General features: G+C 36.7%; 1 protein-coding gene across 1 annotated transcript; it reads left to right on the top strand.

Moving 5' to 3' along the window:
- The first annotated feature begins 11,101 nt into the window (after positions 1-11,101).
- FGF20 (fibroblast growth factor 20) lies at positions 11,102-18,661 on the top strand. The gene is made up of 3 exons (XM_055335521.1): positions 11,102-11,387; positions 16,937-17,040; positions 18,416-18,661. Exons 1-3 carry the CDS (start codon positions 11,102-11,104, stop codon positions 18,659-18,661), a joined length of 636 nt encoding a protein of 211 aa, XP_055191496.1.
- The last annotated feature ends 53,428 nt before the right edge of the window (positions 18,662-72,089 follow it).

A 72,089-nucleotide genomic window follows, 5' to 3' on the forward strand; every position in this document is an offset into this window, starting at 1 on the left:
CATTTCATCTCTTATTTTCATAGGCCCACACAGAGGCTATTTGCTGTTGGAATCACGTGTTTTGGTTGTAGATCCTGACACATGCATTTTTAAGTGTGTTAATATTCTCAAAGAACTGCTCTTTTTATTTGTTTAGTATTATGCAAACTGCTCTGAATCTAGTTCCTTGCCGATTCATTTACTCGACTCCACTCCCTGTCCTTGAGCTCATTTCTCAATTTTATTGCCAGCTAGAAACGTAGAGCCTTGTTCACAAGAATAGCTGGAGTCAAATATTTTCAGCGTCAACACTTTCACAGTATCCTGACAGCTGTACGGTATATGCTGAGCTGTATTTTATTCCTGCTGAGATTATTGACATCCTCACACTTTTCCTGTGATTTTTATCTTTGCCAATGACATGCTCATTATAACTGTGCCATTTCTGTTTTCATTTTTGGAAGGGAGACTTGGATGAGGAATTTAACAACAGCATGACTAGAAGCTGAAGTGAAACTTAGCACCATTTATTCCTGTCTATCAAGGTCCCTCTTGGCCTTATCAAGGGTCTGGCAACGTGTGTTCCCACACCGTCCTCTAGTGGCTGACCCCAAGGGAGACCTGCTATCACTCTGCCACTGTGACGAAGACTGTCCTTTCAGTGCATGGACTTGTGAGCAGAGTTTATTATTTTTTAGGATGAAGAATTTTCTCCTGGGGTGTTTGCGTTTTCTAACAGTCAAATTAAATTTTACAGCATTGAATATACATCCTATGACTTAGAAGCATTCTTAGGGGAAATCTAAAAATAAATTTAAAAATCCATGGTTCTGGAAAAAATCCTAAAATGTATATCCATCAACCAACAAAGATTTACCAAATATAAAAAATATGCCAGACACCTTTGTAGGTGCTTGATATACATAAGTGAACAAAACAAAGATTCCTGCCTACAGGGACCATACATTCTAGCATGAGGACAACAGTTAAGAACATGGTTCCTTTTGGATTGACATTCAAAACAGACTGCTTGTAAATGTGATGTGTTTCAAAAATTGTACTACCAGGAACTGTATTCTTAACATTCAGTAATGTAACTGATGTTTGCCTTATCTTCTCTAACCTGCCTTCAGAGCAGGTTGGAAGTGACTGGCACCATGTCACCGGTACAGGGTACCATAGGCATTACTAGCCTCCCATGTGCTAATGTTGCTCACTCCAGAGTGACCATTCTGGAAAGCTATTTCTTGTCTTCCTAAATTGTGTGCCAAATGCAAGAAGTGTCTTTAAGTCCTCTTTCCACTCCCCTTCTCCTAATTCTCTTCCCTACACCAGCACTAACTTCACTAAAGTCTTTCTGAGCAGTTTTTACCTGAGGCTATGCTCCAGTTCTGCAAAAACAGGACTGGTTACTGGGAGGCCTCTAATTAGGGGAGAAAAATGGGTAAATAAGGCATCAGTTACTCTTATCATATTGCTTTACTGGAAAGGTGAAATTTTAAGGTAGTTTAATTAATCACTTTTCCACTTTCTGTTTTTTTTAAAAGAATGTAGTTTCTCCATATTGATGTTACAATAAATTAAACTATTGTATCTCCATTCTTGTGATGGTGTGTTTTATTTTTAACTCATTCGAAGGAGAGACAATGAACAGACTCATTATTTAAATCTACTGACTTCCTGAATTTTATGAATAGATTCTTTTTTTTTGAGAGTAATTTTTTTTCAAATCAGAATTTCAATGGCAATTTTATGCCCTCAGAAAATGTGGTTTATTTGAATATTTACAGTTTAATTTTTATTTATTATAATAAAAATATTCTTTTAGTGTTTATGTGGAATTATGTTTCAGTAGGATGAAGTATATTTAATTTAAAATACTGTTTCTTGGGTGCTTGGGTGGATCAGTCAGTTAAGGATCTGCCTTTCACTTGGGTCATGAACCCTAGGATTGAATTCCATGTCTCATGGGCTTCCTGCTCAGCAGGCAGTCTGCTTCTCCCTCTCCTTCTGCCACTCCTCCTGTTTGTGCTTTCTCTCTCATTTGCTATCTATCAAATAAATAAAATATTAAAAAAAAAAGAAATACAATAATCACTTAGGGGCACCTAGGTGGCTCAGTCAGTTAAGTGTTGACTCTTGGTTTGGGCTCAGGTCATGATCTCCCAGTCAGGAGATGAGCCCAGTGTCAGACTCTGTGCTCTGCAGGGAGTCTGCTTCTTCCCTCCCTCAACCACCCCACACCCCGCTCATGAACACCACACTCTCTCTCTAAAATAAATAAATAAATCTTTAAAAAAAATCACTGAGATATTGTAGCACTAATGATTTTCATACACATTTGTCTATTTGTCTGTAGGCTTCCTACAATGCTTCTGCAGGTTGGACAGAACATGTAATTATCCCAATTTTATAGAGGAAAAGATTGAGCCTTGGGGCTCCAGTAATGTAATTTTCTCAAGGTTTTATAACTATTGAGTGGCAATATCTTGCTTGTAACTAAAAAGTAAGGAAAGAAAAAAAAAGGTAAAAATCAAACAATGTTTGTTATTACTCTTGTTGCTCTCTGTTAAGCGGGGATAGGGGGCTGAAATAAGTAGGCAATGACAAAGATGTTCAATTTGTGCCAGAATTTTATTCTGCTTAAGTTTGGTCCCCTGAATTATGTGATTTCATGGTCAATCAACTTTCCTTTGGGGCACCGGGGTGGCTCAGGGGTTAAGCATCTTGCCTTTGGCTTGCGGTGTGGTCCTGAGGTCCTGGAATCGAGTTCCACATCGGGCTCCTGGCAGGAAGCCTGCTTCTCCCTCTGTCTTTGTTTCTGCTTTTCTCTCGGTGTCTCTCATGAATAAATTAATAAAATCTAAAAAAAAACCTTTTCTTTTTCCATGTCTGATCAATACTATTCCTACAAAATATCCAACCTGTTCCAGTAGCAGTTTGGACTTTTGTGCAGATCAAAACCCATGCAAAGAGTTCAGGAATTTTGATTTAATGTCAATTATCATATTTAACATCCGTTGAATTTAGATTTTTCTCTCCTACAGTTAAAGTGCTTCTAATATCTGAGCTATGACTTTTCAAAATATACACTAAAACTTTTATTTTGATATATTACATGCTTACCAAAAAGCCACAGGAGTAGTACAAAGAACTCCACATACCCTTTATTCATATGCTTTGTTGACACTTCACTCCACCTGCTTTGTCATCTCTCTTTTTCCATTTCTAGTTGCATAAACAATTTTTTCTGAACCATTTATAGTTTTGCAGACATAATCCCTCTTTATCCACAAAGTTTTATTTTGGATTTCCTAAGACTTTTTCATACGTAACCACAATGCAACTGTTAAAATCAGGAAATTTAATGTAGATACAATGCTATTATTTAACTCACAATCCATATTACAAATTTGCCAGTTGTTTCAATAATGTCCATTATAGTTTTTTTTTTTTCTGGTTCATACTCCATACCAGGACCAAAGGACACATTTAGTATTCATGTCTCTTTAGTTTCCTTTAGTCTGGAGGAGTTCCTCAACCTTTCTTTTGTTGTGTTTTTTGATTTTGACATTTTGGAAGCATGTAGGCCACTTGCTTTATAGAATGTCCCTTGCTTGGGGTTTATCTGATGTTTCCTCATAATTAAAGTGTGCATTTTTGATAGGAATACCAAATAAGTGACATTATCCCCCCTTCTTGGAGTATTTAGAGGCATATGGCACTGGTTTGCCTCATTGTTATTTACTTTAATTATGTGGTTAAAATATCATTCACTAGATTAGTCCACTCTAATGTTACTGTGCTCTCTTTGTGATCAAGAAACAACTTGTGACTGAATACTTGAGACTAAGTAAATAGTCTCTTCTTCATCTAACATTTTACCCCCTAGTTTTAACAGGCGATGATTTCACTGGATTAACAATGAAGAATGCAAAATGGTCATTTTTTAATTCCATCATTCCTTCAGTATTTATTAATTGATACTCTCCCATAAGGAAAAGTTCTCCCTTATCCTGTATTTATGTATTTGTTTGATTGGTTGTTTATTTAAACAGTTGCACTCATAGATAGTTATTTCATTCTATAAGTATTTGGTTCCTATCATTATTTTGATGCTCAAATCGTCCTGGATTTGACCTATTTCCTATTGACATCTCTTCACTACTTTTTTAGTACTTTCTTGCCATCTGGCACCAAAAGATGCCTCGACCCTGGAGAGGAACTTTTTCAACTTGATAAAGAATATCCATTAAAAACCCTAAAGCTAACATGTAATTAATGGTGAGAAACTTGAAGCTTTCTCAACAAGATCAGGAACAAAGCAAGGATGTCTCCTGTCATTATACCTTTTCAATAACATACTGGAACTACTAGCTAATGCAGTAAGACAAATGGAAACAAAAGCTAAAGCTATACAAATTGGGAAGGAAGAAATAAAATTATCTTTATTTGCAGGTGACATGATCATCTATATAGAAAATCCAAAAGAATCAATGACAACAACAAAAAGTCCTAGAACTAATAAACAATTATAACAAAGTTGTAGGATAAAAGGTTGATTACAAAAGTCAATTGCTTTCCTATATATGCCAGCAATGAACAAGTTGAATTTGAAACAAAAAACACAATGCCATTTATATTAGTTCATAATGAAAAGGTATAAATCCAACAATATATGTAAAAGGTCTAAATGAGGAAAACTACAAAACTCATGAAAGAAGTCAAAAAAGAACAAAATAAATGGATCACCCATGTTCATGAACATGAAGACTTAATATTGTCAAGATGTCAGTTCTTCTAAACTTGATCTATAGATTCAGTGCAATCCCAATCAAAATCTCAGCAAGTTATTGTGTGGGTATTGACAAATTGATTCTAAAGTCTGCAGGCAGGAAAAAAAAAGAAAAGATCCAGAATAGCCAACATAATATTGAAAGGGAAAAATGAAGTTGAAGCACTGACAATATTTGAAGTCAAGACTTACTATAAGGTATAGTAATCAAGACAGTGTGATACTGATGAAAAAATAAACAAATAGATCAAGGGAGCAGAATAGAAAGCCCAGAAATAGACGCACGTAAATACAGTCAAGTGATCTTTGACAAAGGAGCAAGGGCAAAACAGTGGAACAAAGATAGTCTTTTCAATAAATGGTGCTGGAACAGCAGGATATCCATATGCAAAAAATCAATCAGCCTAGACATAGACCTTAAAATCTTCACAAAAATTAATTAAAAATAGGTAATAGATCTGTGAGATAAAAGCTATAAAACTAGAAGATAATGTAGGAGGAAACCTAGATGACCTTGGGTAGGATGAAGACTTTTAAAATACACCACCAAGGTGGCAATCCATGACAGTTCTACTTAATAAGCTGGAATTCATTAAAATTAAACCTTCTGCTCTGTGAAGGATAATGTCAAGAGAATGAGAAGACAAGCAACAAAGAGGGAGAAAATTTTGCAGAAGACACATCTGATGAAGGACTATTACCCACAATATGTAAAGAACTCTTAAAAATTCAACACAAAGAAAACAAATAACCAGATTAAAAAATGTTCTGAAGGCTTTCACAGATACCTCACAGACAGCAATAAATATATAAAAAGACGGCAGTAAGCACATAAAAAGATTCTCCACATCTTATGTCATTAGGGAATCGCAAATTAAACCAACCAGGTATTACTACACACCTTTTAGACTAGCCAAAATTCAAAACTCTGACAACACCTAGTCTTGGTGAGAATGTGGAGCAGCAATAGGAACACTTGTTTAGCACTGGTGAGAATGCAAAATTGTATAGTTACTTTGGAAGACAATTTGGCATTTTCTTGCAAAACTAAACATAATATAACATACAATCCAGAAGCCACACTTCTTGATATTTACCCAAAGGAGTTGAAAACTCATGTCCACACAAAAACATGCGCACAGATGTTTATTTTTTTCACACAGATGTTTATAGAAACTTTATTCATAGTTGCCAAAACTTGGATAACCAAGATATCCTTCAGTAGGTAAATGGATAAATAAACCATGGTATATCCAGACAATGAAATATAATTCAGTGTTAAAGGGTAATGAGCTATAAAGTCATAAAAATAACACGGAGGAACTTTAAATGTATATTACTAAGTAAAAGAAGGCAATCTGAAAAGGCCACATACTGTACGATCCAAATCACATGATATTCTGAAAAAGGCAAAACTATCCAGACAGTAAAAAGATTATGGTGCAGGAGTTGGGGGGCGGGTAAGGATGAGTAAGTGGACACACGATTTTTCTGGCCCTAAAACTACCTTGCGGGATAGTATAATGATGGATACATGTCATTTTATATTTGCCTAAGCCCACAAAATGTCCAACACACCAAAAGCGAACCCTGCGAACTATCAATTTCAAGTGACAATGATGTGTCAGTGTGTATTCATCAATTTTAATAAATGTCTCACTCTGGTGGAGGATGTGAAATTTCTGTGCCTTGCTCTTATTTGCTGTGAACCTAAAACTGCTCTAAAAAAATAGTCTTAAAAAAGAAAGCAAGATGCCCCAGCCCTGGAACCAGATATTTTCCATGGATCATTTTAGGAAGAGGTTGAATCAAGAAACCAAGATCTAGTATAGGTTTGCATCTAAGCCCCGTGGTCAGAGTGGAGGTACACACCTACACACATACACATGCTTGCACCATAACTGTAGTTCCAATTCAACACTATAGGATTCATTCTGGTCTCATCTATCTTCATATTTGTATCTCCACTCTCTAACAGTGAAACATCTAGCTCTCGTTATCATAAATATATTTACTCCTTTGTTCAATCTTACATCAATCTAACCTCCACTACTGAGACAAACAATCTTCGTAACTGAAATTTAATATTTGTTCATGTATTTTTCCTTTTGTCTCTAGACTGTGGCTATATAGTCTAAGAATTGTTTCTGAAAATTAGTATTTAAAAAATTATTATTACTCCCTTTTGTGTGGTTATGTTATTCACTTGAATTCAGTTAGGTCATTTGTTGCTGATTTTATTCCTTGCCCCTCCCCACCCCCCAATTTTTAAACATTTTCTTTTACCTAAAATATTAACAAGATTAATATTTCTCCGAAAGTCAAAACTCTATGAAAAGTTGTTCTTAAAAAATTATCACTCTTTCATCTCCTCTACTCCATTCACATCCTCCAGATAATTAATTAACAAGGTAACCAATTTCATTAGTTTCTGGTTCATCTATGTTTATGTTTATTTTTGAAAAAAAAAGGCATATGCACGTGGAAGTTTCTTTTTTCCCTGCTTTCTTACAGAATATGTAGCACACTATGTGCAAAGTATGCTAAAGCTTTGCTCTTTTCGTTAATAATATCTTCTGGAAACACTTCATATTAGTTCATAAAGATCTCTTATTCTTTTTTCCCTCAGCTGTGCAATGCTCCATGGTATGAGTGTACCATAATTTATTCATTTAGTTTCTTATGTGCAGAAATTTATGTTGTTGCCAATATTTTGTAATTACAAATAATAAATAATGTTAGGCAAATGTACTTATATTTTATTTAGAGTGTAAGTCGTGACTTTTAAATCAGCTCTTTTTCTTTTTCTCAAGTTAAACACATGTAGAAGTATCAAAAGGCATTGACTTCTTTTTCATGTGTTAAAAAGAAAGATTCATGACAATATGCTTGCCGAAAAGCTATATAAGAATTATATGGTCTGGAAAAGTGTAACTACATTTTGTGGAAGTAGAAATTGTAGCACATATTTGTATAACAGCAAGGCAAGTGTGGTCTCTAGGAAGTATAGGTGAAGTTGATTAGATTGCAGTGTATACTTAAAAGTTGAATAATGCACTCTTGTAAAACACTCTTCAAAATTATTTAACTTCCCATGATATCATCACAGCATGTGCAAAAAAAAAAATCTTTAGTGTTATCTTTTCCTGTCACATGACTAGTGCAAACAAAAGAAATCCTTATCTTTTTGTTTCTATTCTGGCCCTTTATAAAATGGCATTAAGCACCATTCAAAACTTACACATTAAAGATTTGGTTTGGGAAAAAAAAGATTCTTTTTCGTATTTCAAACAAATTACATTTGCTAAATTATGAAGCAAAACTTTTTCCAACAACTGAAAAGTCTAGCATCTTATATGCACAGAAAACTTTATAGTTTTAAAACCACTTTCCTGTATTTTCTCACATTTAAGTCCCATAGCAACCCCAGACATAATGAATGAGGCAGGAGTTATATTGTACTTTTGTTACAAAAGCTGAAACAGAGGCATTTAGAGAGTTTAAGGAAATTGCCCTGGGATATAGCACTCTGGAGTAAGCCCTGAACTAGAATCCAGAACAATTTTTTTTCTTTATAAAGTGGGATGTGCTTATCTCATAGGGTTATTGTGGTGATTGAATAAGGTAATGCACTTGAGAATGCTAAATTTGTAGAAAAATAAGGTAGTTTTATTATTAGAGTATTTGGGCTTTGGTGGCTATGTGTAAAATTTCCTGATATTTATATCTATAAGTAATACAAGAGACTTAAACAGTCTAAGAGCTATAGATCGCACAGCAGGACTTCAAGTGTTCATGTGGGGAAATATTTCATAGACTGATCTAGTACCTCAAGGAGCAGGTGACGATACTAGATATCCATCATGGAATAATTAACAGTATTATATGTTGTACAGAACTCAGACCTTGAAACAAACCTCATTAAAAGGTACCTGGTCTTAGTTTTAAAACCTTTAAGTATCTCTTCTGTAAAAGTAATCAATGTATGCGCTGGCTACTTTAGTTATCCTGCTATGAGATTCACATGACTTTGATCTAACTTTCTTTGATTTAACACTGCAATTAAGAAGATTTGGTTCAAAGTAAAAGCTCATTGGTTGATGTTTTACACTGATGTGATAATGTTTACACAGATGTGCTTTGAAATCTTGCTTATGGTGGATTTGGGGGTCCTGCCACAAGACAGATCGCTGTTATCTGAAAGGTGAAATAATGTGGCATTTACCTGGTACAACCTTTAAAAGAGACTCCGAATATACGTTTCTAAAGTGATTTATCTGTTTGTTGTTTTTACCTGGTGTTTTTGTTTTATTTCATATCTATCAACAGTAAATCACTTGCTTTAAGGACTCTTTTATAACTTGGTTGCACAAAGGTAAGTACTTAGGGCTGTAGTGATGAAAAGGTGTAACTTTACCTGCTTTAAAGCACCTGCCAATTAATTAGCAAAACAAAACAAAACAGAAAACCCTTCAGAGCAAATAAAATAAAGCAGTCACATCCATTTGTGCTCCCAGGTTCAGGCTTCTACTGGACAGACCATGAAATGACTAAAAATAAACTTTAGTGATTCCCTAAAACTTTTTGCTCAGGGGAAGCATAAATCTGCCAAATGATGCTCAACTCCTCTGCCACTGAAAAATGTTAATGGGAAGATCTTGAATTAACTGGTGGTAAAAAACCAAAGTTTCAAGGTTTATAATGGGCAATATCCACCCCCTTCACTTCAACGACTTTTTATTTTACAAATGTGCCCCGACACTCATACATTTTTTTTACCAGTAACTTTTCCTGTCTCAAAGACACATTCAAGAATCAGTGCCGTTTACTCATTTTTATAATTAAAATGTGAACAACAACAACAAACAAACCTTAAGGAAAATGCCTAACCTGAAAAGAATAGGGAAATGCTCTTAGATTGAATAAGGGCAGTAGAAGCCACTCACCATTTATGACACTATCACAGATATTCATTTTCTATTTGTGGCAAATATAAGAATGTAAACCATCTGTTTTCAGCCTATTTGGGTTTACCCTTAATCCCTAGATTCATGATTATATTATGTTATCATACGATGTTCATGAAAAGTCCATGACCCCAGCACACAATTTAAAACTTCCATGTAGATATAAGGCGATCTTGGTTATATCATGTGCTATCCGAGTAAAGATAAACATTAAAGAGAACCTGGGAAGGTGGTGGTGGTGGTGGGGGGTGTATGTATTCTTAACCTAACCTTGATTATGTAAAGAAAATCCCCCATCTAAATGATAAAAGAAAAGAGTAATGCTTGTACATTTTATTAGTGTTTTAAAATTAGTGAGTTAAACTGTCAAAGCTTTGATTTTCCTTTCATGTGTGTCTGGGCAGGTCTAAGCCTCAGGTAACGCCCTTTTTCCTTCTCTCTCTCTCTCTTACTTTTCTTTGCACCTGTCCACTGCAGGCTCCCAGCAGCTCCCAAGGAGTCCAATTCTCCTCCTCTTCTCTCCCTTTCCTCCTCCTACCCATCCCCTCCTCCACCCCTCCTCCCGCCTTCTCAGCTGCCCCACGCCCCCCCCCCCCCTTCTTCTCTATACCTGCCAAGCTGGGCTCCTTTTTAGCAACGATCCATCACTGCAAAGGAGCCCAACATCAAAGGCGGTTGCACAGCAGTAGCTGAAGAGCATCTCGGTCGTTCCAAAGACGACCCCAAAGAGGGGCCTTAGCTGCGCCTCCCCGAAGTAGCTGGCTAGCTCTGGCCGGAGTGTGGGAATGATTTTTGCGACAGCATGGATAGAGGACCGTCAAGGGCCCCTTTTGGTCACTTCCGAAGAGCAAAAACGTGTTGAGAGGAGGCTGGTTTAAGATTTCAAACAGAACCTCCCCAGTGCGCATGAAAGGACTTGATTAGCATATGTCAAGAGGACCCGCATATATACTCGGTGTGTATGTACACAGGACTCTGATCTGATCAGTTTGCGGAGTTGGAGCCTCAGCCCCCAGCCCCAGCCCCAGCCCCAGCCCCAGCCCCAGGCCCAGCCGGGTATTGGCAACGGCGGCGGCGGCGGCAGCGGCAGCGCATAGATGTTCCTGCAAAGCCAGCAGCCGGCTCCCACCTGCCCAAGGAGAGAAGATCGCTCCAAGAGAGTGAAAACTCCCCTGCTATCCCAGTGCAAAGTCCACTCAGCGACCTCACCGGACTAACCGGGTCTTTTTGCGCTTGTTTTTGCTATATATATATATATATATTTTTTTTTTTTTCTCCCTCCACTTCCCCATCCCCGCTACACTTTTTTCCTGGGGTCTTTTGTGTTCCCGGATCCTCCGCCTCTCCCTCGGGCCCCTCCATGGCTCCCTTAGCCGAGGTCGGGGGCTTCCTCGGCGGCCTGGAGGGCTTGGGCCAGCAGGTGGGCTCGCACTTCCTGCTGCCTCCTGCCGGGGAGCGGCCGCCGCTGCTGGGCGAGCGCCGGGGCGCGGGGGAGCGGGGCGCCCGCGGCGGGCCCGGGGCTGCGGAGCTGGCGCACCTGCACGGCATCCTGCGCCGCCGGCAGCTCTACTGCCGCACGGGCTTCCACCTGCAGATCCTGCCCGACGGCAGCGTGCAGGGCACCCGGCAGGACCACAGCCTCTTCGGTACGTACGCGCACCCGGAGCCCCGGCTCCTCTTCTCCCCCCGGTGCTGAGCACGCCCCCGGGACCCGTCCGGTGCACGGTGCGGGCTGGGAGCGAGGGCGGCGGGCGCGGGGACCGGGAGGACCCGGCCTGCCCTCCTGCCGCCGCGCCCTCCCGCAGGCCTGCGGTCCGGACGCCGGGGGCGGGAGGAGAAGGGCTGGTGCTCCGCACGCACCTGGCGGCCCTGCCCTTTTCTGCTGCCTGGGACCAGACCTGGACTCGGAATCACGTCTTGCTTGCACTTCTTACCTCGCAGGCAGTTTTTGTTTTGCTTTTTTTAGATCCCTGTGTTATTTTCTCCTGCTTCCTCTCACCTTTTCTCCAGTACCATTTACCTAACAAGAATTAATAGTGTCGGACGTCTTCCGGTTCTTTAAACATGCCTCACAGTCACGCACTTAATAATGCATCCATGGCTACTGTTCGGACCGTCGCTCTCCCACAGGGCGGGAGCATTTACGTAAAGATTTAGCACCCGAAGAGGTAACAGATTAACTTTCAGTGAGCACGTCGCTACTCTAAGGCTCACCTGGCTGCAATTCTTTGAGCTCTTTAATTTCTAATTTGGTTGAGAAAAGGAAGGGGAAAAAAAAAAGCCTTCCAAGCTACTGAGCATGCCCAGTCGTTCAGCCAGGCTCCTCTTTAGAAATTGTGAAATCCGAAAGCAAAGATCTTGGTATTGACCGTGTGTAAGAGGAAATGGGGAAGCGAAAGAGGATATGGGTGGGAACACAGAGGGACGTGTTTCCGAGTACCTCCAGCAATGCCTGGGAGCAGAAGGAGTTAAAAGAAAGAAACAAGCGAGTGATCCTGTGACACCAGATTGGGAAATCATATGGTTTCTACTGTGAATTACTCTCTACTAGCAAGTGCCTTCAACAGCCTGAGCCTTCATTTTCTCTGCAAATGATGAGGTTAAATTAGGTGATGATTTAAGGATGCTTTCAGGTTCTAACATCTCAGGATCTTTTCCCCTTCGCAGGAGTTTTCATTATATTAGAGTTAACCCGGTAGCATTCTCAAAGGATTTTTGATCATCAAACTTGGGACGTCACTGGAGAGATTTATTGTATTTTTTTTTTTTTTTTAAGATAGAGCATTTACTCCTCGACAGCAATGTGAAAGGGCCCAACATCTGTCTTCCTTTCTATTCCTTAGCACTGAAGGATTGAGAATCTCATTTCGGAATGGCCCTCTTTTATCTTGTCCTCTTCCCCTTGTTCTTAGACTCATTCCTTTTTTGAGTTGCAGTACTCATTAAAACTTTGGAGAAGTGTAAATCTCGGTTTGAGGGGCATTTGTAACTCTAGATGTAGAAATGAGCATGTGGTGGTCATTTGGTAGCACTTAAAGGCTTAGAAAATTAACTTTTTAAAACCCATATGTTTGCAGCTTTCCCTGATCTCTTTCAAATTCCCATTGACTATGAGTCAAGAGTGTCATGACCTAGTGGCCAACCTTGGGGTCACTTTTAGAAAGTGGTTTCTAAATGGAGGAGGCTGAGATTCTGATTCTAAAGAACTTTGCTGACACCAGGTGGCTCAGTTTTCTTGCTTTTAAGAATTACTGCCCTCCATTCATTTTAGAAAAAAATCCTCCAGCTACTAGAAAGATTTAGAAAGGGACACAAATGTGGTAAAACTTATAAGTACAGCAGGTAGACCTTAAGTGGAGGTAATCCTCAGACCCCCTTCCCTACCCCCGCCCCTTGTGATACATAGTATAGCCTTAGACACCTTTAAGACGCTTGTGACTCAACTGTAATTCCCCAATGACAAGAGTGGCTTCTTTCACATTGTCTCTCTCTTTTAAAAAAATATTTTATTTATTTATTCATGAGAGACACAGAAGAGAGACGCAGAGATGTAGGCAGAGGGAGAAGCAGGCTCTAGGCAGGAAGCCTGATGTGGGACTCCATCCTGAGACTGCAGGATCACACCCTGAGCCAAAGGCAGGTGCTCAACCACTGAGCCACCCAGGTGTCCCACACATTGTATCTCTTTTATAAGACTATAGGAAGAGATATAAATCTATGGGAAGAGACTATAAATATTGGAGACTTGATAACATTCATTAAACTGGTATTTAAATCATTTCCTTAAGAAATTAATGTTGTATATCAGAATTACTATCTTGCTAGAACATTTTCTTACTAGAATTTTGCATAATTATTTAAGAATTGCAAAAATATGACTTAAATCAATTTTGTGATGGCTTAAGTCACTCTATGGCAGAAGGCTACATATTAAGACAAAATATTTACTGTTACACAAAGGAAAGAACCCAGATTAGTTCTGACAGCCTAAAAGAGGTTTTCTCTACCATGCATTACAGTGCATCCTAGTGGCCTTGGAAAGCTAAGACATTGTAATTTACTAGAAGGGAATAGAGGTGAGAAGAAAGTTTATGTTTAGCATGTATGACATTATATGCTTCTCTCTGTACTTGCCTTCTTTTCTAGTGCTTGAAATATTAATTATAAAATTATTTTGCTATTTTCTTTTCAACTCATTTATGTCATCAAGTGAGAATTTTGAAAAAGCTTAAGAATGGCTATTTGTGATGTTAAAGTAAGTAACGTGTTTGATAGTTTATACTAATTTGCCCATGAATGATTAAATGAAAAATTCAGAGCCCTGTATTTAAAATCTGAAAACCACATCAATAGAAGCTAAACAAAAGGTCCCAGTGAGGTTAAAATAATTTCCTATCTGATTTCACTCTACATTTATAATAGTTTTTCTGCACAGTAATACAGTAGGAAGATTTTGCCTGATATATAAACATGGAATCATTACTTTTTTTAAAAAAAGTTTAACCTGAGATCAAACATATTCTTTTAAAGGCTTTTCCTTTATTCTCTCCTATTCTCCATAGATTTGTCTGATGTGGTTGCATTGTGGGTTGACTCACCTGTTTATTATGATTCTTAAAAAGGCTGGCTTTGAAAATGATACCAGAAAGACAAAGTACCTCCAAGTCTTTTTATGGGACACTGGGCATTAGAAAATCTATCTAAAATCTGTGATTACCTCTTAAGGAAAGTTTTTCATGTCTACTCTTTGTTAAGGAATTAGCTTAGTTGCCACCTCATATTATAAATAAGAAAGACTTGTCAAATCTCATTTAAGAATCAAGTGATTACAAATTACTATGCGGTATACTATTTCCTTGAGGAGAAAAAGGATCAGAATTTAAAAGTGTGGCTAAAATCTCTAAGGAACACAAAAAACACATCACCTTTTTCCCATCAATCTCTGTGAACCATTGCAAAATTATTAATACCCGGTATGGATGAAGTTTTAGATGTTGCTCACTTAATATAGTTGAAGCTATTGAATACAGTTATTCTAAAAATATATGTGATTTCTTATCTCTCTACAACTACATTTTTTTTACAAGATAGGAGCATTATCTTAAAATCAGAAGTAAGATATAGGTAGTTTACCATTTAGTTTTGCAAGGAAAAATGGATACTTTATAAGACCTGTTATATAATTGGTTCATATGGAAATGAGACATATTTTATTATACTTGAAAATTGGTTCTATTACACATCCTAATACTCAGTTTGTTCATTGAAAGACAAGAGCATCTTAATGTAAATCAGATACTTACAGAGAATTAAGTTATATGTAAGCCATAGTACACTTTTCCATTTGAATTTAACATTCAATACAAATTCAAGTAATTATACATTTGTAACTGTATCCTGGATGAAATCCTATTAATATATCTTCTTCTCCTGATCATGTTTTGGATCTATATTTTTGTTTCTAACAGGAATCACTCACTAATGAGCTTGGTAGTACGTTTAATTTTCATTTACTCCCCACTTCTATGTTCGTCATTTCAGTGGCTGTCCTATGGAGCCTGTGTCTTCCTGCTATATCTTATCTCCCCTCTACCTTTGGCTCTCCATTAAGGCACTGACTCTTTCCAGCCACTTATAGGCAATTTGGTAGCGTATTCTTGCTATAAGATCCTTGATAGCTCTAGTGTTCTATGTGATCTACTAATGGTTTGAAAGAGCTCATTTGAGCTCTTGGGAATCTATGTTTAGAGCTTAAGAATCTATGTTTCTGCCAAAGAATGAATTAGGCTCTGGACAGAATAGAATGCTCTGTATAAGGGTTAGCTAGATTTTGTGCTTTCTCTTGGCCTTGGGAACACCACATGCCCAAACAGAAGCTTGTACAGTAAATCAAGATATGACTTAAGAGCAAGAATCAGGATAAATGGTGCACATTTATACTGTTTGTAGAGCTTAAGAAGGAGTAAAAGGTGAAGGTAGAAAGCTATTGAGGAAGGCAGTTTCAAGCATCGAAAGCAGGTTTATATATTTTTCCAGCAAAAAGTCTGAAGAACAAGACAAAGAAATTAGTCCAAAGGTTAGTATGTGCAGAGAAAAAGGGTGATGCAAAGGGAAGCATTACTTGTTTTACTATGATGTTTTAGTGTATTATGTGGAGAATGTATGATACTAGTTTATCTATTGATAAATGAAAATAATGTTAGGAAGTTATTGATAGCAAAATCTACTTGCATGCTAAAATCTCGGTATTTGGCTATCACATTTAATGAATTATAAAGTCCTTTTACTTCTTTGAACTATTAAATTTATTTTTAAGAACCATGTGAGAGGAAACAGCATACTGTGTAATCTATAAAGTTTTGAAACCAATGTATTGTCCTGAAGTAGAAACACTGGATTAGGGCTCAGAAGATGTGAGTTCAAGTATCCATTCTACTAATTCCAAATATCATATTCTTAGGCACGTTGGTAAATCTTTTTGAGTCTCAGTGTCTTTAGGTGTAAAAATGGGGATAATATTATCTTCCATTCCTATTTTAGGGAATTGTTTTTTGAGGACCAGATAAAAAATATAAGTAGAAGCCCTTTATAAACTATAAAACACTAATATATAAGGTATGCTGGCTGCTACTAGGAAAAGATTGACTTGATTCATAGTTAGCAAAACCAAAACAAAACAATCAATAGAACATATATAACTAATGGAATCACAGAGAACTAAGAACATCTCTGTTATGTACTGATTTATGATAATAATAGCTTCCATCTGTTGAATGCATAAATGTATCAGTCCTTACTGCTGTCCTAGAAAGAGGCATTTCACTCATTTTGTACATGAGGAGATGGAACCCCAAAGAAGATAAATGACTTGTGTAGACAGAATGGCCAGTAAGGACTATCAAATTTTAAGTTACTGTAAAATTTACAGTAAGTTATGCAAGTCAGTCTGGTTCATGGTTTTATATCTTCAACATTACACCATGATGGAAAACTTTTCTTTTTATTTTTTTTCCATCTGTAAAATTGGAAGATCATCATAACTAATATGATTGTATAGTACTTTTCAACTTATAAAGGACTTCTACCTACATTATTATACTTAGCAATATTGGTCTACTATTTGAAGGATTTTCAGTAGTCATATTTTCATTAATAAATATGTCATTATTTGTCATTACTTTGTTTATAAATGTAGGCATCCTGGAATTCATCAGTGTGGCAGTGGGACTGGTCAGTATTAGAGGTGTGGACAGTGGTCTTTACCTTGGAATGAATGACAAAGGAGAACTCTATGGCTCAGTACGTATTTTAAAAACGTTATTGTAATTCTTGAAAATATGACTCTATTGGCAGTAAAAAAAACATAATAATGCATGTCAGAAGAAATACGTAAAATATACATATGTAGAAATTAAGTATCTGTATCCTGATTAATTTCCATGTGTCTGGGCAGTAGTATAGTCAGTCAATTTCAGTTTTTGGTGTTTTGTTTTTTTGGTTTTTGTTTTTGTTTTTGTTTTTGTTTTTTTAGAGAGAGAACACACACACTAGCAAGTGGGATAGGAGTGGGTAGGGCCAGACGGAGAGTGAGAGAGAGAATCTTAAGCAGTTTCCATACCCAGTGTGACCCTGAGATTTTATGACCCTGAGATCATGATCTGAGCTGAAATCAAAAGTTGGGTGTTTAAGTGACTGAGCCACCCAGGCACCCTCAATTTCAGTTCTTAAGCCCCAAACATTTATTGCTTTTAGCTTGCTAGTTCCACCTGCCCATTATCCTGGGTCTTTCTACTCCCCTCTATATTTTGATCATTTCCTACCAAAGACAGAGAAAAATGATATTTTCTTCTTGCCATGTTAAATTCTTTTCACCTTTAATCATTTATTTAATGAAATTTTCTCTACCCAAGATCATCTTCCGTAGTTAAGTATATATGTGGCTGGCCTTCATAAATAGGAAATGAATGAATGAAGTTTTAGGTAATTGTAAGCAACAACAGAAAATGGCAGCCATGCTAGTTTGATCATATCTTGATAATTATAGGAACCATGATTCAAAAAAGCAACTGTGATCTATCCCTTAGGATAATATACAGTTCATCTTAAAGAGGCAAGAAATCACTGGGCCTTTACTACATTTACCTAATACTAATCTCTAGATAAAAGTTAATAATAGGTAATGTATCATCAAACAATTAATAAATACATGTAGGGAAGATATATGATTTGGAATGATGGTTTTGAATTAGGAATTGGGATGTTAAGATCTTGAAGTATTTCCAAATGATAGTAGAGACTTGCTATGTAGAACTTGGGCATCTAACAACAGAACATGATTAACTATAGGCCTGTTATGTGGGGGTAGTAGTAGGAGGGAGATATATAATGAAGCATGGGAAAGTTCTGCAAATTTAATAAGTATTTGAAAATGATTGAGAATTGATCTTTAACTTAAAGTTCTTCCAACAAAACCTCTAGGAAGTTTAGCTGCCTGGGAGAAAGAATTCCAGATAACATAAGAACTAAAACAAAATAAAGCAAAAATAATTCATCCTTTTCCCTTCTTTGACAAGGATATTATTACAAGCAAAGCAATAAAAATATAAAGATGAAACTTTTCTAAGGAAATTCTCAATAAGGTATTTTTTTAATGGTTGTTACATTTTTTTTATAGGAGAAATTGACTTCTGAATGCATCTTCAGGGAGCAATTTGAAGAGAACTGGTATAATACATATTCATCCAACATATATAAACACGGAGACACTGGCCGTAGGTATTTTGTGGCTCTTAACAAAGATGGAACTCCAAGAGATGGTGCCAGGTCTAAAAGACATCAGAAATTTACACATTTTCTGCCTAGACCAGTGGATCCAGAGAGAGTTCCTGAATTGTACAAGGATATACTGATGTACAGTTGAAGCATGATAGTGTCTTCACTGAACAGCCAAAATATGACCATTCTTTCTTGTCAGAGTTCACATCATAGAATAACCCAGGCTCAGAATGTTATGGGGTTTTCTCCTGGGAGACTGAATTTGGAAAGAATATTGAGAACAAACAAAAAAAACTTATTTTGACTTGAAGTAGACCAAGACCTCTCTTTATAAGTGGATTAAGTTCCCTTAGGTACACTGGCTCAGTACTTACTGGTAGCTGAAAATCTATTGAACTGTGGATAATGGGAACCCCACCTGGTTTGCTGCTGGTACCTCACCTTTCTGGATTATGTTTACTTTAAAAGTTATGGTAAAAATAGAAACTTCATGTTGAAGAACTAAATTGACACAGTCGGCCAAGATTATTGCTATATAAATTCTGAGGACCTTGCAGGGTTTTGCAGGTTATGGAGTTATATGTGAAAAACCTGGATGAAATGTGGACTTTGGAACATGCCTCTACCAAGATGGAACATTTTTTTAAAAGGATGGACCTATTTATACATTTTCAATTTGCAAATATTTATTATATATATTTATTTATTAAAGAGTTTATTTTTTACTGGTATATGAAGATAATACAAAGAAAAAAAACAACAAAAATTCTTTTATTGTGCCATTACTTTGTTGTGATGTCCTGAGCTGTAGAGAAGACATCACTTTTGCAACATAGTAAACGTAGAATAAATCTTGAATTTCTTTTAAAAAATATAGCATAGATTATATATATTTTTGCAGTCAATTGCCTTCTAAGTGTAACATTGGTTCCTTTGGCTTAGAAAAATGCTTTAACAAACTGTATTGAATTCAACACACATTTAAAAGGGAATTAAACATTTTTATTTTGTGTTTTGGTTTCATTCCTTTTTAGGTGAAAGTTGTTCTACTTATATATTTTTAAATGACAAAATTGAGAATATTTTGATATTTAGAGAACTTCTAATATTGAAAATTATGAAATATTATAGACAACTTATGCTCACTTATTTTCTTATTCAGTGTGGCAAAGTCCAATCCCCCCCCCAGTGTGATCATAGAAAGAATTAGTTTATGTGGCACCAGCATTAATACTGGTTTCTGAATCTGGTACCTTTTTCATTATATCTCCTGTTTAGTCATTTATTCAGGGAATAGTCATTAAAGCCTACTACACAGAAGAAATATTAGGCACTAAGGAAGATGGTGGTCAAGACAGAAGTGAACCCTTCATGGAACTTAATGTGTAGTAGGAGAAACAAATGGGAAACAAGTAAGCTAACAAATAAATACCATAATTGTACATTGTGATGTGCTCTTTGGGGGAAATAAGGCTCTGTCTGACACAGAAAAGAAAGAACACATTTAGGTAAGATGAGTCAGAGAGGGCTTCTCTAAGGAGCTGACACTTTTGTTGACCATGAAAAATAAGAAGGAGCTGGCCAGGTTAAGAGGAGGCTAAGATCCTGGTAGGAAGAGGAAACAAGGAGCCCAAAGTCCCAATGGGGGTGAGAAAGAGCTTTGTGGCTGGAGTTTAGTGAGCAACTGGGACAGGGGCACAAAAAAGTTTAGAAAGCTTTGCACAGGCACCTGGGTGGTTCAATCAGTTAAGTGTCTGCCTTCAGCTCAGGTCATGATCCCAAGGCCCTGGGATAGAGCCCCACATCAGGGTCCCTGCTCTGCTGGGAGCCTGCCTCCCTCCCTCTCTCTCTCTCTCTCTCTCTCTCAAATAAATAAAATCTTAAAAAGAAAAAGAAAGCTTTGCACATACAGATCTGGTGGGTTCTTAAAGGTCTTTCTTAAGGTTTGGTTTTCTTCTTCCCAATAGTTGTCAATGTCACGACCCCCTAGATGAAGAATTGAAGCTTAGGATGTGCTAATGATAATGGTAGCAGCCCCTGCCAGCAATCCCCAACCTGCGAGGCTTGGGAAAACACAGATTGCTGGGTCCCAGCCCCAGAGTGTCTGATGTGCAGATGTGGGGTAGGGTCTGAAAGTTTGAATTTTTAACAGATTTGGTCTGGAGATTATACTTTGAGAGCCACTAGTCTAGAGCAATGCTTCTCAAGCTTTAATGTACATACCATATCACCTAGGGAGCTTGTTAAAGGATGGGTTTGTTAGATTATAGGTCTGGGGTGGGGGTGGGTCTGAGATTTTGTATTTCTAACATTGTCCCAGGTGATGCTTGATGCTGCTAGACCACAGATTGTACTTTGAAGGGCAAGACCTACTAATGCTTTAATGCTGTTTGGAGTTATACCTATTCATTACATAAATTTCACCTAGCATGACTTTAAATGAATAGAAATGTGTGGGGTGAGGATAGGGTATTCAAAATACAACTTTAATAAAGCTACATGGAAATGTGTGTGTGCAGTGGGGGGGAGAGTTGTGTGTGTACTTGATTGTGAGAGACAGAGATAGGGAAATGTTTTGGCTCAAAACCTCTTGGTTTTATAAATGTAAAAATAAAAAATGTTTTTGTGGTAATACTTTAATAATGTTCGGAATAAAATAGGTCTTATTTTTACTTTTATTTATAAATAAAAGTAAAAAAAACCTAGTTTGGTTCAATGTTTGATACATTTATTATTTATTTGTTTATTTAATTTTAAAATTTTATTTCAATTTGCCAACATACAGTATATTGCCCAGTGCTCATCACATCATGTGTTCTCCTTAATGCCCATCGCTCAGTTACCCCTCCCCCCACCCACCTCCCCTTCAGCAACCCTCAGTTTGTTTCCCAGAGTTAAGAGTCTCTCAGGATTTGTCTTCTTCTCTGTTTTTCCCATTCAGCTGCCCCTCCTTCCCTTTATGGTCCCTTGCACTATTTCCTATATTCCACATATGAGTAATACCTATATATAAAGTATCCATCCCCAAACAAGCTTATGCAGCATTTCAAGTCTTTTCCAAAATGATGCTGGTGTCTATACTTAATAATTATGGAGGAAGTTTTATAAATTTAAAGAGACCATACACTGATAAAAGATAGCCCACAATACATATCGTTACTCAAACAAAGAAAATATTTTGGAGATACGACGAGAGTACAGGTTAACTTTTTTTTTAATGTAGTAGCTGCTTGTAGTGATTTGAAATATGAAGAATGACTGAAGCAATAGTTTGACAAACTTTCAGAAAACTAAGAAGTCACTGTATCTTGTATTCTCATTATACTTATATTTTGGCAGCTCTTCCTAGGTATGAAAAACAATTTGCATCTGCTGAATTTGCACTATTTGAAGAAATGATCTATTAGGTATCTGAATAGATTTCACTTGATACTCCTAAAGGGAGATGATGTATGAACACATTATTTAATGCATGAAAGGATAATTTAGTTTATTATCAAATCAATAGTTGTATCCATTAAATTAATTATTAATAATTAGATAAATTAGATATTATTAGATTAGATAAATCTACTAAATTAGATATTATTTAGTAATATCTAAAACTATTATATCCTCAGGATGCTTGGGGGAAAAATCCCACAATTAGTCATCCTTTTTGCTTGTTTTAATTTTCTTTCATTTTTAAATGTTCTATTAACAATCACATTAACTTACATTTTCCATTCTTTCTTGCCTGAAATAGTAAGTATCAACTGCTCAACTTCCCTACATTTTCTGCAATGATATAAGAGATCTCAGTACATGAAGGTCTTGTTGAGCTTTGGTATGCCATTCCAAAGAGTCTGGTTTTCAATTAAATGCAACATTAAAACAATTCAGAAACCTAAAGCTATCAACCATTTGTGAGAATATGGATCTATTGTAAACTTGATATATGTAAGTTAGAAAGCCACGCACGCCAGCACTTACATTGATAATGCAGGATGTGGAAACTGCCAGTTCTGTGAATTAATTAATGATTAGAAAGATTATATATATACCAAAACTCTGACTTCAGTAGATAAGTTGTTATGCTTATAAAAGGCAGTTTCTAATTTCTTATGAAACAATTTAAGAGACTATTATATATTATTGGTAAGTGAGGAATTAGTACATCAAACAACTCATATGTGTTCAGTGCACACTATTTCCGAAAATAATCTTAGGATATCTGGGGGGTTTAGTCCAAATAAATCCTGGTTTCAAATTTCTCACGATCAATACCTTGATAAAATGTTTCCATTTCGGTTTACTCTAGTTAGAGATCCATAAACTGAAGCTGGACTCGATTAACCTCAGCCTGTTGGTTCTCAGAATGATATCTTGTTCCTCAAGAAAAATATGATACATGAGACTAAGACACATCACCCTCCTTTAGCCATCAATATAGTGTTACTAAATAGGGTATTTTGGTTAATAGCATAATGTTGGTTGGTGTGATTAATGCATATAATTTCTTGATCCATTGTTAGAGTTACTCAATATCTATGACACGCCCTTAGATCAAACCTACATATTTTCATAGAACCTACAAATTATATTATTCTCAGGTTCCCAAGCTGAGCCTATTAGCCAAACCTACTGTGGGCTAGTAGTGTGTACAGGGGTACTGGTGAAGAAGTTGAAGGGAAGAGGGTTGATACATATTTCATGCAGTTGGTTGAATAGTTCACTTCTGTCCGAACAAAATAATTCTGCAGGCCACATTTGAATATTTAAATTCCTTAACAATTATCTTTCTTTTACTTGGTAATATATATAAATGATGATGTGGTAATGAAGGAACAGTATTAAATTGGTAATGTTTATACCTAATATCAATTTTTCTTCCAGTATGGGGACTTATAAATCATACAACATGATTTTAAAACACTTCACAATCTTTTTCTAAGCATATTAGAGCAAGTTTCATTGTTCCTGTGATTATTTTCTGCCCAACAACACTTTAGTACTTTGGACAGGGATGAGTTTTGAACAGTCTGACTTATTAGAGTGGCCATATATTGACTGATGAATTTTTTTGACTGAGTTTTGCAAAAGAATTAAGCCCTATAGATTAATAGTGTGAGTATTTCTTAATTTTTCCAGGGAGCATATGTGTGGTACTATTTTAAATGTATAGAACACAAGTTAATATATTACACATAATGGGTGTTTTGGGATTTAATTATTTCATGAATCCTATTGAGAGCCAATTGTGAAGTTGGCTATGCTATCATCCAGAGTGCTTCCTTCTCTCTGCAGAATTAGCTGTTTCCCACAGGACTGGACATGTTAATATAATTCTATTAACCAAAATTCTATATACCATAAAATCTTTAATGTTTGGGTACTAAGGTAATCTGAGCATGACACCAAAGCCAATCAGATCTAAGGAGTTTCTAAGTGGTTCACCCTATTTCATACTCTTTGTATTTCGACCCCAATGGGCTCATGGAGCTGTAATGAAATGTTCTAGTTACATGGCACAGGTGCATTGCGTTGGATTTGTGGCAACAAACACTTACTGAATAGCTTACCCAGTAAATAGAAATATTTAATTTACATTGTTGGGCAGCTGGAAGTGTTCTAGTGTTCTTTTTAACCATTTTGATACATTAATCTCACCCAGAGACAATCTTAGGATGTATATAAATCAACTTTCATTAGCATTAATTAGTTTTTTAAATTGTTAGAATAGATTGATTTTTTTTCTGGTAAAGTGTTCTTTTGCATGTCCCAGCTATTGCCCTGTTCAATGTACAATTGGATATAATTAATAGTTTGACACCAAGGATCTTCTCTGTATAGATACCCCTCTGGAATGGGAGGCTAAAATGTTATCAAGTAGCTCCTGACTGCTGTTTAAATGTTTTCAATATATGCTGAAAGTAACCTCGTCTCTCATCAGTGTAAGCAACCTCAAGGTCAGGCCTCCAAAGTGCAATTGACTGGACAATTTGGGTGTAGTGAGATTATAGCCTATTATTATTGATGGCTAAAGGAAAGTGATGTGTCTTAGTCTTATGTATTATATATATCTTGAGGAACAAGATATCATCCTAAGAACCAACAGGCTGAGGTTAATTGAGTCCAACTTCAGTTTATGGATCTCTAACTACAGTAAATAGAAATGGAAACATTTTATCAAGGTATCGATTTTGAGAAATTTGAAATCAGGATTTATTTGGACTAACCCCCCCAGATACCCTAAAATTATTTTTGGAAGTAACAGGCACTAAACACATATGAGTTGTTTGATGTACTAATTCCTCACTTACCAATATTATTATTATTATTATTATTATTATTATTATTTCCTATTATTACCTAGTAGTATTTATCAATGGAGTAGAAGGATCAGAGAACTACACTAGAAAAGAAAAGTATATGGAAAAAAGATAACTAAAGTCTTCTTAGTTTTAAAAGATTTCTGAACTTTAAAATTTCCCTGGCTCTGTCTGGCAAAATATTCAATATTTCCTGGTTCCTTGGTCACTAAAGCTCCGTGCAATATATGAATTGGCTTTTAAGTGGTTTATATGTATGTTGACACCTATTTGGTCAATGGGAGTTTTAATATTTACTTTAACATTTCTAGCATTCAGAAATGAGTATCTGTGCTTATTTCATTAATAAGTTTCCCCAAAAAATAACTAAAATATAAGAAAATATAATTTTAGACATGTGTTTACTTTTATTTTTTTAAAACTCAGTTTCCCCCAGTGAATCATGTATTCTTTGTCCCAATTCAGTAAATAAGTCAGATTTACTTCTCTTTTCTCTTTAGTGTTTTAGTATAAAGAAGCATTCAGGACTTACCATCTGAATTGCATCAGATCCCTTTATGGTGGTGGATCTGGCCAGGTATGTCTGAAGTTCTAGCATATTTATTGGCTAGACTGTTACCCTCATCTCATTTGCCCTGGAGCATGAGTTATGGGAGGTGGTACTCTGAAGGGAGCAATTATTGAGAAGATAAATTGTTATCATGAAGAAGACTCCATCTTCAATCATATTGTTACCAAACTTGGTTGGGGTCACTAAGCAGTAAAAATTGACTAGAGGCTGAGCGGGCATTCCAGGTAAGGCTTCTGCTAGAGTGCAAGGGTGACAGCACAAAGGAAAGAGTCCTGGGGTTGGCTACCTGAGAAGAGGACAGGGAAAGTTTTAAAGAGGCTGGGGGGTGGGGGTGGGAAGAGTGATGTTTAACCATGTAGAGGTAGGGATTTATCAGTGCCTGCACACTTGGAGATTATGCTTTTTCATACATTGCATTTATAATTAGCATGCTAAATCTCCATCCCTGGGCATGATTTTTAATATTATAATGGGGGGAGAAGTCAGTGAAAGGTCAGCCCTAGGGTCCACTGTGGTTTGGATTGATTTGGTATGGTTCTCACAGGGGCTAACTGGTTGTAAGTTAGGCCATGGGGCTTGTTTGGAGCTTGTGGATTTTGGCTTCCTGATGGCAAGCAGCACTCACAAGCTGGGCTAGTGAACTGAGTTTTTTGTTTTGTTTTATTTTTGTTATTACTAATTTTTTTTAGAGAGTCCAGTCCCTGCTCTGTCTCAATTTTGTTTGCCTCCAAACTGGGATTTTGGTAGCTACAATATCTTGTCAGATATAACCAAATTCTTAGTGGTGGCAAAAAAGACTTGGTGTTCTGTCTTTGAGTTGCTCTGTTTTAACTATGACTCAATAAGTGCTGATAATTGATTTTCAAGATGAGCCCACCATTTGACAGACTTGACAACTTTGTCATCTTCTCAGAGACATGCCAATGATTCTATGTCAAGAGATCACTGAAAAGTCATGTCTTGGTTATATTGGCTATATGGGCTGAGAGGTTAGAAAGTTGCTTGTGTAAACTTTAAGGAATCTTCTGTCCAGGAGGCCATGTAGTCCAATGATGAGACTGCAGCATATTACTGGGATATGTCAATATCCATACATGGCGCTTACTTCTTTGCATCTGGTTAAGTGATATGGGTTTTAGGAAAAAATGTATCAACTTATTCCATGCATAATTTATTTGTTCCAAATAATAGTACTTCCAGGAAAGTTATTGTTTAGTGAGGGCCCTTGAATTTCTTTTTTCTGTTAACTTATTCTATTATTTTTGCTAATGAAACTAAGAAGGGAAGACAGAGCCTCAGATAGAATTATTTCTGCTACTCAAAGTGCCACTTATGAAATGAATACATTTTCTTTCTTTGTAGAGATTTTATTTATTTATTTGAAAGAAAAAGAGAGAGTGAGAGAGAGTACTGAGCATGAAAGGGGGGGTAGCGGCAGGCGGCAGACGGAGAGGGAGAAGCAGGATCCCCACTAAGCAGGGAGCAGGATGTGGGGCTCAATCTCAGGACCCTGGGATCACAACCTGAGCCAAAGGTAGACACTTAACCCACTGAGGTACCCCATGAACACATTTTCTATTGAATTAGGTCAGGAACATCTCTTTAAATTTCACCATATTAGATTATAACATGGTGCTAGAGAGTTTATCCTTGTAATAGGACAATAAATGTGTAATTCTGGCCTAATGGAAGTAAACTACACGGTGACCAAAATTAACAGGGATCTAATAGAATGCTTTTGCTATATCACTAACCACAGATTACTGAAAGGTTGATTCAATGTCCATCTCTGTTTTAGACTAGTCAAACCAGGGAATTAAAGAGATAAATAATGTTTAGGGTTATTCCTAGTTTTTTCTGCATCCCTATTTTGTGAATTGTGATAGTCCTAATGTATCTTGGTATTTTTGTATTTGCAATAGTGATAAAGAGTTATTCTAGAGATTTCCTTTTGGCATGTCCAATTGTTGGGGTCCTACCGTTTAAGATTTTGAAGGCTCTTTCTATCCCTAGAATCACAATAAGTCTGTTGAAATTGCTCAGGGAAAGGAGATATCATCCTGGGAAAACATCTTTGGTCCTCTGTGTCAAGCAATTATCACAACTCAACAACCTCAGCTACGTTCTCCTCCATATACTACAACTGTCAAAATAATTTCTCTCCCTATTATCAAGTTTTCCATAATTAATGTTATCTTTGATCCTGTTTCTACCCCCTGAGATTCTTGAATATTATCCTTTGTTCAGAACAGGTTACAGAGTTTAGGGTCTCTCCAGGCAGATCTAATGTTTTAATGGACCTGCATGTTAAGGACTTTGGGGCAATTTGTCCTTCCCTTTGAGAGACTGGGCCCACTCTCAACTTTAGGGCCAGGCTTCTTAAATTAAAGAGAGATCAGAAGAAATCAAAGAAAATGCTTTAGAACTTGTCCTTTGTTTTCAAGAGCAGGGAGTTTATCCTTAAGATTTATGAAGTCCTTGTCTCAGTGTTCCCTCTCTTGGCTCAGCTCCCAGTGATTTTGAAGTGGCTTGTTGCTTCTGTGTGGAGGGTTTGCCAAGGTTGTTGCTATGGATGCAGTGCCTGCAAGTATAGCTGATTCTTGTATCCTATTGATCTCCTCTGAATCTAAGCAATTTGCCAGTGTTCCTCTTAGGAATTGAGAAAAATCTAATGACCCTTTGTCTTAGCCCACAGGGGAAATTATTGTGCATACAGCAGGCCCAATCCACATCCAAAGCTTTCCAGTAGTCAATTCTCCAGCAATATCCCATGAAATACATGCTTCTGGCTTTTGGGAGGTAGTGACATAACCCTTTGGGAGATACTTAAGATGTAATTCCCTTGCATTTCAGCATGAAGATACTCATCTGGGTTATTTTGGGTTCACCTCTCCTGTTGGTCAGGATGGTAACTATTTGAAGCTCTTCCTTTCTAACCTCCTTGATCCTTTGCTTATTGGTTTTCGATGGTCAGGGCAGCTCCGTTACTTGCAACTCAGCTCTTGGTTTCCATGCTTTCCCCACCAAAGAAGCAAAGTATTAATTTCAATGGAGGTGTCTTCCCTCACATACTGTCTTTACTACCTCTCCCCCCCCTTTTTTTTTTATTGTGCTAAACTATACATAACATACAATTTCCCTTTTTAACTTTTTTTAAGTATAGTTTCATGGCATTAAGTATATTCACATTGTTGTCCAGCCATTACCATTATCCGCCTCTAGCATATTTCTTTTTTTAAAAAATATTTTATTTATTTATTCATGAGAGACACAGAGAGATAGAGAGGCAGAGACATAGGCAGAGAGAGACGCAGGATCCATGCAGGGAGCCCGATGTGGGAGTCGATCCTGGAACTCCAGGATCATGCCCTGAGCCAAAGGCAGACGCTTAACTGCTGAGCCACCCAGGCATCCCTAGAATATTTCTATTAGCTCAGAATGTTCCTCCTTGCCCCTTGAAGTCCCTCCATCCTGCATCCACGCTTGATGCAACTGATCTGCTTACTATCACTATAGATTAGCTTCTATTTTCTAGAATTTAGTATAGATGGAATCATTCCCTAAAGCCTCTTAATGTTCTTGAGATATTTTCTATTATTACATGTGTCAGTGGTGTATTTTTCTTTACTGCTGAGTAGTATTCCATTGTAAGAATATGACACAACTTGTTCATCTATTCAACGGTGGATGGACATTTGATTGTTTCCAAGGCTATTATGAATAAAACTGCAATATATTTCTAATTTTCTTGGATAAACATTTAGGAGTGGAATTGCTGAATTGTATTTATAATAAACTGCCAGCCAGTTTTCCAAGTGGCTATACCTTATTACATTTAAAGAAAATTGTATAAGCGTTCTAGTTATTTTACATCCCCATCAATGGTATAAACAGTCTTTATAGTTTGAGAAATGTTAGTGATGTAGAAGTATCTCATTTAGTTTTAATTTGCATATAATATGCACTTTAATTATTAAATTCCCTAATGACTAATAATTTTAAACATATTTTTGTGAGCTTATTTGCCATCTGTATATCTTTCTTGGTAGAGCATCAGTTCAGTTGTTTTGTTTATATTCATTGGGTTATTTATCTTATTATTTTTGAGTTGCATTCCAGGTGTAAACCCTTTTAAAATGTGTATTTTGCAAATATTTTCTCCCAGTCTATAGTTTATCTTTTCCTTCATTCACACGGACTTTGATGAGCAAAGCTTTTAAATTTTGTGAAGCCCAATTTATGAATTTTGTTTATGCTGTTTGTTTTGCATCTAAGAAATCTTTGCCAAGTCCAAAGCCACTAAGAATCTCCTATATTTCCTTCTTGAAATTTTTATAGTTTCAATTCTTATGTTTGTGTCTATGATCCATTTTGAGGTTATTTATGACTGTTAATGTTTAGAATTTTAAAACATATGATGTAACTTTCCTATACTCATCAGCTAAAGATATTTGAAATTTATTAACATGCCATCTCAATTATCATAGAGTGACAAGTATAAGCCCAAGAAAATATAAATACATATACTTATAAACGCATTTTATAGATTCATAAAAATGTTCCAAGATATTAAAATATCCTGGAGTCTCCTATGGCTCACTCCCTTTCCTGAGACTCATTTAGAAAACATAATCTAGATTGGTTCTTTTAGACTCTGAGATGAAGTTTAGAGAATAAATATCTCTTAGGAAGTGCTCATGGGATTAATAACTGTGGAAGAAAAGGCAAGCAAATATAGTTAGGCAGAAGTTGAGCAGTGACACAGAAGTGATGTCAGACTTGGCCATCTTGTACTATGGAGCTACCATGGCCCTAACTCACTGGGACAAGTTGGCTCAATTTTTTTTTTTTTTTTTACTCGTGCTTGAATCAGTTGCTGATTGAGGGCCACTGTGGGTAGTGGGGCTCTCTGCAGCTGAGGCAATTCATGAGGGGCCTGATAGTGCCTGGGCAATTGGGGCAATAAATCCCTCCTAGTAGAGACATGTGGACAATGAATCTCCGTGTCCATACAGTCTACCTGTTGTTGCTCAAATCAATATTTTCATGAAGGGAATATGAATTGTATATCCCTTTGTCTTGTGCCCACTCTCATATCTACCCTGCTGTGTGTCAGATCCTATGCAGGTAGAGCAAATCTTTGGATAGTGCTTCTGGCTGAGACACTGTGGGCAGAAAAGACAATCTGTACCCAGAAACTCTATTTCTATCTAAATCAATCACAGTCCTTCTCAGAGTGGAAGGGGTCAAATTGGACATAACTTGCCATCAAATGTACAGATGGTCTCCTTGAGGAATGGTGCCATAACATGGACTCAAGATTGGTCTTTGTTGCTGACAGGTTAGATATTTAGAGGAAGCTGTAGACAGATGCATTATGGAAAGTAGGAGCCTGTGCTGCTGGGTTGGTGCCTAACTTCTGTCTCTGTCACCAATGCCACTTTTTAATATGTCCATTGTTCCAGCATTGGGCTGGCCAATAAGAGCTGGCTGCCATCATCTGGTTGTCATTCTGTCTACCTGGTTGTTTAGTGCCTCTTTCATGGAGGGTGCTCTTACATTGGTGTTAATTTTGAATACAAAGCTCTTCACACTATATACCCACTCTTGTTTATCATATATATTCTTTCTGCCAGACCTCTTTGTCTCTGATCCTCTGATATTTTTTCTTTAGGATTTTGACCAGCTATCCAGCCTAACCATGAGTCCTTTTATGTTCTAATTTCAGGCAACTTCTTTTAGCGTACAAAGTAAATGATCAGATATACTCTCCCAAACACTGCCAATTGGGAGGATTTTCCCTTTGTTAGACTATATAGTGGCTTGCATCCACGTACTGAGCTGATCCATCTGCAAACCAAGCTAAGGCTTTTCCATCTTCTATCAGCTATTCCTTACAGATCCTCTTTCTGATCCATGGGAGAGAGCTGAGGAACAGGTACTGGTACAACCATGTTGGATGACACAAGTATGGCTATCTAATTTGGGGGGTCAGATAGGCTTTAGCTCATGATTGGAAATTCTAGCTGTATAGTCACTTGATGTCCCATATTCAGGCTCTCAAATTGTATCATAGTTCAGTAGCATGCCAAGAGTTGCATTTTAAAAGATGTATTCCCTATTGAAAATTGTGTGACCAGGACCTGACTTGTGATTTTCTCACTGGCCTTCCTATAAATTCCACATAGTATCTTTTTCCACCACTAATATCTCTAATACAAGAGGGTCTTTTGGCACAAGTGACAGAGTACAACTTGGAACTTACCATAGACAGTCCTAGAATCTCTTGCTTGCTTAGGAGCATCTTTGACTAGATTCGATTTTAACTCTATTACTTCTAAGCTCTCTTTCCAAGGTCTGTGAACAAGGATCTGACCAAAATGTCTTCATAGTGCAGGAACTCTAGCTGAACTGTCAGAGGAGACATCAAAAATGGATTCTAGGAAGGGTTGTTTCTATTCTGTGGCTCCTGAGGATGCTCTCTGTTGCCCTTGACAGATTAGAAATGGTTATATTCATAATGGACATCCTGTTGTTGTTGTTGGTTGTGTGTGTGTGTGTGTGTGTTTAATAGAACTGGGGCAGAGAGGGGGATATAAAAGAAGAGAATGAAGGGGTAGCAGAAAATCCTCCAAATTAGCTGTTTGTTCAAGCTAGGTGGTGGTAATGAGTTTCTCTTTTGTATTTCCACTTCTTAGAGAGGCATGACTGAGCCCAAAGCTACTAGTGTATTAGTTCAATACACTACCCATTATTAAATATGAATAAAAATACAGAAATGGTAAAACATAGATACCAGTACTTTTACTCATGAGAAGAGGAAAATAAGTACTATTTATTTAAGAGCAAAAGAATTGAATTTTAGGACTTAAAGATATCTTAACTATCATCTAGCTCAATCTCTTCATTTTACAAATGAGAAAATCTTTTATCTTATTGACTCTTTTCAATAAAGTCATGAAACATTTTGTTGTTTATAAGTTAGTAAATGTATCCATATGCTTTTATAAGTTTCTTTTATGATTTTCGCCAGCAATGATGAAATTAGTATGTTTTGATCTTTGTGCAACTTGCTCAGAAGGAACTTAAAAGAAGTATTTAGGAAAATCCAAGTGCTGAAACATTTAAGATATGCTTTGTGGTCTAAATTTTGTGTGATTGTCAGCCAGGAAGTTTTCTGATTAAGATGGCTTGCCAATTCCCTGCCAAATACATTATTTATTACACTAATGGGGATTTCCTATTTGAGATGTTAAAGACAAAATGTTACCAATATTATTTCCCTTAAAGTAATTGACTTAGACCAATTGATGCATTCTAATAAGTTGAAATCAAGAATATAACAGAGGTCCATAAAGACATATAGGTATTTTAATGGTATATACATATTGAAATAGGCTAAATTTCACTGTATTAGAGATTTCTCATTCATTATTGATAGTGAAACATGAAGCTTGATGTTACTGAACTTACGCTTCCTTTTTTGGATTTAATATTTTGTAAAAATGAAATAACTTTTAGCAAGGACTGAAGTTTGTTGGGTTAAGATGGCAGTTAGAATCCCATAGTTATATGCACAAATTTTAGAATTTTAGAGTCTCCTCAAAGTTATAAAGAAACTTCTGCATACTCATGTGCGTGTGTGTATGTGTATGTGTGTGTGTTCTCTCATAGTAGTACCTACAAAGGGAGGTGTGTTCCAAGAATCTAATAATATATATATAATTATATAATAATAATATATATGTATATGCTATATATGTGTAGGTGAATTAGCAAGCACCCTACATTATGCCTAACTTTTTAATAAAAAATATTTATTTATTTCACAGAGAGAGAGAGAGAGAGAGAGAGAGAGAGTGAGCAAGCACAAGCCAGGGAATAGCCAAGGAAGAGGGAGAAGTAGGTGACCCACTGAGCAGGGAGACTGACATGAGGCTCAATCAGAGTACCTTGGGATCATGACCTGAGTTGAAGGCAGATGCTTAACCAACTGAGCCACCCAGGTGCCCCATATCATGCCCTAATTTTAACCAAAGAGCAAAATGTGAGGCAAATTTTCACAATTGTTATAATTTATTTGTAAATTAAAATAAAATTTAAAACTACAGATAGTGATAAGTATTACAGAGGAAAAGGACAAGGTCCTATAAGAAAGACCACTGGGCCATTTCCTTTAGTTGATACAGTCATAGCCTTTCTGGAGGTAAAATAGTTAGACAAAGGATTTGTGCAGAGTATGTATGGGCGACAGGATGTGTATGGACAGCAATCCAGACAATCCAGAGAATAGCATGGAAAAAGCTTTTTGCATTTGGAAAGGAGTATGATATGTTCAAGAAACTAAAGGAAGGCCAAGTAGATATGAGGACAAGCATAGCATAAGATGAGAATGAAGAGTCTAACATATATTTACCACAGCATGTAGGGCCTTGTGCAGCATACTTAGTTGGTTGAGTCCTCTTTTAATGCAATGGGAGGTCATGAAAAGATTTTAAGTAGGACAATGACACCATTTTATTTATATCTTTAAAAGGCCACATTGGGGCAGCCCCGGTGGCCCAGTGGTTTAGTAATGCCTTCAGCCTGGGGTGTGATCCTGGAGACCCGGGATCAAGTCCCATGTCGGGCTCCCTGCATGGAGCTTGCTTCTCCCTCTGCCTGTGTCTCTGCCTCTCTCACTGTGTGTGTTTTTTCATCAATAGATAAATAAAATCTTTAAAAAAATGAAAATAAAAGACCACATTGGCTACAATATGGACATTGGGTTGGATTGGGTAAGAGTAGAAGATAGACATTGTTAGGAGACAATAGTGTTAATCAAGGTGAGAGTTGAAAGAGCTTGGACTGAAATGTTGGCAGTGAAAATGAAGAATAATGGATAGATTCAGGGTATTTTGAGGATACAATAATCTGTCTTAGTAATAAATAGAATGAGGGAATAAAAGAGAGCTATGTCAAAATGTGCCCAGATTTTTCACTTGAGCAAATGGATAAGTAAGGGTGTATGTGATAGTATCATTTATTGAAATATTGTAAGTCTGGAGGAAAAAACATGTTGGTAAAAAATCAGAACCTCAGTTGTGGAAATGTTAATTTTGTGATATCAGTGAGTTGATAAAAAGAATAGGTCAGCAAGCCATCGGACATATAGGTCTGGAAGTGTGGGCTAGACATATAATTTAGTGGGCTAGCATGTGGGTGTTGGGGAGGAAAAAAATGAAATTTTGAGTCGCATCAGGTCAAGTAGAAGTGTTGGATGCTAGATAAGACAATCATGAAAATTTTGCATCACATAGACCAAGTAAAGAGCATTTCTAGGAGGGAGCAATCAACTGTGTTGCTTGTTACTGAGAGGTCTAATAAGATGAGAGTTAAATACATGTTGATTAAATTTAGGAATATGGGTGTCAATGGTCATTTCAGGAGGTGATTTCAAAAGCAAGAAGGACAGATGTCAGATTAGAGTGGATTGAAGAGGGAAAAGGAGATGAGAAAGTGGAAAAAAGTTGTAGAGACAATTGTGATAGACACCATTTGTTGGCTACCCAATAGCTATTTCCCAAATGCTAATAGAACCCCAGTTTTTTTCAGTGGTATTTGAGTGGTCAAGTCCCTTGAGGCAGTGAATTAATATGCTCAAATTAAGCAGAGTAGGCTCATTCACCTTGCCATGTGATTGAGTCAGCCATGAGCATTTTCTACATTCTGGACAACTTCCTCCCAGTCTTAGCATAATACTAACATTTAAATAAAATATTCCAGTTAATGAAATAACTTTGATTTAGTGGTGTTTATTCCAACGTTCTAGAACTAATCATGAGGAATTACTCTAAACTGAAAATCTTTTACTCTTTAACAAAACAAGAATTGTAATTATTAAAATCTATTTCTCATTTGCTATATGCCAGACATTGTGCAATGTGGTTTTTGTATTAGTTCATTTAAATTGCCAATAACATTGTGAGGCCTACTGAGTATTATTTTTCAAACAAGTCAATCAAGACTTAAGAGAAATTAAGTAAAATGTCCAAGGTTACAATCAGATTAGTGGGAAAAGCAATCAGTGATTTATTCAATCGATTCGAATCATTCAGTCCCTACAGAATACAGTGCACTTTCTACTGCAACTATGGAAAGAGTGTCCTACCCCTGTACTCGTCTACACTTGCCTGCTTTCTTCATTGTTCAGACCTGCCCTTTTGATTCCATTGGCTTTCAGCCAACTATTCCACATAAAGATTAAATATGTTGATTTTACCAGGCCAATTGTAGTGGAATGATAAGCTTTCCCTGAATATAGTGGGGGAGGGAGACATACTATTTAAGGGCTGACCATAACAATAAGCATTAATTTAAGACCGTATGACCATGCAACTTTACATTAGGCTCAAAGAAAGGAATTCATTATATATTTATAACGTGAAATCAAAGAAATATTACATAAAATTATACAGCTCTGACAGAGAACCTGATCTTGGTAGATTATTTAAATTTTCTTTTTCAAAATATGCAAATATGTAGTGTTTTTGAAGAGTGGAGGAGTTAATTAGCAAAAAGCATACCTGGTTACAAATCAGATAACAACACTTCTAAAGGCACTAGTATTCTGTGACCCTAGCAGAGCTCATAACTTTTTTGAATCTGTTACCTCATCAATAAAGTGGACATAAAACTGCCTTGTTTTCAAGATTGAAATTGAAATGAAATAAAGTTAAAACCATGTTTTCTGATCATAGTAAAGCATTTATACAAAAAGCAGTAATTTGATGTTTATTGTGTTTAGCTACTGTGGTCACCGGCAGTTATTATAGATAGTGGGAAAAATGCTGAACTACATTCATATAATGTAAATAGATAATAAATGCTGTTATAAAAACACCACAAAATCTTACAGGGGTACAGAAGGGTAGATACAGTGAGAAGTGAGGTTGGAATAGTAAGTTAGGTAGAGAATATAAGGTCAATCAAAGAAATACTAAAGAGTTTGGCTGTTACTGCAATGTGCTTACTCAGAGTTTCTAAGTATAGGAAAAACATGACAATATGTCAATGTGATAAAGATGGTGGTTTTGGATGAATTGGAAGAGCAAATATAGGAGTTATGGTTATCTTGGTTATATCTACAGTTATATTGGTTATCTTGCTACTCTCAAAGTCCAGAAATTCTAGTGAGTCTCAGATAGGGCTATCAGCACAAAGAGGAAGGGATGGTGATTCAGTTAACTACTGTCACCTAACAAGATACCCCAAAATGAGTGGCTGCAGCAAAGGATAATTTCTTTCTCATCAGTATATGGATTAGCTAGATGGTCCTACTACTAGTTTTGTTGGTGCACATGCCTGTGGTTGCAATACTATAGCTGAAAATCCTGCAGAGTTCAAAATGATGGACTCACTCATATGTCGGGGTGTTGGTGCTAACAGTGAGTGAGGGCATCTCTCCACTCTTCCATGTGGCTTCTCATCCTTGAGGAAAGATTGATCATGTTTAATCTATCACAAATAGTTTGAAGGATTTTGGAAGTAAAGTTGATGGTATTTGGGGGTGGGAAGTGGGATGTGGGAAATAGAAAGAGGGAAGATCAAGGTGACTCAAGTGAGGAGTAGATAGAGGTGCATTAATTGAAGAAATGAATACAAGATTTGTTGGAAGGTGGCCCTGGGGATTGGGAGAGGTTGAAATAGATGCCTATGGAATAATCACAACAAGACTGTGGAAATAAAGATTGGAATATAGAATAACTTAAAAAAATTTTTTATTGGAGTTCAATTTGCCAACATATAGCATAACACCCAGTGCTCATCCCTCTAAGTGCCCCCCTCAGTGCCCATCACCCAGTCACCCCAACCCCCCACCCATTTCCCCTTCCACTACCCCTTGTTCATTTCCCAGAGTTAGGTGTCTCTCATGTTTTGTCACCCTCACTGATATTTTCACTCATTTTCTCTCCTTTCTCTTTATTCCCTTTCACTATTTTTTATATTCCCCAAATGAATGAGACCATATAATGTTTGTCCTTTTCCGATTGACTCAGCATAATACCCTCCTAGAATAACTTTTTAAGAAAGGAATAGAAATTTCACTTACAGGTCTGTAATACTGTAAAAGAGTGTCAAATTTCCTAGTGATAAAGGGCAAAATAAAAAAGAAAGTAGACCAAAGATGGAATTCGGAGAAATAGTAATATTTAAGGGGTAAATGACAAAAAAAAAGCTAGCAAAAGAAATTGAATAAAAAAAGTCAGAGAATGAGAAAGATACATAGTGAGAGAGAATTATGACAAGAGTAAGTCTGTAGAAATCATAAGGTAATTATTAGAAAAACCCCAAAATGTATGCTATGTAATGCATAGTATTTACCTATCAAGAGATTTACAGTTGCAATGAAATCTGTCCTCACTTTTTTCTTTGTGTAAAGGATTTGTATTTACTTGATGATTTTTTGATTGAAAGAAGAGATCTAAAGTAATAGATACATTTTTAGATATAAATTTATAACTGAGAATTTTATACTTAAATAGAAAGTTAAAAGTGGTTGAGACACCAGGAAAAGTCATCTGGAAATTAACAGTGAATTTCCTGAGAAGAGCAAGTGTGTGAATTACCCACAGCATAGAAATGTTCCTGAATCTGACTGAATAGTGTTAGTACAAACCCCAACGGTGGATGTCACTAAATAGTTCTTGAGTGGGGGAAGGAAAATGCTTAAGTTAAAAAAATGCATTGTTTCTAAATGTCTATCATTTCAATCTTTAAAATTTATTCTTTAAGAAGTAGGAATGGTAATAATGTAAATGAAATGATGCAACTTACTATGTGACTTCCAAGGGTACACTGTAGTCTGAAACATGGGGACAGACTCAGTACAAAGGACCCAGGAAGCTGATTTAAACCTCTCTTAAAACAATTCAGTTTTTGAGTCATATTATATTGACTACAAGGGAGAGATTGTGGGGCCTGTGGGTTGGTTTAAGGCTCCAACTATAATTGTGGATTATCTATTTCTCCCTTCTCTTCTGTCCGTTTTTGATTTATGTATTTTCTGGCTCTGTTATTAAGTGCACATGTATATGTTTGTAATAATTAATGTGTATTTCTGATGGATTGATCCTGTTGTCATTATGAAATGTCCTTTTATATCTTTAACAAAAATTGTTGTCTTAAAATCTGTTATGTCTGATATTAGTACAGCTACTGCAGCTCTCTTTTAATTACTGTTTGAATACAATACCTTCTTCCATCCTTTTACTTTCAACCCACTTGTGTCTTTAAATCTAAGATATGCCTCTTGTAGACAGTATGTAGATCAATGATTTTTTAAAATGTACTTTGCTAAAGTATGCCTTTTTATTGAAGTTTTATCCTTTTACAGTCAATAAAATTACTCATAATATTTATTCTGGCCATTTTGCTAATTTTTATGTGTCTTATGTCTTTTTTGTTCCTCTATACCTCTATGTCTGCTTTTTTCTGTTCTAAATAGACATTTTTCTAGGGTACCATGTTAATTGCCTGTTGCTTCATTTACTATATATCCTGAGTTATATGTCATATTCTAAGCTAGCATTTAAAAAGTACAATACTTGGGACATCCAGGTGGCTCAGTGGTTGAGCATTGTCTTCGGCTCAAGGCATGATCCTGGAATGCCAGGATCAAGTGCCATATTGGGCTTCCTGCATGGAGCCTGCTTCTCCCTCTGCCTATGTCTCTGCCTCTCTCTTTCTCTGTGTCTCTCATGAATAAATAAAATCTTTAAAAAGTATGATACTCCATAAGAATCATCTAAATTGCTTTGTATACATGAAAACTTCTGGCCCCATACTAGAATTACTTCATCAAAGTCTTAGTGTGTGTGTGGGAGGGGGGTTGTCCAGAAATTTTCCTTTTTCACAAACTACATATGATTTTTATGAATCTTAATTTGAGAAATTTGGGGGAAAACTCTTTTCTCATCTCAAATATTATAACAGAATGAGGAAACTAATGTTAATCAAAATTTCAATGCACCAGCATCTGTGCTAGATATTTAAAATACATTATTTTGTTTAATCCTCACAACTACCCTGTGATGGCCAGAGTATAGTCCTCATCTCTAATTAATTAACTCGCCTAAGAACATACAGATAATAAGTAGTAGAGCCAAAAATGTAATTTAGGCTTTTCCAGTGAATAAAGAGAAGGAAAATCCCAGACAGTGTAGAAACTACAGAAAAAGAAAAGTACTCAGAAGGATATTAAAGGAAAGGGAATACGTCTACTTTGTTTTCTCTACCTGGTAAGAGACTCTGATGATTGTTTTATGCAAAATACTTAGATGAGCAGTTTGAATCCTGGTACTAACCTACTTGTGAAAAATCAGAGGCAGCCCAAGCCTTAAAAATAATCTATCCTCTGTAAGAATGAAATTACCTGTGGTTTTATGCACATTTCTTTTAAAGTTGTTTAGAAGTGATTTTTCAAAGGTTCTTTCTCTTTTTTTATTGATAATTTAATCTAAAGAATATTTGAGTGCCTTTTTCATAATATGGGGAATGTTTATTGAGTGCTTACTACATCACTGCATTATGTTAACTACATGCATTTTTATCATATTTATCAATAATACTACCAATGAGGTAGCCCATTTTACAAATGAGAAAAAAGTGACACAGAAATATGAAGTAATATGACCATGGCTGTCTTCAGAACCTGTATTCTTAGGCACTAAGCTCTCTGCACTTTGTTTCTACTCTAACCATCTAATGATAAACAGGCTTTGAGTGATAACAGTAGTTCTTGAAATCTTTGCATGTGTTTCTCATTTTCTGAGTTGGAACTCAGCTTAAAACAACCTCTAAAAATCTCTACCTATTGCCTTCTCAAGGTCTCCAGACCAAGTAATCTGTGATTAAAACTGAGTTTTACAGGTATCTTTCCCATGAAGTTAATAATACACAGGTAATATACTTTCCATACCTCCCCCCAAACAGACATTGGATAAAGTGTTCTATAACCTATGTGTGCCTACAAATTATAGAAAAGAGGGTGTAAGAAAGAGGGTAAAAATTTGGGAGTGAGAAAACGTGAGTCTGAGTTCTGATTCTGCCACTTTTTAGTTATATGACCTTGAGCAAATAAAGCTAACCTTAATTTTCTCATTATAGAGGGAGCATAAAAACAATATCCTTTTTTTTAAAAAAAGAATTGATATGAGGATCAAATGTGATAATAAACATATGTGAAATTATTTTCCATCAATAAATTGAGTGCTATCTTTCAAGGTATTTGAGCTTTATGCTTTAGAATCATCTTTAGAATAGGATTAATTATAATGGACTCTTCCTAGGCAGTGAAAAGTCTATAATGAATGACACTTAAAATTTATATGCCTTTACAAACCTGCAAGTAATTTCTTTTTTTTTTAATTAATTTTTATTGGTGTTCAATTTACCAACATACAGAATAACACCCAGTGCTCATCCCGTCAAGTGTCCCCCTCAGTGCCTGTCACCCACTCACCCCCACCCCCCGCCCTCCTCCCCTTCCACCACCCCTAGTTCGTTTCCCAGAGTTAGGAGTCTTTATGTTCTGTGTCCCTTTCTGATATCTCCCACACATTTCTTCTCCCTTCCCTTATATTCCCCTTCACTATTATTCATATTCCCCAAATGAAAGAGAACATACACTGTTTGTCCTTCTCCGATTGACTTACTTCGCTCAGCATAATACCCTCCAGTTCCATCCACGTTGAAGCAAATGGTGGGTATTTGTTGTTTCTAATGGCTGAGTAATATTCCATTGTATACATAAACCACATCTTCTTTATCCATTCATCTTTCGATGGGCACCGAGGCTCCTTCCACAGTTTGGCTATTGTGGACATGGCTGCTAGAAACATCGGGGTGCAGGTGCCCCGGCGTTTCATTGCATCTGAATCTTTGGGGTAAATCCCTAACAGTGCAATTGCTGGGTCGTAGGGCAGGTCTATTGTTAATTCTTTGAGGAACCTCCACACAGTTTTCCAGAGTGGCTGCACCAGTTCACATTCCCACCAACAGTGTAAGAGGGTTCCCTTTTCTCCGCATCCTCTCCAACATTTGTTGTTTCCTGCCTTATTAATTTTCCCCATTCTCACTGGTGTGAGGTGGTATCTCATTGTGGTTTTGATTTGTATTTCCCTGATACAAACCTGCAAGTAATTTCAATCTTGGCATTGAGCATTCATTATCAATAAGTGTGACACATTTTCTCAAAATTTACAAAATCCCACTCTATACTTTAGTTCATTTGCAAAATGGGAATAAATCTGCTTTGCCAATTTATTATGAATATTAAGTTAATAAAACACGAAAATGTATTTTATAAACTGGAAAAAGCTATATAGGTGTTATTAACTATTATCCATGATTTTGGAAAATGTGTTTTGATAAAAAAGAAATAAACAGTATTTTAATCTTTTGTATCATCTTTTTTATTTCACAAACTTTTGTTTTAAACAGCAGTTTTAGGTTCATAGCAAAATTGAGCAGAAGGCACACAGATGTACCATATATACCCTGTCCCCCCATATGTAAACCTCCCTCACTATTGAGATCCTACCTACCACACAGTGGTACATTTGTTACAGTCAATGAACCTACATTGAACAACATTATCACGTAACATCCATATTTTACACTAGGATCCACATTTGGTGTTGTACATTCTGTGGATTTTGACAACTGTATAATGGCATATATCCAACATTATAGTATTGTGCAGAATAGTTTCACTGCCCTAAAAATCCTCTGTCTTCTGCTTATTCGCTCTCCCTCCCTTCTGACAACACTGTCTTCATAGTTTTTCTTTTCCAGAATATCAGTTGGAATCAACAGTGTAGTCTTTTCAGATTGGCTTCTCTCAGTAATATGCATTTAAGTTTCCTCCAAGTCTTTTCATGGCTTGATAGCTCATTTCTTTTTAGTGGTGAATAATATTCTGTGGTCTGATGTGTCACAGTTTATCCATTCACCTTTTGAAGGACATATTAGTTGCTTCCAAGTTTTGGAAATTATGAATACAGATGCTATAAATAACCATATGCAGACTTTTGTGTGGATATACTTTCAACTCCTTTGGGCAAATGCCAAGGATATGATTGCTGGATCATATGGTAAGATTAATGAGTTTTGTAAGAAACTGCTAAACTGTCTTCCAAAGTGGCTGTACTTTTTTGCATTCCTACCAGCAATGGATGAGAGTTCCTTTTGGTCCACATTATTGCTAGCATTTGGCGATGTCAGTGTATTAGATTTTTGGCCATTCTAATAGGTGTGTAACAGTATCTCATTGTTTTGTCATTCCCTAATAATATGTTATGTGGAGCATCTTTTCATATGCTTATTTGCCATCTGTATATCTTCTTTATTGAGGGATTGTGGTAATGTCAAGGATTGATGGCCACCAGCACAAGTTAGAATGAAGCTAGGAAGGATTATCTCTTTCAGGTTTCAAAGGCAGTGTGGCCCTGTTCATATCCGAATTTTGGACTTCTAGCTTCCAGATCTTTAAGACAATACATTTCTGCTGTTTTAAGCCACCTGGTTTGTGGCATTTTGTTTTTATTTTTTTAAAAGATTTTATTTATTTATTCATGAGGTTCACACAGAGAGGGGCAGAGACATAGACAGAGGGACATAGGCAGAGGGATAAGCAGGTTCCCTGCTGGGAGCTTGATGCGGGACTCATTACCAGACCCTGGGCTCACCTCCTGAGCCAAAGGCAGACCCTCAACCACTGAGCCACCCAAGGTGTCCCTGGTTTGTGGCATTTTGTTATGGCAGCCCTAGGAAGCTAGTATATCACTTCATGGGTTGTTTTGAGGATTAGATTATTTTATAAGTTATCAAGCCCAGAGTCTGGTGCATGGTAAGCCTTAAATATAGTGGTTTTAGTAATTTTAATGCCATTGCACTGAATTATGATCATCTTTATATTTGTTTGTCTACTGTGAAAGAGACTCCAAGTTGTCTATCATATTATTAATAAGATCCTAAATTTTACCAGGCATATTACATCCATTCTAAAAGACTGACATTGATATAGTTAACCAGTCAATGATATAGCCCCCTTTTCCTTCATTTTATTTTACTCTTTTATTCACATTTCCCTTTACGAGTATGATTACAATAATTGTTTAAATGTTAAGTCACAAGAGAAAAGAAAAAGTTAAAGATTCTGCAATAAAATGAATCTTGGTGTACCTGTGTATGTTACCTGTGTATTATTAACTTCATGGGAAAGATACCTGTACACTGTATTTTAGTTGTATTTTGGGGCATGTATCTACAGTGATGTTACCATTATATATGTATGCTATTGCATTCTCACAGACACATCAATGATGTTCTTCATGAATTCTGGTTCTCAAATCTAAAATTAATTTGGGCTGACATAAAAATGTCAGTGTTCTTCAAATAAACATTTTTAAAGAATCATTTTATATTTAAGAATTCAACTTCATCATGTACTTTTAATCAGAAACTCACGAAACAAAGGAATTCATTTTGAGAAAACATGAAGCTCAAAAAACATTTTATGTGCATACTGCTAGACCTCACAGGTTGTTTTGCTAGTTTAGATACCCATTTGAAGAAGAAATTCACCTGAGCACTGCTTTTAAGAATGTTTTTGGGTAGTAATGCAATCAATCAGGTGATTGCAGGTTGAATGATAGCCTGGTCAATTAGGAAACCATCAAAGCACAGAAATGTATCAACTGGTGTCTTCTATCACAAGATTCTAACAGAGCTCTAAGTCTGACCAGTACCTTGTTGGGTAGACCACCTTCATTTTCTTCAAACACATACCTCTCACAGAGAAAACTTCTTGCAGGGAGGTTGAGAGTACAGAGAGAAAACAAAACTGAAAGATGAGAAATTGAAATGAGGGTAGGGGAAGGTAATAAAAAGGGGAGGAGTGTTAACCTTCTAAAGAAACTATTGTTCTAACCCTAGAAAGTCATAAATTCAGAGACTCGGCCTGTCACAGACTCAAAGGGTCAAGGAAATCCAAGTCTATTTTGGGATACCAGATCTGTGGGGAAACCTAAAATTACCAAGTAACACACAAGTAACTGAAAAATTTGACCAGCCATCCTTCAATATTAATAGGTTACTTAACGTCTCCTGTTGCAACAGTGCAATTGAAAATGAAGGCTCACTCCCTAGAAGTAACATAAAGATGGTGAGGAGGAGGAGTCAGCTGGGTACAAACAACTTCATTCTCATCAAAGGCATATTCTCATTCTCACGTGTGCTCCAAATAATTCATGGCATGATCAGTCTTTAGCAAATAATTCACATCCAAAGGCTTGTTAACTTTCACAGAGTCTTTGAAGGTTTTTTATATATCATTTATAAGAAATTATATGTTATTACATATTACATACATAATATATATTGTATATATTAGCTACTTTGTGCTACCAACCAGGGGAAATACTTAAATAGAAATCTCAGAGACCTTTGAAAAAGGACTAATGTGCTAAATAAGAAAAAAGAAGCAAAATTTTCCTTTCTATGTGTAAATTTCAAAGTAAGACTGGAGATCACATAAAATAACATTCCTAAATATGGTCTAGATATAACTCAAGGAAGGGGATCTTTATTAAAAAAACAAGTAGGTCTTTAAGTAAGGAGACACTTCTGGCTTAATGGAGATGCCACGTTGACCTTTACATACATTTGCAAACATAATAGCATTCATCTATGAATGCTATGAGGATGCTATTTAAAATAGTCTCTAATGATAAAGGGTACAAATGTGAACAAATTGCTACTTCAGTGTTTCCTCTTTCACCATATAGACTCTTTCAACACAGTATCAAGGTACTTAGCTGTTATGAAAGCTCTGCCTGACTGTAAACACTAGCACATTTTCACAGTCATGGGTATGGATGTTATTCCATACTCAGAAGAGAAAGTATGACTTGACACCTGGAAGGTTTGGTAGGTAACCCTGCAGGAGGGTAGACCCCAGTGTTGCGTGAAAAGGTGGAAATAGCTACAGTAGATGAGGTTTGTGTTCTGTGATCAAGCCCTCTTGACTCATCTGCACCCCACTCTTGTTTCGACATCCTTAGCTCTTTGGTTTTTGTGTTTACAGGCTCAGAAGACGAGGCAATTGGAAGGACGAGAAATTGGTGCCCTGCAAAAACAGGCAGTTCTATCAAGAAAATGACTTCTGATTCTAGCTTCCCCTCTACATCATGTTCCTTTGGTCTCATTACAGGACCTTCCATCTCTCACACACAGCAATTCAGTAGTCTTTTTGTCTTCAGTCACCACTTTGCAATCCAATTATTCTCCAGACCATTTCCAGAGTGACATTTCTAAGAATGAGTTTATTTATGGCATCCGGATGATGCAGATTAGTCGACAGTTCATTGAATCCAAATAACTTTAAGAAGAGAGGATGCCTTCCCTTTATTCTTCAGTAAGGTTATCCTTTAGGACTTAATTCCAGGAAACCATGGCTTAATTCCACTCTGGGTTAGGGGCCCTTTCACTTTGCTTCTTCAACAACCTGTGCTTATCTGTTTTGTAGTCTCTATTGTACTGTACTATAAACATCTCTTTGCTTCCCTGCTTCTCTCACCAGATTGAAAATTCTTTCCTCCTGGTTTCATAATTTAATAGAATGTATCATCTTGGCCATGGAACATTTTCTTTCTGAGGTTCACTTGGTTCTTTATTATGAAAATGGGAATGACATAACACCTATGTCACAGAGTGTTGGTCAGACAAAATGAAGTGATTTAGGTACATCGCTGAGCACGATGCTGGCACACAACAATATTTGGCAGGCAGAGAGATAAGCACTTCACATGGATTATCTCATTTATTCTGTAAAGTGTCCCTATGAGGTGACTATTATATTACTTTCTTTTCCAGACTAGGGAACTCAGTCTTGAGGAGAATAAGCCTCCTACCTAAAATCGCATAGCTAGTGAATAGTGTAAGTGGGTTCAAACATAGGGAGTCTTCTTCACCCAGTTTTTCTCATTAGGCTATTCTGTCTACAGTAATAAATGCTGAATGGACATTGTTACCATAATTTCTCTTTTAGCTCTATACACACTGCATGGATCAGTCAGAGCCAGGTAAATGTTCATTGAGTGCACATTTTCCTTTTCTTTTAGATTTTTAAATTTTAATTCCAATATAGTTAACAGTGTCACATTAGTTTCAGGTCTACAATATAGTGACTCAACACTTCCATACATCATCTGGTGCTCATTTCAACAAGACCACTCCTTAATGGATGTGGATTAACCATCACCTATTCCCCCACCTGCCTCCCCTCTGGTAACCAACTTTGTTCTCAATGGTTAAGAGTCTGTTTCTTATCGTATCTCTCTCTTTCTCCCTTTTTTCCTTTGCACATTTCTTTGGTTTCTTAAATTCCACATATGAGTGAAATCATTTGGTATTTGTTGTTTTCTGAATGATTTGTTTTACTTAGCATTATACTCTTTAGCTTCATCTATGTTGTTGCAAATGGCAGAATTTCATTCTTTTTTTATGGCTGAATAATATTAAATGATATATATATATATATATGTATATATATATATATATATATATATATATATATATATATATCTCACATATCCTTTATCCACTCATCCATCGATGGACACCTGGGCTGCTTCCATAATTATAAATTATGCTACTATAAAAATAGGGGTGCATACATCCCTTTGAATTAGTGTTTTTATATTTTTTGAGTAAATACCCCACAGCATAATTATTGGATTGTAGGGTAGTTCTATTTTTAATTTTTTAAGGTACTTCTCTACTGTTTTCCTGAGTGGCCGTAACAGATTGTATTCCCACCAAAAGCACAAGATTTCTTTTTCTTCACAAACTCACCAACACCTATTATTTCTTGTGTTTTTGATTTTAGTCATTCTGACAGGCATGAGGTAATAACTCATTGTAGTTTGATTTGCATTTCCCTGATGATCAGACATATAGAGCATCTTTTCAAGTTTTTGGTGGCAATATGGATGTTTTCTTTGGAGAAATGTCTGTCCATTTCTTCTGCCCATTTTTATTTTTTATTTTATTTTCATTTTATTTATTTATTTTTTGTTTTTATTGAAGTTTGATTTGCTGACATATAGTATAACACTCAGTGCTTGTCCCGTCAAGTGCTCTCCTCAGTGTCCATCACCCAGTCACCCCATCCCCCCACCTACCTCCCCTTCTGCAACCCTTTGTTCGTTTCCCAGAGTTGGGAGTCTCTTATGGTTTGTCTCCCTGTCTAATTTTTCCCACTCAGTTCCCCTCCTTTCCCTTATAATCCCTTTCACTGTTTCTTATATTCCCCATATGAGTGAAACCATATGATGATTGTCCTCCAGTTGACTTACTTACAGCATAATACCCTCCAGTTCCATCCACATGGAAGCAAATGGTGGGTATTCGTCCTTTCTGATGGCTGAGTAATATTCCATTGTATACATAGACCACAGCTTCTTTATCCACTTATCTGTCAAAGGACATCATCATGGTTCCTCCCACAGTTTGGCTATTGTGGACATTGCTGCTATGAACATTGGGGTGCTGGTGTCCTGGTGTTTCACGACATTTGTATCTTTGGGGTAAATCCCCAGCAGTGCAATTGCTGGGTCGTAGGGAAGTTCTATTTTTAACTCTTTGAGGAACCTCCACACTGTTTTCCAGAGTGACTGTAACAGTTCACATTCCCACCAACAGTGCAAGAAGTTTCCCCCTCTTCCACATCCTCTCCAACATCTGTTGTTTTCTGTCTTGTTAATTTTCGACATTCTCATTTATGTGAGGTGGTATTTCATTGTGGTTTTGATTTGTATTTCTCTGATGTCTCCTGCCTATTTTTAATTGGATTATTTGGTTTTGGGGTGTTGAGATTGATAATTTATTTATATTTTGGATATAACCTTTTTTTGGATATGTCATTTGCAAATATCTTTTCCCTAAATTACATTTTAACAATGTCTACAAAAGAAAAAAATCCCCCGTGCTTTTCACACACCTAAAACTCAGACATATAAAAATTACCTTGGGAGGCACTTGGGTGGCTAAGTTGGTTCAGTATCCAACTCTTGATTTCGGCTCAGGTCATGATCTCAGGATCATGACATGAAGCCCTGCTTGAAGCTCTGTGCTGGGCATATAGCCTGCTTAAGATTCTCTCTTTCTCCCTCTGCCCTTCCCCCCTCTAAAAATTATCTTAGTATCTTAGAAAGACATTTTCTTTTAAAAATTCTTAATGTCTTTTTTCTAATCTCTGTGTGAAAAATCTCACTTTCCTACCTTGCCAAATAAATTCAGTTTTCAAGTCCCTTTTTGTCTATGAAACATTCCCCAGCTCCTAGATCCACCAACATTTGATTGATGCCTCAATTTCAGCACATATCTTCCTGTTCTGAAAGAAACTATCTAAGTGTTCATCTGCATCACTAAACAATTAGGTCCTTAGGGGCATGATGTTCTATTTCATCCGTGTTTCTCTGTGCCAAATGCAGGGGGTGCCTAGTGGGCACAGAAGAATAGTCCAGTACCTGGATAAGAGTTACAATATGCTGAAACCCATTTCTAAGAATGCTGTGAGTTTTTCAGTATTTTAAAAATAATATTGATGGGTTACAATTTTTTGCCCCTATGAAGTTTTTAAAAAATATTTTCAGAAGTATTGGAATTGCATAGATAATTTCTATTTTTCATTCTGTTATTCTATCATGCATAGATATTTATATAAAAGGTGTAATACTTGCCTTAATACACAGGCAAGAATTTATTGAAATAAAATAACAAAGTTTATTGGTTCCTACAAATAAGGAAATAGTAACAGACTGAATCATATCTCAAAAAATAAATGGGGTTTTGGCCTTGGGAACAACAGTTCTATCCATGGACAATAGACCATCCCCTCCAAATTAGTTTATAGTAGTGTTACATGTAAGAAGAAACCACAGGGGCACACATTTAAGTAGATTCTAGGAAATGGTAGTGCTCTGTTCTGAAAATAACCAGAAAAGGTAAAAAGTAAAGCATGGCTTCTTCAATAAGGAAAACTTCATAAGGAATTGGGGGAGAAGAGAACCATACATATTTCAAAGCTTCAGTTAGATTTAACTGCATGAAAATCAGATTGCATCCAGATGAAAATGTCAGAAACTATAGATTAAAATGCTAGATAGATTCTAAAAAGAGTTATTAAATTCAGAGTTCTGTTGGTTTTGGGTCAATAAGATAACATTTAAAGAATCCCTGTCTCCTAAAATATTTATATAAAAGGTTGCACCTAGGGGCAACAAGGCTTTATTAATAATAAAGCTGTGTGTGACTTCCCAGAAGCTGCAGTATCTTCCAGGATGAAAAACAAGTGAGTGAATACAGAAAAGCAGAAATTCCAAGAAACCAGTAATGAGTACTTTGTGTAACATGGTAACATGCTGAAGGCTAATGCTATGCATTCATTAATAATATCCGAATAGCAATGCTATGCATTCATTAATAATATCCAAATACAAGTTGGTAAGAAGAAATGACAGCTCTGATTAAAGACAGGTAGTCAACTAATTCTGTGTGGACCACATGTGAGAAACAAGATGAACTGATGGAAGGTAGTGACCTGACTGAGAATGGTTAGAAAGAAGCAGGTAGTATAGGTACAATTGCGCAACTGAAATTTACTCTCTTGCCATAGTTAATCACAAAGGCTAAATTTACCTGGATGAGATTGAAGAGATTTTATACAGGACAAAAAATATTAAAGTTGACTCTAGCTGTTATGTGTAAATAACATATAGCAGTGTTTTATATATAACATATTATATATTATATATGTAATGCATAAATAATATAGAAAGCGTTTCCAGTATGACAAAGATCATAGCAACACATATCATCGTCAAACCCTGCCTTGGCCATTCAGTCCCTTAGCAATCTATTATGTCAACTGTGACTTCTCTATAATTTCAATTCCAGGCATCCTGAGGGGTGACCATTCCTTGTTATTTGTAGTTTACCTGTCAAAGCATTCTGTCCCCAGTGATCTTCCAGCCCCACTGGTGCCTCCAGTCCATTCATCCTACCATCCTAAGGATCTTTTGTCATCCTTCATGTGCTCACTTCTCTTCCTACTCCACTTGAATTTCATGATCAATCATTATGATGACTTCGCTTCCCCTCCCTCCCCCCTTCCCAGCTTTGTTGAATGTGTACTTGTCAAAATCACAGTTTTGATTAAAACCACCTCTTCCTACCTGTACCTATGAAGCTGAGTAAGGCTGGAGAAAGACATTTGACTGTACTGTCTTACTCTTAGAATCATGACCAAGAATTTCAAGTGGTTTCTTAATGCCGGGCAATAGCATTAAAATTCTCTAGTACACTTACTCCCACATACTCTTTTGGCCACCCTTTATATCTACTAGCATCTTCACCCACATATTTTGCTTTCATGCCTTTTGAACTTTCCATGTGGCTGTCTGAGGCCAATCCTGCACTAGATCCTATGTTTTCTCATCTGCTCAAAGACATCTTCAGCAATTCTCCACTTTGTCTCCTATATCATCATGTTCCCTGCTCTCTCTACGGAATCATTCTGGCTGGCACACCATCTGCTCTGCTGTTATTTCCTCATTTTAAAAGCCAAAACAACAAACTTTCTCTTGATCTCACTTCTCTTACTGGATAACAGCAGATTGTCTTTCTTGCATTGACATCAAGATGCTATATCCTGTTGATTTTCTCCAATCTCACTTATCATTCCTCCTCACTTTCCTTTGCTAGTGGCTCCTCCCAAACTTTTTAATTTTCAAACACCCCAGTGCTCAGACCTTGGTTCTTTTCTTTTCTTTGATGATCTTGTTCAGCATTATGGTTTTAAATATCACATGTACCCTGGTGAATCCCATTTATATATCTCTAATCAGGACCTTCCTTGTGAACTCCAGGCTAACACTGTATCCAAATATTGTATTGGCATCTCTTTTTCATGTCTAATATTGAACTCAACATGTTCAAAAGTACTCCCTCCCCCAACTTTATTTTACCCATAGCCTTTGCCATCTCATTTATGGATGACAGTTCCATCCTTCCAGTCATTCAGGCTAAAAACGTTGAATTCCTTTTTTACTCCTCTCAACTTTCTCTCACCTTCTGTTCAATCTGTCCAGAATCCTGTTGGGTCTGTCTTCAAACTATATCTAAATCTGACTGCTTCTCACCTCCTCTATTACTATGGTGATCTGAGCCACTGCCATTTTTCATATTGATGATGTGATGGTCTCCTTACTGGTCTCCCTGATTCTACCCTTGCCCCCACCCTCTGGCTGCTCTATTCTCTATCCCAACAGCCATATGATGCTTTTTAAATCTAACCCAGACTGAGTTACTTTTCTGTTAAAAAACTTAGCAAAATGTCCCAGTTTTACTTAGTGAAAGCCAATGTTTTTAAAATAACTTACAAGGCCTTACATTATCTGCTCCTTTTCCCTACATGTTCCCCTCTTTGATCTAATTTCTTACCCATCTACTCACATTTTACTCTATTTCAGCAATATCCTAGTCTTTAGTATCAGTTATTTCCTCTGTTTGGAAGAGTCTTCTAGTGATCTACATGACAAATTTCCTCATCTCCCTGCTGTTAAATATTATATTCTGACTGCCTACTCCAGCATGTCAGATTCCCTCTTTACCCTACTCTACATTATTTTTTTCTATAAGCATTCATCATTTTCTAACATACTAGAAAAATATTAATGCATCATTTCTATTTCCATTAAATGTCTTCCTTCCTCTTTTGGAATGTAAGCACCAGGCAGGCAGGGATCTTTGTTTTGTTCACACGTGTAACTGAAGTATCTAGAATAGTCCCTGTCACTTAGTTCTCAATACATATGTTTTGAAAGAATGAATATGAATATAATTTGTGTGATGTTAAATCTGTTTTCACACATTATATTTGAGTTTAGACGGATACGTTCAAGATATGGTAGAGAGAGCTCATGTAAATACTTAACTTTAACACATTTAATTCTCTTCTTACACCTTCTAAGAGATATCCTATCCTTCACCAAAATGTTAGACTTTGGTTTTGAATGTTGTGCTGCCATCTAATGAGGTAAATATAAATTACATAAATGTTTTTCTTCTGCTTGTTGCTATAACTTTTTCTTCAAAAACAGTAACACCTAACCCTCACAGAGTTTCAAAGACTTGAGGAGAATGTTAACTAGCAAAATCTGATCCAGATCCTTGAATGCATGCAAGTAGAAGCATGCAAAGAGCTCTCTTGAAGTCTGAAAGCACTCGATGTACAAAGCTGATGCAGAGTAAAAGATTATATCAATTACAAATGTATTATCTTTACTTCAAATAACATTTGCACTGGAAAATGAAACAAATCACTTTATGGGTCACACTTTTATTTACAAAATAAACCTCTGGTTTGACCTTGTACTGACCTGCAACACAGGGAATTTCTTTACCATAAAATGGAGCTTAAAGGGAAAATTTGCAAGAAGCTTGGGAAAATGAAGTAAAGAACCATATTTTTTTCTCTACTCCTGGGACTCAAAAACAGCTTACGGGGGGCTGGAATTTTAGAGGTAGTAGACCACAGTAGAGTGGTTTTTGCATGAAATGCCTCACAGGACTACAGACATGGTTAAACTTTAAGGACCTTTTAACAAATGGAGATATTGAGGCACATAGGCCTATCTGATAGTCTTGATTGGTTAGGTAGCAACATCCTGGGATAACCAATTAAAAACCCACTCACAACTTGAAATATCATACACAAATTTATTGCTGTGGCTCCATTATCTGTCATTTTACAGGTGCCGTGCATATCTAAGTGTTTCCCAATGACTAGAAAATTATCTACAGTATATTGGACATCTAATCCACAATCTATCATTAGTTCATATATTTTTTCCTCTTCCAGGAAATTGTTTCTCTACCCTGTCCTCTGTGATTGATAAGAAAGTAGTTTTTTTTATTTGCTTTAGTTTCTTTTTTTTTTAACTTAAATTGTGTATGTTTAGAATATACATAATCTTGAATTTTCTCCTTTTGAAGAACAGACATCTTAAAATTCACCAGTATTTTATAGAACCACAAAACCAAGTCACTTTTTCATTGGTGACTGACTATCTGAAAGGTGATAAACACAAAGTGGAAAATTAACATACTGGCTAAAGTTCTATGCAAAACTTATTCTGGAATGGCTACTTAAATGCATTTTGAGAAATCCATTCACTTCCAAATATTTTTAAATCAATTATCTATAAATGAATTTACTAATAATACATCTGTTTTTGATTCCAAAACATTTGAGATTTTGATTTGGTAACTCTCATAGTATGACAAAACCTTAACAGTCTCTGGGTCACTATGTCAGCGACAGAGTCATGAGGCTAAATCTGTGTTCCTTCTTACTCCACAATTCATTCTGTCTACTGAAATGTTTGAAGCTCCATTCTATTCCTACCCTTATCACTCTTCTCCCATCTCATGCTTGGAATCTGAACTTAGGAATTATAATGATCAGCAGTTATCATATCATATGAGGGGGGAAAGACTACTTAAAGTGATTAGAAAGTTTTGACTATGCTTGTAGAAATTGACTTGTGTCTTACACTGTTTACTACTCCTGGCCTTGTATTTAGAATGAAGTACTAATTTATTTAAACCATGTTCTGTATATTTAAAAAATATCCAAACCACCCTATTTTTATCTTCTAAGAAGCAATAGCAATCTACCAATAGCTTTTTGAAGGTGCATGGATTGCTTTTTATGGCTGAAGAAGTATGATCATGTACTGTATTGTTCACCTAGTACAATCAACATGAAAATCAGTGCAAACTGTTAAGTTATAAATGATTATTATCTTCACAACTTTTGCTTTTAGAAGCTTTTGTTTTCTTCAAATTATGTGAAACTCACATTTAGTTTATTTCTCTTGTATGTTTCATCACCACTATATTATACAGTATGTGATAGCTCTTAACAGGGAGAGGAGGGCTGCCTGGGTGGCTCAGTGGTTAAGTGTCTGCCTTCGGCTCAGGTCCTGATCCTGGAGTCCCAGGATTGAGTCCAACATCAGGCTCCCTGCATGGAATCTGCTTCTCCCTTTACCTGTGTCTCTGCCTCTCTCTCTCTGTGTCTCTCATGAATAAATAAAAAATCTTTAAAAAAAATAAAATAAACAGGTAGAGGTTAACTAAAGATCTTGTTGAGTTTTCCTTTCTTGTTCAATCCTTTTGTTAATTTCTCCCCAGATTGTTCAATTGTTCAGTGTTTAGTCCCCCAGATAGATGAGAACCATCTCCTGTCAAGGGTATGAGTAAGTACGAGCTACTGCCAGAAACATGAAAGCAAGTGCAGGAATTTCATTGGAGCTTACTCCCATTTCAACAAATAATTAAAGAGGGTTGAGCATGTGAATCATTTCTGAACCAGAGCATTGAAGAAGAAGATGTATGACACTGAAGAATTTGCTCATCTTTGTGGATGAGGGTTTGTCTAAACTCACCAAGATGTGGTTAAAAGGCTATGTAGGGGCAGTCTAAAGTGAATGGGTAACCATATATTTAATGAAAAAGTAGAGCATTATTTAATTGGTCACCAATAATTAGAATTAGCTTTGTACAGTGCATACTTACCAATGTAGAATAAGGGCATTGGCCAATTACCAAGGGTTAGGGAAAGCTTTATCCAAAACCAAAAGATTTTCTCCTAGGCACAGTTCTATAAACGTTCATGTCGTGTAGGAAAATGCCTATTTTCTTTTAGTGCTTGAAGTGTAACTTCCTGCCCAAAGCTATTCCCCAACTTTGTGGATTTCTTTCACAGCACTTAGCACAACATAGATCTGTTGCATATGATATGTGTGTGTGTGTGTGTGCATGTGCTCGTGTGTGTGTGTGTGTGTGTGTGTGTGTGTGTGTGTATGTGTGTATGTATCTCCCCCACTAGACTGTAAGCTCCCAGGGGCTGGAACAATGTCTCTCATTATTGCATCTTCATTGTCTATCGCAGGGTATAGCTCATAGCAGGTATTCAGTACATAATTGTTGAATAAATGAAACAGGCAATTTATATTGTATATTTGTGCCAGATAATTCTTTAGTGTAACCAGGAATGTCTGAATTCCAGGGAGGAGCACAGTTTTATGTTCAAACTTTATCCATCCCATTTCACATCCCTATGCTAAAAAAAACCTCATACAGATAATGAAGCAAGAAGGGGGCTTGAATACATTCAACGTAAACTAATGGGGAGCTTCTTTTCCTGTAACAACTTAGAATAATAGAGATAATTCCTACCATAAGAATACTGTAAATCTGGTAATGGCAGTGGAACTAGCAAGGTGTCACAGAGGTGATCAGTAGGTAAAGACTGAAGTTGCATGCATTCCATTAAGTGGATATAATGGCCCAGAATAAGCAACTTGGCTTCCTCTGGCTTCACTTCCTTCATCTGAAAGATGAGGAGGCTAGACTACATGATGTAGTTTCACCCTGTTTACAGATCTTTGTTGTACACAGAGATTTGAGATTAATTTAACAAGAATGGAAGACAAAAAGAGATGTGGGCTATCCTAGAGAACATGACACTCAGGAAACTTGTGAAAAAAAGCATGGATAGAATGATCCATACTTGATCCTGCTGTCAGGATCAAGCTTCAAAGATGATAACACATCTAGGATATACTTTAGCTCACAATATTGCCAATGCACTCCTGGGCTTTATACTCTGCTTCCCCTACTGTGAATAAACTTTTGCTAGCTCTAGTTTTTATTTTTTTCCTTCCATCACTCCCTAAAGATGTGAAGTCTTAGGAGTAACCAATCAGCCAGGGTTGGTTTCCTGCTTATGGCCTGGTTAACCTGGACTATCTGTCTCTTTTTCCATACAGAGAACCAAGGTCTTGCTTCCTTTCTTGTGTAGCTGATCAGTTTCTGGAGAGGCAAAAATAACAAACCTCTGCTATATTCAACTTGTGACAAACTTACAATCCAGTGAATTCTTTAATCTTACGATTCTGAGGCTGATTGGTAAAGCTTCATAGCATCGATCGAGATGTAGAATATACATTTTAGGCAGAACTAGAGGATGAATGGTTTATGTGCCAACCTCTGTTGCTGTGCAACACAGCATACCCACTGCTCTGAAAGCTGCTGCTCTGGGTTTTCCAGAGGATCAGAGGGCACTCTGGCCTTTTTTTTTTTTTTTAAAGATTTTATTTATTTATTTGACAGAGAGAGCACAAGCGGGGGTGGGGGGGTGGGGGGGGTGGAGGATAAGCAGGCCCCTGCTAAGCAGGGAGCCTGATGTGGGGCTGGATCCCAGGACTCTAGGCTCATGATCTGAGCCGAAGCCTTAACTGACTGAGCCACCCAGGTGCCTCGAACTCTGGCTTTTTGAGATTTTGGGTGGCAGCCCAGAAACTACAGTCATTGAGAACTACATTTGTGTTCTACTCCTGTGCTAATTCCATTTTCTTATTTCCCTGGAGCTTTGAAATTTGACTACTGCTATGGTAATAAAAATGTACCCCCATTGATATGTGTGCCATGGCTGCTTTTATGTTATCTGGTAGTCTCAAAGAATTCTTGGTTAGGAAGGGAGATATGTAAAGGTTTCGAACTGACTTGATCTTACTTAAAGAAATAACCCAACATAATTTCAAGCATCCTTTGTATGTGAGTAACTCCACTCTAATCTGCTAACCTACTCAGTTCTGATCTCCAATGTTTCAATCATATCTTCTAGCGTTTGATTTAAACTTTGTAGTTTTATGTATGTCCATATAAACGTATCATGAATCTTTTATGGATAACGCCTATATATAGTAATTTACTCATTTAACAAATAAGAAAGCACATGTAGTTTTCTGGGTGCTGAGTACACAATTAATGCCCAATACTCAGTTTCTATTCTCAAGTATGATTGAAAGTGGCACTAATGCAGATGTTGTGCATAGCTTTATGTGGGTGTAAATGGAATTGTCTGGGAAAAAGCTATACCCAGAAGGGAAGCTGAATAAGACTGGCTAAATGAGAATAAATTTGTAATGGGACAGCTATACATGAGTACTAATTTTGAACTAAATAAAAGGCTCACATGTTTATATAAATTCACATGGCATGTACATTTTCTCAGTTAGGGCTCTGTTTGCAAGCTCAAAGCATCTAGGATTGCTAATATGTGTACACATATGCCACGGGGTAGAACATTTGTTGGTTCACACACAAAAATACAGTGCTGATCTCAGAGCCATCTGTCATATGCTTGACTAGATGGTGTTAGAAAATTTACAGATCTTTGAGGCAACTGAAGAGTGAGATGCTGAAGTAGTATGAATCATTTGCCCAAGAGTGGGAAGGGCTTAGAACTATTTGATTCTTCTAGTTAATGACCACTGTTTATTTATTTTAAACCTTACTCATTATATATGATCAAAGACACAGTATAAGAAAAGTAGGCAAATATTATTTCTGGTTTCCTTTCTGCTTCCCTCTATCTTTCTGTTGTGTGTTTCTGTCTACCAGGCTCTGTGCTACATCCTGGGGATTTCAGGAAGACTAAGACACAGATCCTGGCCTCATGGAACTCAATTTCCCTAAGGGAAAACAGACTGGACAAGAAGTAAATATAATGCAATTTTATAAGTACTGTGATAACAGCATGACATGAAGTAAATATAATGGAATATGATAGTATTATGGTAATAGCCTGGGTCAAGATTTGGCAGAACAGAGAAATGAACATTTAGTTGTTACTGCCCAGCAGGATTGTAGAAGTCTTTACAGAGGAGGTGACACCTGACCTGGTTGTTGAAGGATGGACAAGATTTTGCCTTGTTAGGAGATACATCAACAGGGAATTGCAAACTTCAGACAGACCACATTTCCTTGCTGTTCAAAACAAGCCTACTGAGTCTATGTTCAATGTCTCAAGAACTTGAGGACATGTGTTAATGCTGAAGCAGCAGACTAATCAAATTCTAAAATTGGATTAAAAACTTGGACCCACGTCAGGATTTGATGCTGATATGGGGAAGGAAAAGAAAAATAGTATTTGTTGATTGTTACTCTTCCTGGTGCTTAACATAGCTGATCTCAATCTAGAAATCAGTGAAGTAGGTATTAGAACTTATTCTTTTTAAAGGTAGGAAAAATGTTTAGGGCCACTTAGCAGTGTCATGGCCAATATTTGGACTTGGATTGTTCTGACTGAATAAGTCAATGTAATTTTCTCTGCACCCTGTTTCCTCTATGCCCCTGTCTTGAATATATGCACAAATACATAACATTATAAATAAACAAAAATACTTGCATACATACATAAATCCATGTACACATGTATATCTTCTTTATGTTCTTTACCATGGTATGAATCTATTTTTGCAGGAATACTTTTTCCTGCCAACTTAAATGATTTGGAAATAAAATATAAATGCTTTATTAGGGAATAACTTTGGAATTTTATGTGAATGGATATTATTAGGCCTAAATCTGTTATAAGACATGCTCTTTTGTCTTATTTTGGTACAAAATTCAGTAGGACAGCCTGTACTGGAGGCAAGGCTCAGCCCATCACCAAATCTTTTTACTGAGAAGCTTTCAACACATAGCTCAGTTACTATTTACTAACACTTGCAAGTGTTAAAATCTTTCATGTCAACAGTTTGGGGATCTGGCTACCGAGTCAATGGGGGCATTTTGTTGACTTCATAGGGTTTTTACAAAGAAGATCAAAGGGATGCATTATGTTTCAATACATAACTTTATAGGACAGATGGAATCCACCTTTAAAGACTCGTGACACTTAAAGCCAGATTACCAAAAGCTTCAGACACTAAAACCTATTAGCTTGCTCAAATCTTATCCTCACACTGTCAGCACATTTTACCTTCATTTATAGGTAGTGGACAATTCAGTGTGAATTTTAACTACTACCAAAGTTCAAGCGTGGGTTAGAAGGATGGGCACTGAGATATAGGTTGTTCTAGTGATGCTCTGGTTTGGTATGTGGACTTGCTCTCTTGAATGGTTATATCACACGAGTGACTAAAACACTTTATTTGAATATAAAAATTACTCACTCATGGCTTTTGGGAAGAATTCCAGAGCTTGATATTTGGCTAGGTGATAGCTTCACAAATCTGTTCTATCTCTATTAAGAAAAGAGCATGAAAGAAAGTTTTTTCATCTTCTAGAAACTCCAAAGGGATCCTGCTTGTGACCACATCTAACATCGAAATACACCAAACTTTGAGCTTTCCCCCTCAAGCCTTGAAACAAATTGCAGTGCTATAAATGAAAGTGGTGTATCTGAATATCCTTATTTTTTTAATAAATGAAAAGAAATGATTTCTATGTATCCAAACCATTATTAAAGCTCATCAAAAATCTTTTGTGAAATCCTTTTAGATATTTATGGTAATTTGAAATAATTATTTTATAAATTAAAATGCTTTAATGACATCTTGTCGTTTAATGACATAGGCATTTAACTCAGTGTTTGAAAAATATCTTTAAATGTAATTAAGTTTCAATTGCTTTAACATATACAAAGTCCCGATACTTTAATATCTTTTATACATAATGCTACTTTAAGTGGTGCTACAAAGTGAAATCTTTTGGATTTTCTATAATGTGATGCTTATTAGAATTTTTATTTTTCTTTTACTTTAAAATAAGCAGTTGAGTTAAACATTTTCCCAAATAGATGCTGTATTTGTTCATTTCTTAGTCACTCATCTATTTATCAACTTAGGGTTTCAAAAAAATAGATTAAGACAATTATATACTATTTCTAAAATGATATGAATACATATGGCACTAAATTAAGTGTGAAAATAAATGTTTAAAGGTCATAAATTACATGTCTGGTATTTGTGAGAGAACTGTTTTTCAAAAATGTTTTTTTTCCAGAAATACATATATGCTCGATTTATGCTTGATACATTTTCTGGTAATAACATAAAAATTGGTTACCATACCTGCTACTGAGTGTCATCAGTTTAGTTTCCCTTAATTAATAATTTCCTTTGGTGTTTTTAGAAATTTGCTTTACCCTCCCCTCATTTTTGCTTAGGAGCAACTAAACTTTTCTTTTTCCTATTAATCTATCATTTCCTTCCAAGCATGTTGCCAGATAAATTCTATAACAAAGCATGTAATCTTTGGAATATACAGCAGTTTTGTTTGCGGGCTCTTTCGAGCGTCACCCTTTGAAGAGGGTGCTTTTCCACTTCTGTCTTGTGAGGACCCATTAGGAGCAGAAGAGGTGAAAGGCATCCACCCATCCAACAGGTGTGTAGGTGGAAGTCTCTGTCTTCCTTTGTTGGCAGCTCTGAAAGTGCAGGTGTGGAACAACAGCCTCATCATTCTGTTTGATAGTTCAGCTTTTGTGTGTGTCAGGTGGGGACATTTACACTAAATCTGAAGGGAAAAACCTCCCATAACTTTGTTGTCTAGTCTGAGAAGCATAAAACAGATTTTTTTTTTGACTGGTTTTAAAGCTGAAAAGATTGGTGTGGCTTTACCTGTCAGGCTTATAGGTAGAAGTCTTGTTTTAACTTGACCATAAAACAGATACAATTTATTCCTTATTAAAAAAATAAACATTAAACCGTTTTCAGTGGAACACTAGATATTTCCTGGATTTAGCCAAGTGATCTTGGGTGAAGTGAATGCTTTGCCCTGATTGGGAAATATCACCTTTAAGACATTTCTGTTTATTTAGACCCTTTGGGTTTAAATTATAATTATACTTTGTTTTTTATCACACTATCTGTCGCCTTAAATTAAGATGTATGTATCACCAGGTCAGAGGCACTGAAGAAAATATCCCTTTAAAATACCAAAATTATCTCTAGTATCTCTTGGCCTCCCTGGCTCCTATCCAGCTGTCACTTCTGCTCCATGATTCATTCTTATAATGTTAACCAGCTGTTGATTTAAAAATCTATTGTTGCTGGAGTGCACTGCAGGATTTTTTGTTCTTTCTGAAATAGCCAAAATAATGTAATGATTTTATATTCTTTATACAAAAATATGTTATTGTCATTCTGTAATCCAGGTGGAAAAGTACATCTCTTATGCTTTGAATTACCTTCATGTCTGAGCATGACTAAAATGGAAAAATAATTCCTATGTTTGCCCCTTATGGAAAAAGTTTCAGGAAGGTTACCAGGGTTCCAGAGTAGCAACATGTGACAACGTGGATTTTCCTATATATCTTAGTATCACATATTCATTTTTTCTGATCCATTAACATTTTGGTCTATGTCACCCAAGGGAAGAGGCTGCATGATTCAAGGAATGTCAATGACTTGGCAAATTGAAAATCATTTGTTCTTCCAATTACCATTTATCTTTTAAATCACAGAAATTGTTAGAAAAATGAAGCCATTTGATTCAAGGATTTTAAAATATCCTTTACATATTTTTAATGTTAAACCTTGTTTATGATGCAAATCAAATATTGAGTACTGCAGTAAAAACTTTAATGTAAAGATCAAATAACTACATACATTATAATAATTATAAGAGCTACTATTTATTTTGTGCCCTACTCTGTGTCAAGTAACCTCTTTAATCTTTATACCAAGAATTGTTCAAAGTATGAGAAAACCTAGGATAGGAAAATTTGCATAACTTGCAGTCACACATCTAATAACTAACAGCTGAAATTCAAACCCAGACCCATCTGATTCTCAAAACAGCTTCTCTTTCCACCATCGTACTTGCTTTTTAGTTAAGTAGGAAAATAAAACTATTAAAAAGAAAGAATTAGGGGTGCCTGGATGGCTCAGTTGGTTAAGCATCTAACTCTTGATTTCAACTCAGGTCATAATCTCAGGATACTGGAATGGAGCCCCTATTGGGGCTCTATGCTCAGCAAGAGTCTGCTTCTCCCTCTCCCTTTGCCCCTCCCCCTACTTGGGCTTGCGTGTACACTCACCTGCACTAGCTCTCAAATAAATAAAATCTTTGGGGGGAAAAAAAGGTTATATAAAAGGTGTTAGAATTAATTGCATTTTCAAGTTAGAGTACATTCATTAACAATCTGCCATTGGGTTCACTGTATTACCAAAAGTGAAGTTTTACTATATTTTGAATCTTATCATTGAAAAAAGATAATATTGGTAAAAGAAGAGACAAGAAGTCAGCTCCTCCTACTCAAATGCTGCCTACAGCTAACTTAACACACCCTTGGCCCCAGAGTTGGTCTGCTTTGGAAAGAACGGTGGGTACAGATTTGGTCAGAATTTGGCTGAATGACAAACTTGTTCTTTATATTCTTTGTGGTAATATTACCATGTGTATGGTAATATGGATTCTTATGGATTTTATGACTTTGTTTTTACTGTTCTTATGGATTTTATGACTTTCGTATGGATTTTATGACTTTGTTTTTACTGTTCTAAGTATTTTTACCCTGTATTTTTAGTGTATCAGAAGAGCATAAAGAAATTAAACCTAATTCGCAGGTGGATTGAGGAGCTCAGATGAGTTCACAATCGTAAACTGACAAACCACTGTGTACTGTTTACAGCAGAGGCTCAGTAGGTGTTCGGTTCCTACTTTTAATTAAATCATTTCCTTCTGATCAGAACTTAGCTTTATATCCTGAATGATTTTTCCATTTTACTTTTATGTCCTTCATAATATGATTAGCAACTCTATAGTTAACAGTTACAAGAACCAAATTAACTCCAGGCAAGATGAGGTGTAACTTCTGTTAAGCCCTTCTTTCTAATCTTAAAAATTTTTCTTTTGTAGACTCAGCTTATTATAGATATTTAGCCAGGTATTCAGTCTTTTGTATAGAGTTCATATTCAACTTCATAGTAATGAATTTGATTATTAAAATGTAATAGTAAGCCTCCAGTGCAAGTAATGCTGAAGTAAGTCTAATGTATTTGTGTTGATAAACACATATGCATGTTGCCCTACCTAAATCTGTTTTTTCACATGCAAGTAAACCTTAAAGGGGGGAGGGGCAAGATGGCGGAAGAGCAGGGTCCCCAAATCACCTGTCCCCACCAAATTACCTAGATAACCTTCAAACCATCCTGAAAATCTACGAATTCGGCCTGAGATTTAAAGAGAGACCAGCTGGAACGCTACAGTGAGAAGAGTTCGCGCTTCTATCAAGGTAGGAAGACGGGGAAAGAGAAATAAAGACACAAAAGGCCTCCGGGGGTGGGGCGCGAGGAGCCGGGCTGAGGCCGGGGCGAGTGTCCCCAGGACAGGAGAGCCCCGTCCCGGAGGAGCAGGAGCTGCACCAACCTTCCCGGGCGGAAAGGGGCCCGCAGGGAGTTGGAGCAGGACCCAGGAGGACGGGGATGCCCTCGGGCTCCCTGGGACACTAACAGACACCTGCGCCCCGGGAGAGTGCGCCGAGCTCCCTAAGGGCTGCAGCGCGCACGGCGGGACCCGGAGCAGCTCGGAGGGGCTCGGGAGCGGCTCCGCGGAGGGGGCTGCGGGGCGGGAGCGCGAATCCAACAGCGCAGGCCCCGGAGCACAGGGCGCCGGGACACAGCCCAGGATCCGGCCTCCCCCGGGACAGGCAGAGGCCGGGAGGGCCCAGGACAGCGAGGACGCTCCTGCCCCGAGCTGAGCAGATCAGCGGCCCCGGCCCGGAGCCTCCAGGCCCTGCGGACGGAGAACCGAGAGCCCCGAGCCCCGTAGTTCCTGCGGAGGCTGAATCCAGGCTTCCAGAGTTGCCATAGCAACTGCGGCTGTTCCTCCTGGGGCCCCACGGGGTAAACAACCCCCGCTGAGCCCTGCAGCAGGCAGGGGCAGAGCAGCTCCCCCAAGTGCTAACACCTGAAAATCAGCACAGCAGGCCCCTCCCCCAGAAGACCAGCTGGACGGACCAGTGCTACTCCCCCGTGTTCCAATACAACTTGTTTTTGGCCACTCTGCACTGAGCAAAATGACTAGAAGGAAAACCTCACCTCAAAAGAAAGAATCAGAAACAGCCCTCTCTCCCACAGAGTTACAAAATCTGGATTACACTTCAATGTCAGAAACCAATTCAGAAGCACTATTCTACAGCTACTGGTGGCTCTAGAAAAAAGCATTAAGGCCTCACGAGACTTCATGACTGCAGAATTTAGATCCAATCAGGCAGAAATTAAAAATCAATTGAATGAGATGCAATCCAAACTAGAAGTCCTAACGACGAGGGTTAACGAGGTGGAAGAACGAGCGAGTGACATAGAAGACAAGTTAATGGCAAAGAGGGAAACTGAGGAAAAAAGAGATAAACAATTAAGGGACCATGAAGACAGATTAAGGGAAATAAATGACAACCTAAGGAGGAAAAACCTACGCTTAATTGGGGTTCCCGAGAGCGCCGAAAGGGCCAGAGGGCCAGAATATGTATTTGAACAAATCCTAGCTGAAAACTTTCCCAATCTGGGAAGGGAAACAGGCATTCAGATCCAGGAAATAGAGAGATCCCCCCCTAAAATCAATAAAAACCGTTCAACACCTCGACATTTAATAGTGAAGCTTGCAAATTCCAAAGATAAAGAGAAGATCCTTAAAGCAGCAAGAGACAAGAAGTCCCTGACTTTCATGGGGAGGAATATTAGGGTAACAGCAGACCTCTCCACAGAGACCTGGCAGGCCAGAAAGGGCTGGCAGGATATATTCAGGGTCCTAAATGAGAAGAACATGCAACCAAGAATACTTTATCCAGCAAGGCTCTCATTCAGAATGGAAGGAGAGATAAAGAGCTTCCAAGACAGGCAGGAACTGAAAGAATATGTGACCTCCAAACCAGCTCTGCAAGAAATTTTAAGGGGGACTCTTAAAACTCCCCTTTAAGAAGAAGTTCAGTGGAACAATCCACAAAAACAAGGACTAAATAGATATCATGATGACACTAAACTCATATCTGTCAATAGTAACTCTGAACGTGAATGGGCTTAATGACCCCATCAAAAGGCGCAGAGTTTCAGACTGGATAAAAAAGCAGGACCCATCTATTTGCTGTCTACAAGAGACTCATTTTAGACAGAAGGACACCTACAACCTGAAAATAAAAGGTTGGAGAACCATTTACCATTCAAATGGTTCTCAAAATATACCCTAAAAACTATAGAACACTTCTGAAAGAAATTGAGGAAGACACAAAGAGATGGAAAAATATTCCATGCTCATGGATTGGCAGAATTAATATTGTGAAAATGTCAATGTTACCCAGGGCAATTTACACGTATAATGCAATCCCTATCAAAATACCATGGACTTTCTTCAGAGACTTAGAACAAACTATTTTAAGATTTGTGTGGAATCAGAAAAGACCCCAAACAGCCAGGGGAATTTTAAAAAAGAAAACCATATCTGGGGGCATCACAATGCCGGATTTCAGGTTGTACTACAAAGTTGTGTTCATCAAGACAGTGTGGTACTGGCACAAAAACAGACATATAGATCAATGGAACAGAATAGAGAACCCAGAAGTGGACCCTGAACTTTATGGTCAACTAATATACGATAAAGGAGGAAAGACGATCCACTGGAAGAAAGACAGTCTCTTCAATAAATGGTGCTGGGAAAATTGGACATCCACATGCAGAAGAATGAAACTGGACCACTCTTTTGCACCATACACAAAGATAAACTCAAAATAGATGAAAGATCTAAATGTGAGACAAGATTCCATCAAAATCCCAGAGAAGAACTCAGGCAACACCCTTTTTTAACTTGGCCACAGTAACCGGAGAAGGACAAACAGTGTATGTTCTCATTCATTTGGGGAATATGAATAATAGTGAAAGGGAATATAAGGGAAGGGAGAAGAAATGTGTGGGAGATATCAGAAAGGGACACAGAACATAAAGACTTCTAACTCTGGGAAATGAACTAGGGGTGGTGGAGGGGGAGGAGGGTGGGGGGTGGGGGTGAATGGGTGACGGGCACTGAGGGGGACACTTGACGGGATGAGCACTGGGTGTTATCCTGTATGTTGGTAAATTGAACACCAATAAAAATTAATTTATAAAATTAAAAAAAAACCTTAAAGAAAATTATATGCTCATAGGTTGTTGGAAGTGAGGTGAATTTTTGAGATATTTTCTTTTTCTCTCTTAGACTATTCTTTTGGAAATACCATTATTTGTTCTTTTCTTAACTGTTCTAGGATACTTTGAAGTAAAGGCAACATGTTAAAGCAAACTATATTGTTTTATATTAGATAAGTTCCTGTATAAGATTATATATAAAACAGAAATGCCTTCCAGAACTGTGTAACCATTGTTCAAGAGTAGACAAGATGTACCAAACAGATCATTGAATTTCTTTATGTGACTAAAGATCCAAATAAGTTTAGTACATTGTGATTAATTGATAAAACTCTTAAATATCTTTTAATCTCAGATTCCTCTTCCGCTCTTTGTGATTTATTTTCTCTAGCTTTATGGAGATGTTATTGACATAATACATTCTGTCAGATGCACGATGTATTGCTTTGATGCACCTACATGTTGCAAAATGATTACTACTATAGCTTCAGCTAATGCCTCCATCAGGGCACATAGGCACATACTTACTCTTTCTTTTTTGTGGTGGGAACATTTGAGACGTACTCTCCTAGCAACTTTCAAGCATATAATACAGTATTATTAACTATAATCACCATGGTGTACATTAGATCCCCAGAACTCATTCATCCTATAACTAGAAGTTTGTGATTTTTGTCCAACATCTCCACACTTCCAGATCATATTAACTGATCATATTTATTTTATTTTTAAAATATTTTTTAAGATTTTATTTATTTATCTATGAGAGAAACAGAGAGATGCAGAGAGAGAGGCAGAGACACAGGCAGAGGGAGAAGCAGGCTCCATGCATGGAGCCCAACAAGGGACTCAATCCCGGGTCTCCAGGATCACGCCCTGGGCCGAAGGTGGCACTAAACCACTGAGCCACCTGGGATGCCCTAACTGATCATATTTAAAGAGGTACGTGTCTTCTACTGAGAAGTAAAGTCTAATTTTTCTTGAAATGAAATATTTTCATCCATTTATCATCTTCTCACTTTTGAAAGGGAAATTTGGATATGAGATCTTATATGTTTTGTTCTCCTTAATCTGGAACATAAGCAAATAGCACAAACCCCATGATGAAAGACAGTTGACCTAATTTCACAATATAGACTACCGAGGAGCATATGACTTTGTACTAGACAGTATGACCTTGGACATGCAGCTGCCGGTGATTGTTAACCATCTAAGCATATTTCTGATGCATTTAGGAGAGCCAGAAATTTGTATTTTTATATGAGAAACTTCCAATTTTTAAAGATTGGCAATGAATTAAAAAACACCATGTTTGCTAGAATGAATCAAACAGCTTACTGCCAACAGGGCCTCCAGTTTGTGAAAACTGGGCTTAGTTTTCTCTTCGTTTCTCTTCATTTTCAGAATTTTCAGAGAAATAATAGATTGCCAAGATATATTTCTCTCCTCTCCAAATGTTTCTCTTTCTTAGCTTTATTAATGATATTTTTGTTCTTTTTATAGAAATATTAGTGTCTAAGCATTCAGATTACCTATTTTGAGGCTCTGTGTTGAGCCCAAAACTTTAGAACTAATGTAGCCCACTTTCCTCATTTTATAAGTGAGAACATGAGACATGAGCACTTGTCTTTTCATACTCCTTTATCTTATGATTTGACCAGTAATGTTTTTTTCCAGAGGATTTTCCCCACAAAGTAAATTTCAGTTTAGTTCACTTGACTTAGACTGTGGTATTCTCAGAATAAAATTTATATATATATATAATGTACTAAGAGATGCTGTCGTATATATTGTCTACTTTATTCTCAGAATAAAATTTATATATATATAAAATGTACTAAGAGATGCTGTCGTATATATTGTCTACTTTGTCTTTTAATACCCATTTATGAGAACACTCACTGGAGAAACTTCTACTGAATATCAATGCAAGAAAAAACATTGTTTCTTTGATGCAACCAGAATTCTGTTTCTTCTGTGTTTTGACCTCTGTTGGCCCCTGGGAAAGTAAGAGTCAAATTAGCAATTGACATTTAGTAACAAACTTTAAGATTTTAAGGCCTGGTTTTATTTGCCTAAAATTATCCTTGGTCTTTTTATTTTATTATTATCTTTTTTTTGTTGTTAAAGATTTTATTTATTTATTCATGAGAGACACACACACACACACACACACACACAGATTGAGAGAGAGAGAGAGAGAGAGAGAGAGAGAGAGAGAGACATAGGCAGAGGGAGAAGCAGGCTCCATGCAAGGAGCCTGATGTAGGACTCAATCCTGGGACTCCAGGATCACACCCTGAGCCAAAGGCACTCAACCACTGAGCCACCCAGTGGCCCCTTTGTTGGTCTTTCTAATGAGTCTCTCTCTCTCTCTCTCATTATAAATGTCTATTATTTTTATTACATTATATATTTTTTTGTAAGTCACATAGAATATTTTGCCGAAATACTTGGAATGTAAATAAAAATATGTCTGTATACTTACATTTATACATGCATACACATATACACATTTATATGAAAACAACTCTTGAGAGCAGGTGGTATGCTATTACATTCTTTACAATTGTCGACTAGCTTTAGTAGCTGTCATTTTTAAAATTAATAATCCACAATAAGCAGTCTATTTTTTTTAATGAATTGATTTCTTTAACGTATTTATTGTGCCAAGAGTGAATGATTAACAAAATAGTTTCTCATTATTTCAGGCCAGGATGCTATTTTTCAGGACAGCATATAAAAGTGGCTATAGAAAGGATGGCCCCTTTGTATTTAGGTTCTTTAAATTCATCTGCTTTGCCAACCTTGAATTATAGGGTTCCTAAAGTAGAGACAATGTTGCAGTAATATACATTATACATTGTATAATGCTGTTTCTCACAGATGCTAACTAAAACCCTTCAGTGATGGAAGCAGTTGGGATTATTTTCATTTTTATGGGAGAGCATTGTTGCTCCTATTTTTATAAGGAATGGAAGTAAACCAAAACATTGTTGAGAATCTGTATTGTTCCAGGTACTCTGTCTGTACATTTGCTCATTAAATTCATCACCATTCTCACAAAATAGATTATTACTCTCATTCAGATTGGTTAGAAACTAAGGTTCACACTTGCCTGAGGTCATGTAATTACCAGTGATTCCCCAGTTGGCCATCAAACTTCATCCACCCACCTTTGTATGGCATTGCTCTTCAGGAAGAGTAATTTGGGGAATTTGTCTGAATTAATTTTATGCTCACCTCCCACCTACCCACCTCTGCAATATGAGGTTTTAATGTTCAGATAAAGAAAAGATTTGTTAGGTGTGGAAGTCAATGTTCATGTACGTCCAATGAAAGTGTGATTAGAAGCTTACATATATTTGTCTGAACTGAACCCATATAACAAAAATATTTCATTTAGAATAAGAGTAATTTAGAATAATTTTATCTTCCTTACATAAGTGTTTCATTTAACTTCCAGTGCCCTTAGTTTGATTAACAATTTTAAAACATTTAAATTTCTTGTCAGTTAAATATATAAGTCAGAGGAATTCTTTGCCTTCATCATGCCCCAAGCTATGTTCCTGCCCTTTCTCCTAAGACTTGTGACTTATTAATAGTATAAAGGATTTAATATCTACTCTATATTTAGATCTTTTTATACATGTATGGCAGATAATTCTACTGAAATCACCAGGATTTAGCTTGTAGCTAAACAGTCATTCTTATCTAATTAGTTTAATATCTTAAATAATGCTAGTATAATTTTAGAACAACTGGATTGATTTTTTAATACATTACTCAGTGCCAAATGACTGACCCAAAGACATCGGCAGATGGTTTTGCATTGTAAACTCCTGAAAGATAGGGGCTCTGCGGGCTACCCATTTTTTTTCTATTGTGATTAATGCCATGACAAATAATTTCAGTTTTAAATAAATAATTTTATTAGCTAAAAAAATATTACAGGAAAAATAATTTTGGTTGACCTTTACTTTCTTCTTTTTTCATATTGTGAAAATTTTCTTCAGCAGGCATGTGTTATTTATACTATCAAGAAAAAAATAATGGAGCCATTATCATTTTAAACAACTAAAAATGAACCAGTGATCTGTAGACTATGTTTTTGTGGATCAAGCTGTAGATTAGATAATACCTCAGAGGAAAAAACCAACATATTTTTGTTGTTGTTTTGGTTTCTTGTGCGTGTGTGTGTGTGTGTGTGTGTGTGTGTATAGATTGGAATGCATTTACAAATAAGTAGCCAGAAAAAAACAAAAAAACAAAAACAAAAAAACAAAAAAGTAACCAGAATACAAAACAAACACCATTTGGCACACTAAAGGTTGGGCTTGTACAAAGATTCGGGTTTTCATATTTTGCTTTTATAGGAGAACTCTAGACCCCAATTCTATTGACAATATTATTTATGTTGTGTGGAGTGAAAAGATTCTTGTGCTTTTGATTATCACCATTTGAGATTCTCTAAATTTAGTTGAGACACAGAGTGCAAGAATAACTTAGGCTGTGGAATAAAAGCTGGACCCAGTCCTAATGGGTGTTTTTAACCTTAGGACTCTATATAAAATGATCACATGAGATTGAAATGAAGAAAATTCGGGCTTCTAACTATCGGGCTCCATCAAAAAAACAAATAAAAATCCCAGCCCAGTCCTTATTACCAATAGATTTTTAAAACATATTTTGATATTTATTAGTTCACCTTCAAAATAGATACAGATGAATCTGGAGAGGAGAAACCTTGTTAAAACAAGTAGGGGCACACAGGGATTTAAGATGATATCTCTAATGAAATACAGAGCTTCGGCACTGTGAGAAAATGAAGACTTGGGCCAAGAATCAAAGAGGAGCTCAATAGTCTTCAGAAGGCGTTTTTATAGTCTGGGATCAAGGGGGTTTCATCTGCTGAAGTGTCGAGGACCAGTAATGGTCTGTTAATCTAGGAGGTGCTTTTATATTGTTTTCTTTGCAATTTCTGGGATTGTTAAAGCTTAAGAGTAAGAGGTTGCAGGCTGGAAATCAGATGTGCTCTAGAGGCAAGATGTCCCACCTTTGTGCAGTGCCATGTGATGTTCAGGAGGGCGTGGAATGCTTTGAGGATTCCCTTAAAGGTTAAAGATGTTGATTATTCTTAGTTGCTTCGTTCACATTCACATTTGAGGGACCAAAAAAGCCCCAAAAATTAGAGATGGAAAGGAGAGGATCCAAAGGCATAGTCAGTTATTCAGTTTTCTGAATTGAGAATAACAGTTGCACTTAATTTATTTTTGGATATATGACGTTTGATTCTTCCACACTGAAATGGCTGGCCTGTGGCCAGTATAAATTTGCTCTACATAGACTTACCATCTAATTTGAATGTTTATAAAAAAACCTAGGCTCTTCATGGTAAATATTGATGTTTTAATATTGGAATATAATCTTAATTTTTTAAAAAAAGGTGAATAAAAATTGCTTGTTTTCATTTTGAATGTAATAGTACCACATCTTACCAGGGGCTTACTTCTTAAGTTAGAGCCTGCAAAAATCACACAGAATCAAAATTATGCTTGAAAACTCCTTATATCTTCCACAAAGTATGACATATCTGATTTTATGTGAACA

This window comes from Nyctereutes procyonoides, unplaced genomic scaffold, assembly GCF_905146905.1.
Source record: "Nyctereutes procyonoides isolate TBG_1078 unplaced genomic scaffold, NYPRO_anot_genome, whole genome shotgun sequence".
NCBI classification, from domain to species: domain Eukaryota; kingdom Metazoa; phylum Chordata; class Mammalia; order Carnivora; family Canidae; genus Nyctereutes; species Nyctereutes procyonoides.

Bases quoted from the DNA above. Each gene is read 5' to 3' on its own strand.
- FGF20 (XM_055335521.1), top strand. From the start codon at position 11,102: ATGGCTCCCTTAGCCGAGGTCGGGGGCTTCCTCGGCGGCCTGGAGGGC. The intron at 11,388-16,936 runs GTACGTACGCGC...TTATAAATGTAG, and splicing joins GCAGGACCACAGCCTCTTCG to GCATCCTGGAATTCATCAGT. The intron at 17,041-18,415 runs GTACGTATTTTA...TTTTTTTTATAG, and splicing joins AAGGAGAACTCTATGGCTCA to GAGAAATTGACTTCTGAATG.